Raw genomic sequence first — 72,089 nt, forward strand, 5'->3', positions numbered from 1 at the left:
CACTTTTTTTTCTATATCTTACACATTTAAACTTTGAGCTTGTGAAATAGGTAAACATATGCACATACACTTAACATTTATGCAAAAGCCTACTTAAGCACTGTAAAACTTTGACATTGGACATTACTGGGTAAGAGGCTTTTTACTGAAAAAAGAGGTAAGGTTCCACTCTCTTTATGCTCTACCTGTATTTGTAGATGTTCAATGTACAAATAGTATTTACCAAAATATATGTAAATTAGAACAAAAATTACAACTGTAAAATGTGTAGCAGCCTGGTGGGTACAGCTGTAAATTAGGTGTACCTCGTACGTCCATATACAGTTAAAACCAGAGGTTTACATACACTACATAAAAAGAAACATACGCATTTTTATCACACTGTCTGACATCAAATCAGAATAAACTATTTCTATTTGTTTAATGCCAGAATAATGAGAGTGCAATTTTATCACTTTCTTCAAAGTCAAAAATTTAAGCACATTTCATTAGTATTTGGTACCATTGCCCTTAAACTGTATGACTTGGGTCAAACGCTTGGCTTCTCATGATAGTTGGCAGGAATTTTGGCTCATTCCTCCTGACAGAACTGGTGTAACTGAGCCATGTTTGTAGGCCGCCTTGCTCGCACATGCCTTTTCAGCTTTGCCCATATATTTTGAATAGGACTGAGATCAGGGCTTTGTGATGGCCGCTCCAAAACACTGACTTTGTTCTCCTTAAGCCACTTTGTAACCAGTCTGGCAGTATGCTTCAGGTCATTGTCCATTTGGAAGACCCAAGCTTTAACTTCCTGGCTGATGTCTTAAAATGTTGCTTCAGTATTTCCACATAATGTTCTTTCCTCATGATGCCATCTATTTTGTAAAGTGCACCAGTCCCTCCTGCAGCAAAACAAACCCAACAACATGATGCTGCCACCCCCGTGTTTCACAGTTGGGATGGTGTTCTCAGGCTTGCAAGCTTCCCCCTTTTTCCTTCAAACATAACAATGGTCATTATGGCCAAACAGTTCAATTTTAGTTTTGTCAGACCACGGGACCTGTCTCCAACAATTACGGTCTTTGTTCCTGTGTGCATTTGCAAACATTAATCTGGCCTTTTTTATGTTTCTTTGGGAGTAATGTCTTCTTCCTGGCAGAGTGGCCTTTCAGCACATGTGGATACAGTACTCGTTTCACTGTGGATAATGACACAATCTTACCAGACTTGTGCAAGTCCACAATTCTCTTCTGGATATCTTGGCTGATCTCTTTCGACTCTCCCATGATATTACACAAAGAAGCAGCGTGTTTTAGGTGTGCCTTAAAATACATCCACAGGTGTGTCTCTAATTAACTCAGATGTTGCCAATAAACCCATCAGAAACTTCCAAAGACACTACATCATCATATGGGCTGTCCCAAATTGTTTAAAAGCATAGTAATCCTAGTGTATTTAAACTTTTGTTTTTAAAGAAAGTAATAAAAACTTTCTTCTTTTAACTGCCTTAAAAATCCCTCTCCCATTATTCTGGAATTTAGCAAATAGAAATAATTTTGGTAATCCTAATTGACCTAAAATGGGAAATATTTATTCCAAATTTATTCTTTTTATAGTGTGTATGTAAACTTCTGATTTCAACTGTACTGTAAAACAAGTCACCTATTGGGTTTAACTAGCTCTGTTGGTTGGTATCTGATTTCCGAACGTGATTTACATTATTCCCTCTTTAATTTAGATTTGACAAAAAAAAAATGACAAAAGACTCGAAAGCAAAAGTTTGAACCAAGTTTATTAACTTTGCCTCTACATTAGTTTTAATTAAGGCATTGGATATCTCCATATACACCCCTTTCTTGTACTTTTACAAACATAGGCAAAGACATCAACTGAGACATCAATTAATATATCAATTGCTTTTAAATTATTGCAGATGTTCATAATATTAAATTCATTAAATTAGCATCTCTTCACTTTTGCTTTCTTCAACATATTAGAATCACATTCATGTTAGCTCCAGTAGACTGAATAATAAAATGGTAGTGCCACGCTTTTTTATTTTGTTTCAGTCCAATATATGCATATGTTTATGAGTGGTGTGCTGCAAATGACAAGGCATGCTGTTTTTTACTAATTGGCCTTTGTCGTACCTAACCCTTAGTCATGCACAGCTGACAATGTCGTATCTGTGTGCTAAGGCTGAATTTGAAAAAGCCATGTGTTGGATATTGCATGTCATCAATTATACATTTGCAATGAGTGTTGCTGAATGAAAATAAGGATAAACTGCTAGCCAGGGAAGACAGAGGCTTGATAAATGTCCTAGAATGGCTGAATGGAAAATATTTGGCCACTTGTTTGAATGAAAGTTTAAAAGCCTATTGAGGAACTTAAGTCCATGTAAGGTGCAAAGCAGCATCATAGTTGTGTGCACAGCGTCAGCTCCATGATTATAATAGGTATTTAAAGTTTTTTTTTATATTAGATCACCTTGCTGTATTTCAGAAGGCAATGTTTATTTACAACGTTCAAGTTTATATGTGTAAGTGCATCAACAGGGACTTATTGCTAAAATAATGTCTTGCAAAGTATCAAGTGTTGATTTGTCATCACCATAATGCTGACGTTGTGGAGTACTAGTCTTCATTTAAGTCTTTTTCCGTTTGCCTTTCAATCTAAAATATACTGTATATATATTTTTATAATAGAATAATAAAATTCTAATTTATTACTTTGGTCTGGGTTCAAGACCTACCTACCCTAGTCCTAAAGGTGCCCTAGAATGGTGAACTGTCCTCCTTCAAAAGAAAATCTGGCATAACCAAAACAAAGCTCTGAAATGGGCCACTTCCAATACCTCAACTGTGGAAAAGCCAGTGAATCAAGTGGGCAACACAATCTGGTCAGACTCGGGAATAATTACAAAAAATAACTGCAGTGTTAAAAGCTATGCTATGCTAGGCTATGCTTTGCTATGCTGTGCGACTCCTGTGAGCCACTGCAGTGATGTGAACCAGCCAATAAATGCAGAGCTCATCATTTTGATTGACAAGCCCACCAAAAAAATGATTTTATTCTAAGGCAAAAGAAGAAGGTTGTAAATGGGCTTGTACAACCACATTTGATCATTTTTACCCTAATCAGTCACATACTTATATGATTATATATTTATATATATAAAATAACTTATATTGATGTATATTTATACATCAAAAAATGCATTTCCATGGCACCTTTAGTTCTTCGGTCATAACTCACAACATATTAGAGATCCATGTTTATACTGCCGCATTGCAGACCACATGTGTGGAAGCTGGTTGGTCCTGTCAGAAAGTGGGCCGGCTCAGCAGTGCATGACAGGTCCCGATAGTAGGCTGTAGTGGCTGCAAAGACATGTCCTCGTTCCTGGAGAGTCCCTGAGTGAAAGTCCTTGAAGGAGCGAGCACACGCCTGCCAGGGCTTTATCGCTCCTCCCTGGTCTTCTCATTAGCATCCTGCTCTTCCTTGTGTCGTCTATGCCTTTGAAAGAACCCCAGCTGGAGACAAAAGCAGCTGATTGTGAGTTTTAACTCCTAGCTCATGTGGGTAATTCTACTCACATCTACTCTACAGTATGAGGCCATATATCGTTACACTTCTTTACACTTCTTAACTAAAATACTGTAAAACTTATTTATACAGAATGGAATAAAGCAATGAACTGAAATTTCAAATGTAACAACACAGTGTGACATGTGGCATGCTTTTTTTTAACCTGGAAGCTTAAAACTCACATGTAAAACATATTAATGATTGTTGATTCAGTAAACATAGTGAATTATGAGGCCTACAACATGTTGCCAGAATGCAGCAGTAATAACACTGCAAACTACAAAATACTTGTCCCAAACTGGAAAGATAACTCATGGTTATGCATCATTTCACTACAATGTACTACTCATGGGTGCCTGAGAGTGGGGGAGCAATTTTCTGGGTGATGGGGGTGTTAACAGTTTAACTGAAATAGGCTACATGCGCAGATAACATGTTATGCTAATCTTTTTTTTAGCCAGTTTCCAACAGCAGTATTGGCATGGGTTACCACCATGTAAAAGACAAAGCTATTTCAAAGCCAATATTTATATGGTTATTGTAAGGCATCACTTTGGCTTCTTCAGCTGGAATCAATACAACAAGCAATCACTGAGTTATTTAGTTAGAATCTCAAGAAATTAAGCCATTATTCTGAACTATTCAGTCAGAATCCCAATTAAATAATCATTTTTTCATCATCTATTTAGTCAATATTTGAAGAAGTAAAGCAATTGTTCTGACCTATTCAGTCAGAATCTCAATAAGATGAGCCATTATTTTGACTTGTTAATTTAGAAGCAGAAGACATTTTTATTTTGACTCAGAATCTCAACTGAAAATGTAGCATTTGGCAGTATTTCGGCAGATTCATTCAGAATCTTAACAAAATGTGCCATTATTTTGACTTATCTGTTACTTATTTAGTCAGAATAAGAAGAATTAAGCCATCATTTTGAACACAAACACCACATGTGCCAGACGATTTAAATTTTCTGCCCGGGTTATCACGCTATACCTTGTGCAAGGCTCTTAACACTTCATTTGTGTAACACTGTAACTGATTAAATTGTACAGTGCATATTAAAAGTTTTCAGGACCTTTCATCTTTTGTTTTAGGCTTTGCTCATCAGCCTACACACAGTACTCCACAAATCACTAAAGCAAAAACTGTTTTTAGAGTGTTCCATTTAGATAAATATTCAGACCCATCACTTAGTACCTGGTTAAAGTTGGCATCAGTAACAGCCTCAAGTGTTCTTGCAAACAAGCTTGGCACACATTTTTTTTGGAAGGTTCTCCCAGCCATTTTTTAAGAGATCATCAGAGCTCTACTGGCTGGTCCACTCTATGATTGTCTTGTTTAATGGTCACTGTTGTTTTTAAATGTACACCTTCACCCCAGTCTGAGATGCAGAGCACTCTCTCAGTCCGTGTGACAGAAAAACAACCCATGCATGATGCTGCCTCCATGTGTTTGACTGTAGAGATAGCATTAGTAAGGTAATGCTCAGTGACTGGCTTCCTCCACACACACCATTGGGAATTGTGACTAAATATTTCCATCTTTATTTCATAATAATACATAAACTTTTACTGCTCTTGGTCTGAGAGATGTTCAGGTGCCTTTTGGGAAACTCCCAGCGGGCTCTGATGTGCCTCACAGGATGGCATGGCCAGTCTGTCCTGAAGGCCTGATTGGTGGAGTGCTGCACTGATGGTTGTCTTTCTGTTCATCCATCTTCACAAAGGAACTCATCCATAGTGACCAATAGGTTCTTGTTTATTGGTCTGGCTTAGTACCTTCATCCCCTATTGCTCAGTTTGGATGGGCAGCCATATGTAGGAAGATGTTGGCGGTTTCAAACTTCTTCTATTTAAGTATGACTGAGGCCACTGTGCAACTTGGCACTTTCAATGTTGCAGAAATCTCCTAATAAGTCTACAGACAATTCTCTCACCCTAATGGCTTGCTTAGCACTCTGACACACACCATTACATAGACAAATGTGCATCGTTCCGAATAATGTCCAGTTAATTCAAGTAGGCACAGGTGTCCTCCACTACAGTTGTAGAAGCATCTCAAGGACCATTGATAGAAGTAGGGTGCACCTGAATTGTGGGTGTCATAACAAAAAGGTTTTGAGTACTTACGTAAATGGGCTACTTCAGTCTTTCATTTTTTTAAATAAATTTACAAAACACTCTAATAACCTGTTTTTGCTTTGCCTCAGTGAAGTATTATGTGTATATAGGTAAGACTGAAATTGAAAAGAATAATAAATTAATCCATTTTAAGATTAGTCTGAAACATAATTAGAAAAATGTGAAAAATCAACCTGTCTGTATGCACAGTACATTGCATAATATTATATATACTGTAAAAGTGTACACACAAATGTTAACATACTACTGTTCTCAACAAAGCTACATGAATGAATCAGAATGACATGCCTTCCAGAGCGCCAATACTAGCAGAGCCAAAAGCTGCAGGCCTCCCAAAGTGCTTCCGATTACAATCCAGATGGGAATTCTGTAATCTTCATCCTTCCTAATCTCCAGTATTATCTACAGGCATCACAAAACAAAAATGTCAAGGTCAAACATTCCGTAGAGAAGAGATGCATTAGATGATTAAAGAAGATTCAGTGGCAAACTGTGTGATCCTTTTAGCCAGTTAAATGTGTAGACTTGCTAAAATGTTCTGCCACTGTACTCTGTACTCTTGTTGTCCCGGACTCCTCTTGTTTTCCAGCTGGATTGTTTAACCAAACTCAATCAAAATGCAGCAGTTTAGAACTACTTAACCTATAGAACATTTATAGGATTTATATGTAATGCTTACATGTCTCATCGGTCTTTCCTCGTGCAGGAACACAGGGCGTTTTGGGTTCAACTCAATGGCTGCTGTCATCACCAACTCCAGAGCCCTGAAGTTTATCTGGATAAAAAAAACAAAAAAACAAAAAAAAAAACAAGCAAACATATTTATGTCCATTATAAGCCATGATGTCTGTTGTCACAGTGTTCATTTCGTTGCTTTACAACCAACTTTTTTTTTCATGAATTTTATTTTTCTTCTGAAGTCCACATGAAGTCCACTTGTCTGGTAATGCAATTTATATTATTGTTTATGAAACATATACTGGTATTTTCTAACCTTTTTTAATGTTTTGGTAAATAACATCTATTTTGATTGGCATACCCCTTCATAAGAGAAAAGTCTAGCTTAAAATGTGTGGAACAAAATGTTAAGTTCAGATTGAAATCTTCAAGGATTCTGGAACCTCAGCTACTTCTTTCGCATGTCTGGGTGCTATGAAAGGCTGCAAGGATATATTAGCTTCTTGACAAGCAGGAAAATGTTTAATTGCTTTCCTCTTTATCTCTTCTCTGATAACTCACTGTCGCACGCTCCCTATTCCTCTGACTTCAATCTGAAGTGGGTGACTAAACAGTTGCAGGTACGTTATGTAAATGTGTTCTCTGTTGTAACCCATTAAGATGCCATCAAAACATGTGGACTGGGGAGTGAATGGTGCCTTTTGACAAACAAAATCAACTCATAATACAAAAATAAAATGGACTCCTTAAATTGTGAAACATCTACCATCAGGCTCTAGCAATTGATCCAGAATGCGGCAGCTTAACTTGTCCTTAATGTTTTAACCATGTTACTCATCAGACTCACCGCATCAGATTCAAAAGCTGAAGCTGGCCTACAAAGCCAAGAATGGACCAGTCCCTCCGTTCTTGATGCCAATGGTCAAAAGACGATCTGTACCAAGAGCCCTTTAAGCTTCAAGTACAGCTCGGCTTGACCCGCCATTCTTTTAGGATTCATGGAAGACAAGTGTCCAGGCTTTTTTCTGTCCTGGCACCAAAGTGGTGGAGTAAACTTTCGCTTGCTGTCTTTAAACACAGACTGACCTACCTTGTCCAACAGTACAGTTTTAGGCAGAGTGTAGAGTATTGTGCATTTAGGTATCCATACTGACTTTTGTATTTGGCAGCATCTAGTTTAAGGTATCTTTTGGATTCTAGCCTATACAAACTAGCTATGGATGTTTTCTGAGTAAACAGTGAAGCACTTTTGTGAGTCACTCTGGAGAAGGGCATCTGCTAAATGCCTTAGATTTAAATGTAAATATGACTAATATATAAATAATAATAATAATAATAATAATAATAATAATAATAATATATTTAAATACCTAAATTTACCATTGCTATTTATGAAAGATCAGGCACATACTGTCAGCAATGTGTGAAGATTTAGCCATCCCGTCACAGTCACACTAATATCCTGTTGGGGCAGCAGAGTGAGCCTGCACTGAGCAGACAAAGCTCGACCAGTTGAAGAGTTCTGTTTAACACAAAAGCAAACAGGAATAAGAAATTCATTGACCACAAAGGATTCTTTAATGCATCCTTTGTAAAGGCAAAATGTCTATCCAGAACCAAAGCAACTTGAAGGACCATTTAGATGCTTAAATGATTCTTCGCACTAAGAACCCCTTTTTCAGTACTACATAGAAAGCTTCTTTGCTTAGGGGGGGACCTGAAGAATCAGGGTAAAGATTTCAATTACAGGATGAATGTAGACCACAGCAATTTAATGCATATGATAGATGTTTGTGGAGGCATACAGCTGCCAAGCTAAATATAAAAGATTATTACAATATGTTATATCGAAATGTTGTTATGAAATAAATATATATAAATATACATGTTCTGGAATATTATGTCACAAAAAATATATGTCAGAATTGTAACATAGAACATTGTAATTATAAGAAAGTATAATGCAGTAGCTTTCTGATTTTGTTATATTAATGACATTTATTGTCTGCCATATCTGGGAGCTTCATAGAATGGGTTCCATGGCTGGGCAGCTGCATGCAAGCCTTACATCACAGAGTACAATGCCAAGCATCAGATAAAGTGGTATATCTTGATGTCTGATAGACAAATGCCAGGAGAATGTTACCTGCCTCACTGTAAAGTGAAGGAGGAGGGATAATCCTATGGGCTTGGTTTGGCCTAGGACATTTTGGACATTTGTATACTTCCAACTCTTCCAACATTTTGGGGAAGGCCTGTTTTTATATGTGTCTCATAAAGACATGATTGGGTGAATTAGGTATGGAAGGACTTTACTAGCACAGAGCCTTGACCTCAATCAACACCTTTGGAATGACCTAGGATGGAGAATGTGAGGCTGGCCCTCTCCAGTCCAACATCAGAGTCCATCATGGACCAAACTTCCCACATACAAACTTAAAAATCCTTCCCAGAAGAGCGGAAGCTCTAATGTGTAGATGCCCCAACACTTTTGAGCATATATTGTGTGTTTCCTCAAAACAAAGAGATGCTGAAAAGATATATATTTGGTTTGGCAGCAATATGCCCCCCCCCCCCACCCCCAGAAATATGCAGCTGCATGACAGAAACCAGAGAACTGGAACTCTTGAACGATTTGTAATGATTTGACTGAAAAGAGCCAAAAAGCAAAGAAAAGACATTTACCAGCTGTGGTGTGAGCGTGAGGTCTTCGTCAGAGGGCAGACCTGCCGCAGTGACACGTGGAGCAACACACTCTGAGCCATCTGACTGGGGAAAACAAACAAGAGTGTAAACTAAAAACACACTCAAATATGCAGGCTCGCACAACCGAAATCATCCTTGTTAGAAAAGCACATGCAGATTTATTCAAGTGCTCTTAGCATTTTAACAGAGCTTAGAGAGACATTTAAGCTCAAACTAATAATTGAAATACTTCATTAGCGTCCTTAAATAAGAAGAACCCCTATACCACACTGCTGCATAACAAATCTTGACAAAATATCATGAAGATGGCAATGATTTCGCCTTAAATACATCACTCTCCATTGTTGGCAACCTAGCTTGATATTACACTGAAAGTGTGAAAGAAAGCTTATCTTTCTCAGGTCAAGGAAAACTGAAAATCATAACACATTTTCTGGTAATAGGTGGGGGTGAGGGGAAACATGACATTTCTGGTTTTAGAGAAGTCATGTCATTCTGACAAAACATGTCATTTAAATTACATGATTGAAAGAAATTGAGCTTAATACGGACAGGGACTAACAAGGTGAAATGATCCATTCTGATTTCAGGTTGACTTTAAACAAGGTAAAATTAGTTCAAAAGTTCTGATAAACTCAATAACAACCCAATAAACTAAAAATCAAAAGTGTCACATCACATATTTTCATTATTTATTCATGCTGCCCATAATTCTCAAGAGCACAGTAACTGAAGACAAGGCACAAATGTTTATTAGTTATTCAGTTCCTTTATTGGATTCTTACCTGATCGACATTAATGTCTGAAATGTACAAAAGCTGATTGATGTTCCTGGTCACAGCGAAAACCTCCAGAGTGAACAGCAGGTCGGTCACAGGGAACAGACCAAGGTTCTGGAGCTGCAGTATAACATGTCAAAAGCAATCAAAAGACTAACAGTGCAGCCATCCAAACAATGAAGAAATCTTTCATTCAGTGAAGGCTTCATTAAATTTGGCCTGAGGCCATATCATGCACTGAATCCAAATGTTTAAAGTCGTCGGGAACCTCATAGCACTCAATTCACCACCACAATCAAGATTCTAACCTGATAGGACAGGTTGAAGGTTGGCCCAATAACTCCTGGATACCCTTGGGGGGATTCAGATTTGATTTCAAATCGAGGTGGATTAGAATTTCTGGTAGATAAAAGGGTGAAAGACAGAGAGATACAAAACAAACAAACAAATAAACAACAAAAACAGATTCGCCTCTACAGTATTATTAATAAAATATCATATAAATTAATTTATTCATATTATAATAACTATTAATGTTGTTTAATATGAGCATTTCATTTAGATAAGCCCACTACCTTGTAAAGAGAAGATCTGCCTCGTGTCTCAGAGGGTGATATATAACGTTGATGTTGTCTTCTGTAGTGCTTTCTTCACCATCACTGCAATAAGTGATTGAGTTCAATATTACTTTTAGTAAAGTACATATTATATTTGGTCAAGTCCGTCTCCTGGGTGTTATTGAAGCGGTTTTAAAAAGTCATACCTGGAGACCTTTAGTGAAACTTGTATATAATCGAGAAAGATTGACCTGCTGAACTCAAACTCCAACCGAAAGGTCACCTAGGGAAAACAGAAATGTTCACATACAGAAATGTGAAAGTATAACTGTGTTAAAAAGTGGAAACATTGATCCACAATTCACTTTCACTCATCAGAAGTTTTAGGATTCTGTTTGGGAAGCCAAACTGGATTGTTTTGGGCCTATTGATCAGCAGTTAGTCTAAAGTAGGAAGAATGAAGTATATGCTAAAAATGAACACCCTGCCTTTCTGCCTGTCTGTGATGCTCTGGGGCTGCTTTGCTTTGTATGAGGAAATATTAGGAGAAAACGACATGCCTTCAGTGAGAAAGCCTGACAATGATCCACCAAGATCCTGGAAGATTCTAGAGTGGTCGTCACAGTTGCCTGACTTGAACCCCATAGAAAAACACTGGTGGGATTTGAACAAGGCAGCACAGAAACCCAAGAGTATTATTGAACTGGAGGCCATTGGCCATGGGAAATAAGCTAAGATTCCCCAGGAACGCTGCCAGAAACTGGTGTCTGGCTATGCATCCTGTTTTAGCAGGGGCAAACAGCTGAAAGTTTGTACATTTTGCTAATACACCTAATTGTCAAAGTTTGCACCTACTTGCTGTGGGAGAGAGTAAACGAAATGGCTACTGGTTAACATCTCAGTATGGACGTCTTTCAATAAACACAACTTTCTTCTTACAAGTGCACAGCTCCATCTAGCTTATTTCAATAACTTCTCCAAAGACTCCAACAAGTCAACAGAAGTAAGAAAGGAAATATTTAACTATGCTAAACACTAATTAGCAGGTGTGGTGAGAAGGTGTGAGAAGTTTCATTTTACACCAACAAATTAAGCTAACAAATGAACTAACACAAGCTAAACGATTCCACTGTGGGGAATCTCACCTGTGAACTGCACCATAAACACAGGCCTGAAGCTGTGATAAACAGCAGGTGAATCAGTGTGCTGTGTTACACACCAACAAAGCCCACAGCTGGCTAACAGCTTAGTGTAAGTTGTTCATTACACTTCCACTTCGCTCTCTCAAACTTCTGAATGCCCTGAAACATTTCACACTTAAATCGCTGACGACTCTGGGATAAATGAATTGGCTGCGTTTAAGCGGATTACAACTGACGCCACCTAAAACGACTGAACGTTCTTGAGGGAGAAAAGGTAAGCTCAAGAGATGCTTGAAAACAAAGCAAATAAACAAAGGCAGAGAGCTCCTGCCAGAGACAAAATGAAAGGAGATTAAGGAAAACATCTCTGATTTACCAGATTTTGACAAGTGGTATGTTTAATATAACAGTACGCTGCGGATGAATGGGACACTATCTGAATAAATGGGGTATTTGAAAAATAGATTGTTTATAGTGAGAAAAAACACATACAGATGGAACTGAATGGAAAATTGGCATCTTGCAGAGAATTATTCACTTCTGATGAATTTATAAATTACATACTAAGGGTGAGTTTTTAAATAATGTACTCCCAGGACAGTAACCTGGTAATGTGCCATGAAATGAGTTCTTGTCCACATTGATTTCTTTTGCAGTTGTAATCAGCAGTAAATCTACTAGCCCTGGCCCTTGGGGTTTGTCAGGCATAAATCTTGTTTGGCTGGAGAGGTCTGCTGGGGAGGTTAAGGGGGTGTGTCAGCATGTGACAGGTGGGTGTAGTCTCACCTGGGTGTGTGATCTCATAAATGGAGCACTGACATTGCAGCTTCTCTGTACGCTCTGTCTGTCTGATGCCTGACACCTGATTGCTATGTCAGAAGGAGTCTGGAACACATGAAAAACATTAATGTCATCTTGGTATTGAGCACTCATACCATACTTCATTTGGTCCTTTGCACACAACTTTTCTAAACGTATTTCAAGCCAGTGGGTAATGCAGCTGTAAGGTTGGACTTATTTAGCAAACTTGTCATGATATGTATACATTCAGTTATGAAATGTTTTTTTTTCTCTAAATGGGACCATAAATAACACACAATGAATGATATGAATATAAAAAGACATCACTGCAACCTTTAAAATAAGTTGTGAGTGTGTTCACACCAATAAAATCTGTACAAACATCAAGTAAACACCGAAATCAGAATGTTGCACTGTAATGTGAGCTAGTGAAGCAAGAGCTGAAAATACAGTGGTGGTGTTTAAAAATGTCCACATTAACAGTATGTGTTGAATATCATGTTTTTACAACAGTTAGTTGTTAGCAACTCTGCTGTAATGTCAAAAAAAATAATAATTTATTTTATTTTTTACAAAAACTGTATCAATCACACACTAAGCACCATTGCTATAAATCATATAAGGAACCAAAAAGTAACATAAGTGCCCTGAGTAAAAGAAAACCCAAAACTAAAAGACAAGACAAGACAAGTAATTGGAGTCAAAGTGCTTATAGGAAAGTCTGTTCACTCTGCGGCCATCTTTACAATGCCGCTGGGCAGTTATTTCCAGTCATATGTAACCAGGCTCCCAACTCTATGAATAGTCAGAGACCAAAATACTGGGAACTGAAGGTCAGATTACCGTTTCAGAAACATAATTTCATAAATCACTGATAAAATCTTGGAAAAGCCTTAATAAATAGTTTGTAGTGTATGGTTAAATAATGGTTTTGGCTTGTTCAGGGCTAATGTGCTTGCGCAGATCTCCACATTGGGTAGGGGTTCCTCTGCTTGCGTTCGTGTTCATATTTTAACCAATGGCAGATCTATTTATATATTTCTTGCTTTATTTATTATTCAAACTGTATGAATGTGTCATTGTGAAATGACAGCATGGCTGTGATGAAATATGACACAACAAAGCTGTAAATTCACAATAACACACTTATGTTCTATTGCTTTAGTACATGAAGAATATCATGTATTATATTTAGAAAAACTGGAAAATGTATCATCAATGCAAAATCCTATGGGTCATTCTGACAAACTGGACAGCGGTCCAAAATAGTAGACTATCTGGTCGTCTTGTTTTTTTCTTTTCTTTGTGGTCTTTTTTCTTTGTGTGTTTTTGTGTGTGTGAGTTATTCTGAGGCAAACCTTCACCATCAGGCTGGAGAAGTGCAGGTTCTCAGAGTGAGAAATATGGAGCCGTGTGTTGTAAGCATTTTCTCCTCTGTTCTCCAGTCGAACCTCCACCAACACTCGTTTTCTACTTGCCTCCACCACACGTTCAACATTCATACATGCCCCCTGCTGGACACACAGTGGCCATACAGCACGCTCCTGCCAGGCACAGAACTTTCTGGGGCCAAGAATAGAGCGACAAACAAAGCAACAAGACACGTCAGAGCAAAAATGTATTGCATCAGTGGTGTTGTTCGTGCGAGAACACAGGAAAGAGGTGTTACATCAATATAGGTTGAATGTGTTTACTGTATAAGTGTAAGAGACGGGGACAACAGAACACACCTACAGTCCAGCAGGTCTGTGTTACTCTGTAGTATCAGGTTAGGAACACATTTATCATCTTCATCACATCCATTCCAGAAGGGCAACTAATGGAAAATGGAGGTGCAAGGTCAAATAAAACAGAAAGGTCAACTCAGAGAGAGACAGAAGATATATGGAGGAAAAGCCATTAACATTGTTTTTCCAGCATATGTTTCCAGCAGTGATGAGGGTTTGTGTGGGTAATTTATCAGTAGGTAGAGACATAGTCACCTCTGAACGCAGTGAAGTGGGCCAGCCGTCATCCAGCACTGGGCCATGATTCGGGTCTTGCAGCCCCACCTCCACATTAAAGACTATCGGTCGAGTGTAGTCTGCAGTTTCCTATACACAGAAAAGACACATTTTGATAACTTGTAATGAAACGTCTCCACAAATACTAGTGAGACTACCCATTTTTTCCCATTTCATTATTTGTTTATATGTATGCTAAATAATTAAATTATAAAAATTATAAATAATTATAATAAAAAATGAAAAATAATTTAACACAGTTTTTAAGACAAACTAACTGTACTAGAGCACTGTACTTCAATATTATTCTTTAGATTTATATTTAAAGTTAATTCAAATGAAAAGTAATTAGTTTAACCCCCACTGATAATTAGGTGTATTAGCAAAATGTACAAACTATCAGCTATTTGCACCTGCTAAAACAGGATGCATGGCCAGACACCAGTTTCTGGCAGCATTCCAGAGGAATCTTAGCTTATTTCCCATGGCCAATGGCCTCCAGTTTAATAATACTTGTGGGTTTGCATGCTGCCTCCTTCAACAGAAACAGAATCCTAAAACTTTGGATGAGTAAAGCACCTTATAAAGGTCTGAAGCTTGAACCTTCAATCTACGTAAATTTTCTTCAGCAGTTTAATGGTTCGTCACACTCACATATCTCAAACATGGTTCTTCATGTAACAAAAATGTGGTTATTCTATGGCATCACTTAAAGAACCATTTGAAGTACCCTCATTTTAATAGTGTTTAAGAGTTGATAATTATTTATTCTCACTGAGGTATATTTTTGGCTTCATAATTCCACTTTTGAGTAAGATTTTGACACACTGCCATGGAGTGAATTTATTACAAGATATTTACAGCATCTGTGACTTACAAACACATGGAAGTAGACATTCTCACAGTACTGGGTTTCTGGTAGCACTGAGATGTCTGAAAAAGATTGTCCTTCAGCAGCATCCAGCACTGCTCTGGGGCTGTAGCGCCTCTCATCAAAACCCCAGTTAAGCCTAAGAGCTGAAGACAGATATATATAGAGAGAGATGCTGTTAAGCAATGACCCTTAATAAGCAACACTTATAATAATTACACTCTCACTTGTTACACATTTGCACTGTCTCTTTCCAACACACACACACACACAAAACATTTCTTGACATACACTATGTAGTCCTAGTACAGTTCTTTATTCATATCATTATTATCAAGTAACGCTAATAACATTCAATACTCTTAAAGAGAGTCAGGTTTCACCATAACAGACAATGTCCTGTTGTCATTCAGGTTAGTGAAACACTGCCCATTAATAAACTGAAAAAAGTATGATATTATGACATCTTTTGACTCAATTCATAAAGGAAGGACTATGATTAATATTTTTTCCACAAATCCATTATAAGCAAAACGTCGGCCAAGTGTTAACAGTGATAAGAAAGCATGGAGAAAGTGATGGAAGAAGGAGGAATAAGACAGATAGAGAAAGGCTGAGTTTAGCTGATAAGATCCAGATGAGGAGTAAGCAGGATGGTTAGGGGCCTGACACAGTTTTACAGTGGTTTCCATGGCTGTGTTTTCTGTGTCACATTAAAGTGTTCTCCCTCTGGCCGAAGGCTTTACATGTTAGAAAAAAACTTTCCATTATAAAGAGCTGACCCTTCAGACACACATCTGATGGAGATTAAACAGGTTGGGCACAGTGGAAAACACTACACACACTTTCTAAGACACTGCTTGTACAGAAATACATACATACTTTTAACAAACACACATTTAAAGTAGCAAGAAAACAAAGTGTGAGATATTTAATTTTTTTAATTTCTGTATTAATTACTAATAAGCTGTGGTCTGATTGTAATCTAAGTCACAATTACAGAAAAACACAATTTAAACTAATAACATACAAACAGTGTGCTGGACTTTTATTGTGTGCATGCAAGTAAACATTCATACTGCAGGCTAAAAAAAGTAAGTGAACCTCTATTAATGTGGGTGTGGAATGTGGGTTCCACATGTGCTTTGCCCATTAAATACAAACACAAAGCCTGGTTACTGACAAATATGTTTTCTCAGAAGAGATTGGTTAGTGTGAACCATGTAATGTTACAACTTACAGAAAAGCTTAGAGGACATATTATAGAAATGCATTAAGTTACGAGAACATTGCCACAGAGATGATGGTTAGACAAATTGTCTCCAAACAGAAGACATTCAGTACTGATGCTACTCTCCCTAAGAGTGGACATCCTGTTAAGGTCACTCCAAGAACACAACATGCAATCCACAATGAGGTGTGAAATAAACCAAGGACAGCAGCAAATAACCTTCAAAACATTCTCCAAACAATCGAAAAAGTACATTATTGAACTTGAATAGTCAAAACAAACAAAAACAAATGCAGTCAGTCTTAAATTTGCCCCAGACCACCTAGATGTTCCACGATACTTCTTGATGAGACAAAAGTAGAACACAAATTAAAAAATGCTATGTTTGGAGAAGAATAAAAAAACACACCACCAACAAAACCTTATCCCAGCTATGAAGCATGGTGGAGTATCATGGTTTGGGGCTGCTTTGCCGCCTCTGGGCCAGAACACCTTGTAATCATTGAATTATGAATTCAAAGGTGTATCAAAACATTTTAGAATGTAAGAGCAGAAGTCCAGGACCCTACAATGAAGACAATGACCCAAATGCACACAAATCAAAATTGAAAGTTAGATTAAGATTTTTTTTTGATGATTGATATTTTTTCCATATACAATCATATAAAAAACCTTTGATGTAGGTGATCGCTGCTAAAGTGGGATCTTTAGGTTATAAAATTTGAGTATTCACTTAGTTTACTTACTTACTTACTTTTTCTTGCACTGTGGATGTTTCCTCAGTGTGCACAGTACAATACATGTACAGTACATCTGTTTGTATATATTAGTTTTGTTAGATTGTGATTGTCTATAATTGTAACTTTTTTATTAGTAATAGTGCAGAAATCCAGGTAGTTCCAAAAGTTCTGAACTCTTCGGAAATCTTCATATATATCTTCACATATACTATCAGTAATGATCAAAACTAAATCAAATAGTCCAGGTGTTTCTATAAATAACAATATGTATATATTAACGATAATTGTTACTTACCCACACCTTGTGTCCCTGCCACTGCCGTCCGAGCTGCGACGGTGACGCATACTTTGGCTGCCATGCAAGTCACCTCTTTGCCCCCTCGCATACAGTCTTTGTTAAACACGTTTATCTTTGATGGCTCAAAGTCAACGTTGATGTGTAAACGGACCACGCTGCGAGACCTGCCCAATAAAACCAAAAACAAATAATGAAAAACCTGAAAAAACAGTTAACCCTAATAGTGGGCCAAGTTGTTTTACCACAAACTGGGCACTCACCAGAGCAAGACAGCAGCACCAAGTGCACCTACAGACAAGTCTATCAGACTATCTCCATTTATGTCCATCACACCATGGACACTACGCCCAAAATACTGTAGGCCTGGGGATATGTCCACAGCTGATATTCTCTGAGAAATCAAGAGATAGAGAGCGAGAGAGAGAGAGAGAGAGAGAGAGAGAGAGAGAGAGAAAGAGAGAGAGAGAGAATATATCATGTACATTCACAGACTCAATATCATTTATTTATGAATTACTTATTTGTAATATACAACACTAATTTCAAGGTCATCAGAACTCATCACAACCTTGAGTCCTACCTGCTTATACTTTGGGTGAATACCATTGTTCTGGCTGTAGAAGAGGTAGATTGCCCCCCTGTGGTCATTCTCTAGAGGTGCACCCACCACCAGCTCCCTGTAACCATCACCATTTAGGTCAGGCAGGGATGACATGGCGGAACCAAAGCGTGAGTTCAGTGCCTCAACTGATGCCTCAAGAAACCCCTCCAGCTCAAAGAGGCCCTATAGAAGGAAAAACAAAGATCAAGTGAAAAGGCAATAAGAGGGGGGCATATGCATATACAAATACAGCAGCACTCTTCAGTGCAAGCAAGTCTGTCAGTGAGGTCTGCCTCCTCATTTGGCCTCTTTTGAGGCAAATTCACACTTTTCACAGACTGCAAATTTCCAGTTGTTACAGATGTTTATTATTATTATTGTTAACTTACTGCAAGAAAACAGAAGTCAACACTGCATGGATTTTATCGCTCATTTTGTCTGTGCTTTACTGAAGATCTGCATCAGTGAGATCTGCACTTTCACATACTGCAGGTAAAGGTGTCAGCAAAATGCATGTTTTCATGAAGGTTTGAATGTGGGAAATGCTGGGTCTATTGAAATGTCAGCTGAATGATTAAGACGTGCAGTTTATTAATTTCACACATTTTTACACCTGCTAAAAAAATTTGACAACATGGCAGCCATATGCTAAAATGTCAGAGTTTGGAATGCTTAGAAAGTCTCAGATCTGGTTTGTTTGTTAGAGTAACGGTAATGCTACGGGGATGCCCACCTGTTGACTCAGCCTGTAGATGTAAACCCTCCCCCTCTCCCAGCCTCTGCTGAAGAACATGGGAGCTGCCACCAGCAGCAAATCAGTCACTCCGTCTTCATCCTGGTCTAGTGGAGCTAACTCACTGCCGTAATAGGAGCCAATCTACAACAACACACATGATATCAGAAAACACTGATACATTATTAGCTCTCAGGTTGATCTGACCAAATACACCCCATATGTCTCTATGACACAACAGAAGACAGGTGCACATTCTCACTTGCTGTGGCCGTTTCCCTGAATAAAAGCTCTATGTCTAGTGATTGTATGCATGTCCACACTTCTGTCCTTTACACATGGGGATGCAAAAACAAATGAAATGCACATGGGCTGCAGAGACAACTGCAGTCTGGACCGGCTGCTAGAGTCTAGACTGTCGCACAGTGTTCTCCCCCCATACACATGTTCTCCATTAATAATCTGACTGGCCCCACCAATCTGCAGCCTTACTGGTAAACTGTTAATGCCCTGACTCTGCACTGACATAAGATAAAGTCGCCTGCAGTGGAAATTGAGATAACATCTGTGGTAAATAAAGAACAAACGTGAGAACATGCATCAGAGCCTTAAAGCCCCAATTTGTTCTTTGCACTAAACAACTGGAAAACTGTTCAGATTCAGCCTGTATGCCACTTTATGAGCAAAATAGGCCTGACATGACTTGTGTGGAACAATATTATCTTTATTATTAGCAATATTATCAATATTATCTTTATTATAAGTCTTGAGAGAAGATATTTTTACTTTAAATGGGTTATGAAAAGTAAGATAATATGGCAATCTGAATAATATATATATAAAAAAAATTGTAACCTGTTGGCAACTGTCGTCAGCAGATATTGACATTTGGTTGAACATAGGTTGTGACAGTGAGTGACAAAAATTCAGTCAGGACAATGCCAACATCTATTATACGTAGAATACTGCTGAATGCTGATGTTAACATGGTGTCATGGGATATACTAACCAAATTTCAACGTCTATCTAACCTTGAAGTCAACCTAATGTTGTTTTTTGACAGATATCTGACTTTGATTTCCAAGTAAACCTTTGTCCAACATCTGTGGAACACAGTGCCTACTGGAAAAAACTGCTTGTTATTTTAATTGCTGCATTAGCCAGTATTTGTCTACAAAGACAGCACTCCCCACTAATACTGTTACTGCACCTCTTGGTTGACTGGATATAGTGTGCTGGGCCTGTGAGCTGGTACAGCACATAAATATGGACTACTTGGGTGTTCTGAGGGCTAACTGAGGAAAACACTCTTATATGCTAACATATGTCTGATGTCATGGTGGAAAAGCTGACAGAGACTTAAGTCGGAAGAGGAAGAACGCAGCAAAGAAAAACACTCATATCTTATTTACCTGTTCCCCCATTAGGGAGTGCAGTATGGTGAGGTTGCCCGAATTGGTAAGGGTGAAGATGATAACTTTCCCTGTGTGGTTAAAACGAGGAGCCCCAGCCACGTACAGCTGGCCATAATACGCTGACACTACCGATGATACAATATAACCTAGATTTGCAAAAACACACACACACAGTCACACTTGAAGTTCTCTAATGCCATATAACATATTTCCTTGTTTTTTTTTATTCATTTCGTCGTAAAACTAAAACAAATTGAAAGGCAGCTCAGAGCGCAGAGCAGATTTATGATCATTTGAGGTGTGCCCATGGTCTTGTTGACATGGTGGGCTAACTACAGAGAACGCCACGGCATGTAGACAAAATACACAAAGATGGGTCAGGGCAGACCACATTCTTGGGGTTAGCTAATGGCACCCTGCCAATATTCCAAATAAGCTTCCTCTCCCTGTGGTTCTTCACTATCGGCACTGTTAAAAAGCCCTACCACCAAATTTACAGTTGTTATTATTAACTACAATATAGGTTTTTGTTAGGATTTGGTCATATTTTGTTTCCTGACTGAAATTATTCCAATGTTATGTAATGTAGTTCTTTAGTTTTTCACCCACTTTCATATTAATACCTCAGACAATCTGCAGTGGTAACACCTTATCTCCTTATCACAATAAAGGAATAGCTTGGCAAAAATTCAAATTAATGTGATTTATCACTTACTCCAGATGCAGTCGATCAGACAAAATTAATAAGTTTAATATTAATATAACAATTTAAAATCTGACACTGTGCTTTTTAAGTTTACAATGGTAGATGCTAGGTTAACATTGCTAACAAACACTATACTTAGAATGTTCCATTTAAGATAACATTGGAATTTGCATAAGTTACAAATTGTTTTTTTTTTTTTTTTTTTTTGGCCAAACTACTCCTTTAATGTGTTAAACTGCTTTAGGCAGTCAGGTATGCTATGTTGTTACATCACAAACCGGACAAATTAAACAAAACAAGCTATTTATGCAGCTTCATTTCCAAATATGAACTAAAAAGTAAATAACAGGCCTGAGATACACTTTAACAATGTTCATGTTCTTATTATTAAAGAAAGCAGGGAAGCAGTGCTTCCATGGCATGGCCTCTTTAAAGCAGCAGCAGTCTCAATCTTTAAAGTTCAGCAGTCTCAATCTGTCTACACTAAAACATGAAAGTGAAGGCATTTCTGTCTCTCACCCAGGTAAGCTCCATGGTTCTTCAGCTCGTCAGGAAACTCTTTGAGGTATGAAGACTTGGGCGGGATTACTTTGCCATTCCGTGTTTCTTTGAGGACAGCGCCATTCCAGTCATAAGCTCCCACAGCACCTACTAAAACACCATCCTACGCACAGAAAAACCCAGGATATTGCAGACACATCACTGCATCTTCATGACTGAATGTGGTTTGAAATTAAGTAGTTTTACTGCATGTGTATACCTGTTTAAGCAATATGTTTTCTTGTAACAACATCCATATTCATAGTCTTTTATCTTTTCCATGAGACTTTCCACGTTAATAAAATACAGCTTGATTTTAGGTTCCTTATTTGTAAGAAAATGACTTGAAAAACAGAGACAAACCAAACGAATGATGCCCCTGGTTTTCCATGTATGTATAAAATAATAATTACACCTCTAGTACAAGAATAATGAGAATCCCTAAAACCTAAAACATTCACCATTAAAAAAGTAGCCTAATGGTTGCCATAGCCATATAGTAGCCATATTTAATGTCCTGTGAGTGTGTCTTCCACTGCAACAGACTCTGTACTGTCTGTTCTCTGTTACTTAAGCTATTTCAGTAAATTATCCCCACTAATAAAAAAGCAAAACAAATACTCACGAAAGCAGACATAGTTTAGAAGTGCTGCTCTAATGACTTTTACAGCCACATACCCAAAGTATTGCTCAATAAAGACTGGTAAGCAGATTTTTTAAATCCAATAAATGTGTACACATTTCAAAAGACATAAACAAGTGCATGCACAGATACTTCCAGTCATACACACATACACACAAACACACATTTGTATCATATACAAACAAGGCTTTCAGGCTTTGGTTCAGAAATCTAAAGAAGCCAAAGGGGCATTAGTAGGCCATGTGAAACTGCCAAATAGGGAATACTCCCTCACAAAGTTTCATGGGATGCAGACAGTGTGCCAACCCACTCTCCTCTTACCTTTGTGAATGAGTGTGTATTCATGCCAGAAACTCTGCACCACATTACCCCCAGTAGCCCATCACTAACTGTATTTTCAGCCTAATTTGCCTCTCTTAGATAACATCTACAGAGACTTGGAGAAGAGCATCTCAGTGCATTCCACAGGAGTAAGAAAATGGCTGGATTTTGACTCCAAATGTACCGGTGAATAAAAAGCCTGCTGCACTGACACTACGAGAGCCAGTGCTACAGCCGTTGTTAAGTAAAGACAGCAGTGCAAAAGCTCCCAGAACTCACATCGGCCAACTATTCTCTCATACAGTGTCGACGTGGACAGTTTGACTGAGGGCCACAGCACATTTGCACAATAGACTCCCCTCAATGAGATCCTTTCAGTGATACAAATTGCTCCTCTTACCTTACCTAGAATTCCATTATGATTCATAGAAGCCCCTTTATTTGCGTTCAGATTACAATTGAAAAAAACTTTCATCTGAACTGTTCAAATGGAGCAGGGTTAACAGCCCTGGAATATATATTTCTCAAAGTGGATTCCAAAAGAAACACAAATTATTTAGGTACAATTTGGGTACCATTATCTTGACAGTGACTGAAAATGTAAAAAGTATGGTGTTTTGTCAAGCTCTATCTGATTTCCACAAGTGCCGGACTAAAGGACTATTCACACTGAGTCTGATTGACCCAGACGAAAGAAAAGCATGCCAGGTTTTGAAAGCAAACACAGGTATATTAATGATTTCTTTCTGGGTCCAAACCTGATGGACTGTAACGCTGTCCAATAGAGCCTGTTCTATTTTCTGTGTTGTACGAATGTGTTCAAATCAGGCTGACCAATCAGAGCTCCACTGTCATGGTTGCAGACCAAACAAATGAGCATCAATGAATGTCTCACCTTGTTAATAGCGGTACACAAAAGCTTATATGATGAGCAACAAGCTGACTCTAAAAATACAGAGGTATCTTTAAGGAAAATATATTGTGGAGCAGAGCTGAAAGGCTGAGGGATGACGTGTGTATTCAGACTTTATGTAGCCATTTTCTAAGTTTGAAGAACTGCAAACTAAAGCTTCCCTCAGTAATGAGCACTTGTGGAGGAGGAAAATTTAAGAGGCAAAAGCGGACAGGGAGCAGAGAATAAGCGTGGAGTGGTTTCTAGCCCCGTTTACAGAGCACAGAAGGCAAAAGACTTGGTGTGAAGGTTCCATCACATTCAAATTTGAAGAAAAAAAACAAAACACACACAACAAAAAAAAATCCCATTTTTTACATCATTTCCAATTCTTAAAAAATAGGTAAACACACTCACTTTACATAAGCATTTTACATAAGCAGCATTATGTAAGTACTGGCATACACCAACTACAGTGGTGAAGTGGAATTTGAGCCACCATTAAAGGATGTGCTTTACACATGCATTTCTGGACAAGCTGATAGCTACAGAACGGTCACTGAAAGTATGTGGACTAATGCAGTAATATTAATGTTACAGTAATATTACAGAATGTTAGCAGTGTGCTAAGCCCAGAATAGCAACAATAGTGGTGCTATTCTCCTTATTACACATCTGTGGCACATCCCAATGACTTGACAATGACAATGCACCTTTATGTCCTAAGAGTACAGGGATTTGCACATGTCAATGCAAATATGCAGGGGCCTTGCTGAGATCAATATACAACAGACAATTCAGCAAGGGGACTGTTACAAATATTATCTTTAGACCATAGAGATAGCCTCTGAACTTCAGTTTTGAATAGTGCTTCTGTTTCAGCAGACAAAATCTACCCTGTCATATCTAAAATAATCATTGAAGCTAATCTCACAGGTAACACATTGTATAATCTTACAAGAAAAACAAACATATTGCAGAGAGAAAAAACAAGAACAGCTCTGCAAATGTGATCTGTCAAAGTCTCAAGGACTGGTGTTCATGGCACTTGGAGAAGGTAAACAGCACAGAGCTGTAATATTCCATGTCTGTGTCACTGACAATTCTGCGCCAAGCTAATAAAATAGAATCTGAACTTTTATTTTCATCTGATTGTGTTTTATTTGCACCACGTTTGATGGACACTGCCCTCTTTCCTAATAAAAGAAATTAAGTTCTTTTTTAACAATCCTGTCACGAGCAAATAAAGCTCAACCCTTTTCTTTACAAACACAGTCACATGTACATCCACACACAGAAAGGATCAGGGCACATGCGTGAGTGTGTTTTTGTGCGAATGTCCCTGCTCAGAGCCTGACTTCAACAAAACCATATGTGCTCTTTGGACTGCTTTCCCTCTAAAAGTCAGGAAGGAGGGGGAAAAAAATCTTTCCACGACGTGATCTTCCCTCTTAAATTGCCACTGTTCACAGCAGCACCAGGAACCCAACAATGTGAAGTATGAACCTGTGCTATTTTTCCCAGGAAAAGTCATGCTTTGCTTTCCACAAAAGGATCCCTTTCCCCATGTCGCTCACCTGCACTTAATTACTCTCATTAAGTTTCATACTGGTGCAAAAAAGTGATGAAATAACTCATATATTAAGAAAACAGACAGAATGTTCAGGGATTTGTGTTGCTCTCAGCACACAGAGCAACTTGAGATATAATAGATAGCCTCAATTAAAATATATTTCAACTGTTTTTTGAAGTCTAAAAGCTCAGTGAAAGAATCAGTATCATTCTTATATTCAAAAAATAATCTTGTGACAATATTAAGACAATATTAATATTCTGACTTTTGATTAATCAAAACCGCAGATAAATGCATCTCAACGTGCCCTGTGCTGGTTGACCAGCTTAGTTTTGCTGGTCAGGCTGGTCGACCAGTTTGGTAAATGTCTCATGTAAATGTTAATCTCATGTATTTTATATGTGAATCTTGTTAGGTAAGATTTCACACCCTGCTGAAAAAACAGCATGGCCAGGTCAAGATGGACAAGGTGGTTAAGCTGGTTGACCAGCTTTGCTCTTGATGAGCAAAGGGTACATTTTTGTTGAAGTTTGAAGATTTAGCTGGTCTGCAAGCATCATCAACCAGTCCAAGAAGTATGACTTGCAAAACTAAGCTAGTCAACCAGCATGACCAGAATTAATATGCCTGTCAACCAGTATGATTAGGCTGGTTCACTAAGCTGGTCAAAAATCATGACCATGCTGGATGGACCAGAATGACCTGCAAGACCACGCTTGTCGACAAGCATGACGAAGAATGACTTGACGTAAATTAAACATACACTATGCTGGTCAGGAGTTGGCTGATCAGCTTGGTTACCAGCATAGGGTATGTTTTAACCCGGAGGAGCAGCTTTTTAATCACCTTGACCATCAAAGACCAGCTTAGAGCATCTGAAACCAGCTTCCTGCCAAAGCTGGTCCTGAGCAGGGCAGTGATTCAGAGCGCAGTGATTCAGAGCAAAGCTTACCTCCACAATGTGTGAGGAGAAACCTGCCTGAGACATCTGTAGTCCAAAGGCAGTCCCATTCTGATTTGTACCTATAAAGGCAAGATAAATGATGATGTTGCTATCAGATGTTGCTATTAAACAAATTTATATCAAGAGGATGTGATTTGACCTTCAGATGAAATACATCTGCAGCAGAAGATGACTAGGAAAACATAGTAATGCATTTGTGGTTAGGATGCATAAACAAATACTAAATGGACATAGCATGGATAACAAAACAAGATGCAACAAGACACATAATCATAAATACATCCATTTAGCATTTTATTTGAAGGATATGACTGTACCCTCTAAACTGAAGATTCTCTCTCCCAGGGCATCCACAATGTCTTTTAGAGCAGACTCATCTGTCACATTGAAAAAATGTTCCTCAGGGTCAGTGGCGATCAATTTGATCTCCCTTAGGAAGGCTTCAGGATTGATTCCACGTCGGTTGTAGTAGCCAAGCACCTGAGGACCCCATCACAGAACATGATCCACATCTACAGCTTCAGAAAATACCATCATAGCCCACATAAATCAAATATCTAATGCTGCCCTTAAATCACGCCTACAAAGTCCACTTCACTCCAAAGAAAAATGTACTCAGAAACTACAGTCAGGCGATTAAGTATTTGAACAGTGATACATTTTTTGTCATTTAGCTTTTGTATACAGTCACAGTGGTGTCACACTTTCAACTTTAATACAAGAACTTTAACAAAAACTCTGCAATAACCATTTAGGAATTAAAGTGTTTCTATACACTGTCCCTCCATATCCACAAGGTCAAAAGTAACTGGACAATTGACTTATAAGCAGCTGCGTTGTGGCTGATTTATTTGTTTTTTCAAAAATTCTAGAGTTGATTCTAAAAGTTTAATTAGCATATGCTAGCCGTTGATGAGACCTCTTAAAATGTACTCCAAAGGGATGACAATGCAACAGAAGGAGGTGATCATTACGCTAAAAGAAAAAAAAGAAAATCAGATAGATAGGATTTTTTTAAAAAAAAGAAGGAATGCACTGGAGAGAAACACCAAGAGACCTGGAACACCACAGAGGACAACCGAAGTGCATGATCACAGAATTCTTTCTTTGATGAAGAAAAACCCCTTTCCGACATCTAGTCAAGTCCAGAGGCGTATCATTTTCAAAGTCTACAATCAAGAGACGTCTTAATCAATGTTCACCACAAGATGCAAACCATTTGTAACACTGAAGAGCAAAAAGACCAGATTAGACTATGTTAGAAAGCTAAAAAAAACTTGGAACAGAAGAATGTTTGATCAAGATTAACTTGTAACAAAAGGATGGGAAGAAAAGAGTATAGACAACAAAAGTGAAGACTAATGATCTGATGCATACCACATCATCTGTAGAGGTGGATGCAGTGTAATGACATGGGCATGAATGGTTGCCAATGAAACTGGGTCACTGGAGTTTATTGATAATGTGACTGCTATTAGCAGTAGCATGATGAATTCTAAGGTGTAGGAAATTATTTGTTCTGCTTAGATTCAGTCAAATGCTGCAAAACTGATAGAATGGTGTTTCACAGTACAGGTCGATAATACTGCAAAATCAACCAAAGATCAACCAATAGAAATGGAATGTTCTTAAAAAGTCAGTCACTTCAACCCACCTGAAATCACTAAAAATTAAACTGAAGACAGAAAGACCAACAAACAAGCAGAAGCTGAAGGCAGCTGCAGTAAAGGCCTGACAAAGCATTATCCCAAGGGAGGACACTTACCATTTTGTGATTTTCATGGGCTCCACACTTCAAGCAGTCATTGACTGCAAAGGATTTACATCCAACTATTAAAAATACTCCTTATTAGCTGTTTATTATTATGCTAGTTTGTCCAATTTCTTTTGAGCCTGTGATAATGGAGGGACTATGTAAAAGTGACTGTAATATTTAAATGGTTAAGTCAATATCTTTGTTTAACCCTTGGCTTAAAGTTGAAAGGCTATATTTTATCTTGATTGTTTCATTTCAAATCTATCATAGTGCATAAACATACAGGACCAACAACTGCAACCTATTACAACGCGGAGTGTGTTCCACTAGCAAGACATCTTAAGGCCTAACCATTTAACCTTACTCAGAACCCCTGCTTTGTGCTTCTTTGTTAACATTATTGTTAATTGCAAATTACGAAACAAAAATGCTTGAAGCTCTTTTGGCTTATATAAACAACTACCTATTTATGCAACAAACATGCTAAAATAACTTATAATGTAAAACTAACTCACGGCAATTCCATACAGAGTGATGTTGTCCCTCTCACTTTCTTCCACGGCTTTCTGTAGGTCAGGACTGTCATGTGATTCCCCATCAGTGATCACTATCATCACTTTCCTAGCATCAGGACGCCCTCCGCGCTTAAATGCCTGAGACCTATTTTTGCCAACATAAAATAATACAGTGTTGATGCCAAAGACAATGTAACTGAAATATCCTGGGCCTAACAAGAGCATACTTTTTCATATTACATTTTACAACTAATTACATGTACTATGTGTAGTGTTAACAATAAAGAGGAGTTATTTCCCCCAGAATGCTTTTCTGCTTTTATGATGTACCGTGCAACATTGATTCCAAGTGCTGTGCGTGTCTCCTCTCCTCCACGTTGGATAATATTCTGAGCTGCTGTCACCACTTCGTTTACAGTGTGGAAGTCGTCCAGATAGAACTCATGAACCACTCTCTCTCCATACTGCACCACTCCAACCTACAGAAAGAGGGGAATCGTAGGTCAGGAATGCATAAAGTACATCAGTTGCACATTTGATTTCTGTGACATGAAGCCCTGATCTGTCTGTTCATGTAAAGCAATTCACAGTAATGGCTGCACATGATAGAAAACCCCAGAGTAGCAAGTTCAAGAGGTGGGTAATGGTCCTCAGTTGAAATACTGTGCCTTCTCTGCTTTTTCTGTCCATTTTTTTGTGTAGCTACAAGACCTACTCTTTAAAATGCACTGGAGTTTCTTAGCTGATAAATCTGTTTAAACTTTCCAGTCAATATTGTCCAATATGAGCTTACCAGATGTTGCTAAATGCTACTGCTCTTGGAACCAATCGTTTGGCATATGTTATATGCTTGTGCTAATGCTTAATTTGGTTAAGCTAATGCTTTAAGGTCCTTTGAGTGAAGATAGCTGTGTCCTCTCAGTAAAATCTCTTGTCTGCCCTACACTGCCAACACATGTGGTTTCAAACTGCAAAAAAGTATCTTTCTTAAAGCTCCAAAAACCTCAGAAAAAGGTGTGGCTCAAAATAAAACCTCAAAAAACCCCAAAGACATCAACACCACAATATCTCAACATGATTTAGAGGTAAAATTACAAAATCTATATGAAACACTCCTTATAATTTGATTTACTCACATAGAGTTAGATACAGAACTGCATCTAATTCCAAAGCTGTTCATCCATCATACTTGCCTGAATCTGTCCTGGTCCAATGGAAAACTTCTGGAGGATGTTGATTAGGAAGTGTTGCACTTCAAACCACGGATATATAGAATTGGATCCATCCAGCACTATTACTATATCCATATATGTCTCACATCCTGTCAGACAAAATACACACACTTAAAATAAAACTTTCAATAAAAGAATATCTGGAAACAGATTATATGGTTCTGTGTTAAAACTGTCCCATTAAATGCAGGAAACAGTGTAGCAATGTTCTTATTTAAAACTAAACAAACAATCACTGGCAATGCAGTGTACTGGACATTAAACAAGGAAAAAACTGAACTTTACTCTGAAAGGCTGGGGCGATACTGCGTGTAAAGTTAAAATTGCTGTCCACTCTGGAACAGATTCCCGTGCTGTATAAGGAACTGCCACATTCATACGACCACAATGGACCACATGCCTGGAATATACAAACAGCTCATAACACACACAGGAAACTGTTGTATCTTATTATACTGAAGACTTAGCTGGACATAGATCCACATGTCTAGGGCTATTGCATGAACCACATTTACCACAAAACTGTTATCCTTTGGGTTGGAGGCCAAGGACATCCCCAGATTCATTTTGTCCTTGCGTTCTATTACATTCTTCAAGGATATCTCCCCTTGAAACAAAGATCCAAAGAACAAGAACAGACATATTTTAGAAGAAAAAACTCTTTGTGCAAAAATGAATATTTGATCAAAAATCCTAAGAGGTACCCAAGTTCAGTCGTGAACAGTTTGTATCAGTTCTACTTCCCAGTGGACACCTGTACACATCACCAGTCTGATTTTCCCCACTCTTCTCAAACGGAGCTCCAACCAGGAGCCTACAACAAAACAAAGAGACATGACTGAGCCACTGTTCATCCAAATCAATGTCCATTTATCATGTTCCGTTTTATAACTGGACATGGTTTAATAGATAATTAGGCTAGAGCCCAAGTGAACATCCTAGCTCAGATACCCTCAAATACTGAATTGTACTGGCATTATCTTAGCTTAGAGGAATCTTTGGGCTCTAGCCTGTTCACACTAGCTAGGGATATTTTCTGAGTGCACTGTAAAATAAAGTAACTCATTACAGAGCATTTTTTAGTTAACACAACTTAGCTTGGTCAAACCAAATCACATAATCACATAGTTTAGTTCTACAATTCAGTTTGATCAGCAATAGTTGAGCAACCCAACCCTATTTTGTAAGAGTTTTTGCCTATCATAAGATATCCCCAGAATGGGAGGAATCTGACAGTGGAGAACTGAGCCCTTGCTGGGATTTGAGCTTATGATCTTCTTACACTTGATGAGCATGCAGTTAGAATGTTGTGCCACTCTAGAGCTGTGAACAACAATTTTAATTGTCTGCCTGTTAAGGGTCAAGAGAGAGGAGATCAAGGTCCAATCTCAACACCACAGCTCTCTGTGATCAGGAGTCTGAAAATAGGAAGGCCTCTCCTTTGCTGCTCGTGGAATTCTTGAGTTCCGCTGTTCATGAGTTGTCTCAACTTAATATGTTGTTGACCAAACTGAGATGCAGAACTAACAGTTTCTAAAGAAACACTTTGTCATTTCAAGCTGGTCTGCTTTTAAACTTTGAACAATGTAAAATAAAATGTAAAAAAAAAATCAATAAAATGTCATTTTTACATTCAAATATTGTGTATACATGTAAACTAGAATACTGCCTGCCACTCAGTGGAAATTTGGAGAGGCTGGTTGAACCGATGCTCAATATAAGGCAATAAACCTGCAAAGTCATTTCAGGAGCCATTACAGCTAATCAATGTCCAAAATAAACAAAGCATCATGGACTGAAGAAGAAATCACCAGGATTAGGGTGCCACTGTTAAGAGCCACTGTTTAATTCATTGCTCTTGCTCATGTTCATACCAGCAATGACAAACCACATTCTCTTGCTTTGGCCCTTTGGCATGTGTGATGGATCTATGTGGTTGTTTACATTCCTCTGGCAAGCTCCCCTGCCACTGCTCAGTCACATCCATGTGTTTTTTATAGAGGATGAACTTGCCAATTCCTTCTTGCATGCTGTTAGCACCTTCTCATTTCAGTTCCCGAAGAACAGAATTTTTGTTACGCTTTTGGTATGTTAATGTGACCAAGCCAACGACCAAGCAATTTAAAACTTGAAATTCATCCCAAACATTTCACATATTTAACATTTCCTTTAGCAATTTTGGCAGTGGTTTCCATGCACTCTATATTCATTCCTCTCTGTCATAAATGGCTGAGTAAATATACAGTTCAGGGACGGTGCATGTACCTTTGTGTATCCTCCCAATCAGCAGTACCAAGTACCTTCTAATGGTTTAATCCTCAAGTCTATGCTGGTGTTTACACCTTGATGTGCATCTTCTCATTTTCTGTATAACCATTTCTCATTTCTCTTACAATTCAGATTCCACCATGTTTCTGTATTTGTAGGTATATGTCATTATGAATTCAATTTCATGAAAAGTCTGTGAATATAATTCATTATGTAACCATATAATTATATATAAATACATTTAAATAACTAAAAAATAACCTTGATGTACACTTGTTTTAGGATTTATGCTAAACCAGGGCTAAAATATTTTTTTCCTCCTTAGATGCAATGTAACAATTAAACAAGCACATTCTAGTCAAATCAGACAGTTTCACAGAGAAGCAATCTTACACTCTTCTCGATCTGTGACATCTCCACAAGGTATTTCCCCTTTTCTTCCTAAGAATGTCCTTGGCTCAAATAGTGGAAATTTGCTCCATCCAGAAAGTTATTTCCACTAAGTGAAGGCCTGTTACTCATTTGTATTAAAAATATTTTTATAATTTCTAACCTAAATAAAAACAAGTGTGTAATTGAGATCGCATCATGATTTAAGTAACTCAAGTATTAGACTTCAAGTTGTCAGTTCTGAGATGCCTGGAGGTCAGTAACAGGTGCTAGCAAGAGGATTTACAAAAGAATACTGCAGAGAAACTGGGCAGACATTATGTAGACACTGTGCCGTAGCTAAACAATGCCATTATTCTATCCTAGATGAATTATCACAGTGCTGCGAGATGCCGTGGCGTGGTCTGTATCTGTGTCTATCTGTCCAGAAAAAAATATGCAATCTAGTTTATCATGGGTGACCATACATTAGTCCAATTTGCCATCCATGTTTAGGCACCACTCTATCTTCATTGACACATTGGCTCTACCAGTAATCTGGTTTTTAACATGGAATTTTTATTTATTTAGCTATTTTTTCACAGTATATGCTGATGCATATTATCCCAGATTCCCTACAGGGGACACCTGACATTGTCTCTGTGAACCTGGCAAAACAGATGAACAGCTATTTGATTTATGTATCTGATTACTTCATTTTGGATCACCTGGTTGAGACATTGTTCCCAGAAGTCATTCCACTGTGATGAGTATTTCATGAGTACAAGAGCAGCTACACTATTTCACTGAAAACAGAGAATGATGAATTGGTCGGTAGAAAAGGTAAATCGCAGAATAAAGGAATAAAAGGAATTGCAGAAAAAAAGATTATGTGCCAAGCAATCACATTTACGAGAAAAAGGCTAGTCATTAAGAATGGTTCATTTTTGGCATTACACAGCAGAGACTCATTTCCTGATGGAAACTGTATCATTACTTTTCCGTCCTGATTCAGAAGACATGAAATATGACAGATTACAATTCCACATATGGCTACAGCAGTGTGAACTAGTGAACTGTTGAGATTTCTCAGGGCTAAAAGAAAAATAAAATTCCTGACTCTGCTGGGCTACTAGAGAGTCATTACACATTCCTGGAGCATCACATACCAGAAGGTTTGCTTTCCGCCACTGTGTTAAGTTGTACTATGATGAGATGCACAGTGGGGAGCTTGGGAATAACAAACCACAACACATACTTTCCAGAAGCCACTACTGCTGTGCGGGGCTATCAGACAGGTTGCTAGACAAGGACAAATACTTTCCACTTGTTTACCTGCGAACTTCAAAGGCCAAAACATTTCACAATGCGGAAGGACTGTGAGTTACCGTCATGAATGACAAACCTCAAGCTTGAAAACAGGAAGTAGTATCGATCTTGGGTTGTGTAGAGTTACATTAATTGAATTACACATTAAGTGTTATTATATATATATATATATATATATATATATGTGTGTGTGTGTGTGTGTGTGTGTGTGTGTGTGTGTGTGTGCTGACTCACAGTTTAAAAAAGCACACATTGACAACAGTTTAATGAAGCAGCAAAACACTCTCATAATGACTTTAGGCAGTTTATAGAACATAAACTACAGAAACTCAATGGCAGTCGACTTACCCTGATCTATCTTTATTTGTATAAGACAATATAAGACAAGCCTCCAGTATACTATCTGTTCAATGTGTTAAGAAATTGTCAGAAATGTGTTAGGGTTAGGATTATCAGGATAAAGTTTAAGTTTTAAGGTTAAGATTGGGGTAAGGGTTAGCGTTAGAGAAACTTGCCCTAAATAATTTGAAAAGATGTTTAGCTGACTTTAAGTTAAAGGCAAAAGAAAAAAGTGTCTACAAATAATTTAAAGTGTCAAATCCAAATAAAGTGTTGACCTGGCTCTTTCTGGTATGAAACTTAGTATGAATGTTTTACTTTGGATCTTCATGGGAAATGTTTTGGGCAATCTTCCATTTTGCCATCTTTTATTAATGAGAATAAGATTAAAATAAGAAAATAAGAATTTTGCTATAGACTACAGTGGCACTGAGACATTTTTAGGTTCCAGTGTAATACCATATATTAGGAGGCTCTCTTAAATTTAAAGCTCTGGATTGTTGGTCAAGGCCTTATGCAAGTTCCATACAATATGAAACAGTTATGTTTAAATTGTAGTTTAAAATATCTTAATTATATATGGATCTCCATTCAGATCTGGTATGTGTGACTCATTTTATTAGAAAGACTTTAAATGAGGTCCAAATAGTGGTGTGCAACGATGATTTGTGAAATGATAAATAGACTATAAGATTTGAAAAATGATTGACTGCTCAGAAGAGTCCTACAAGGCAGAACACAGACTCTGCGCTTGCCAGCAGACAGCTTCTGGGATTAAATACAAATCACAAAAACAGCTCTGAGAAATAGTGATTCTTCTGTCAGAGCACACTTCTTATTTTTACTTGAGGACAGTCTAATGATAAAGAACAAGCAAATAAATAAAGCTATACATTGAACATTAGATAAGAGGCTAGACTAGATTTCAGGGTTGGGAGGGTTACTTTAAAATGTATTCCATTACAGATTACTTAAGTATGTATTAAAGTATGTATTAAAGTATGTTATTAGTATACTTCTTTTAAACTAAAGCCAAGTGAGTATACTTCCAGTTGACTTTTTATGAACTTATAAGAGATATGCTAAACACTATATTAAGTGTACTTAATATAATATATAATATATATGTTTACTACACAAAATTGGCTTTAGGAACACTTTTTTTGTAAATTATTGTATTGGATGACAAAATGTACGAGCATAACTTCACAACATTCAAGATTACTTAGTTATACTAAGTATACTAACTAAAAGACTAAGTACACGTCTAGACTATATAAGTCTAGTCTATACTTAGACTTTTAATTAAGTATAATTTTAGTTAGTATATCTCTCAGTCAGAGAATATGTTTAATACACCAATCAGATGTATTTCTATATTGTCTGCATATACAAAAAGTATACAATTACCTGGCCAAGAATAAATACTAGATTTTTTATGACATTTAACATTGCTGTTCGTTTGATTTCATCTGTTTCTGTCTTTTACCTATATTTATGCCAGCACACATTGTTAGATTTATTTATTTATTTATTTATTTATTTATTTATTTATTTTTGCTCCTTGATTTGTGAACTAAATAGTTTGGGAGCTGAAACTCAACTGGTAAAGTTAATGGGTATCAGTATAAAAGTTGGATGTGATGCATTTACTTTATTGACTGCTATGCATCTTTTACATGTTATTTGAAGAAGAATGTCATACCATTTCTGACCAAGTGCCTCATGTTGCTGTACTGTGTAGCCAAACTGAGCCTCCTTTGGACCTTGGATGATCTGGGCATTCTTCGTGTCAATACTGAAGCAGTCCCAGTTCCCTTAAAATAGACGAAAACGAAAACAACCATATTCAAGAGATATCAGAAACTTTAGTAAAGGACAAATAAGTAAGTTGATACATTCTTTAGAAGAAGGAAAGCACTTGCAAGTTCAGCAGCACCAAAAACAAACCTTGAAGACCAGAAAAGACCACCATTGGTAACACTTAACAATAGAAAAGTCAGATTAGACTGAAACATCTAAAAATGTATGTCCAGTTATGTAACAAGATACTTTGGATAGAGGATGACATAGAATAAAAAAAAGGTTTATGATCCAAAGCAAAACCACACCATCTTTTAAAAAATGATAAAGGCACTGTTAAGACATGAGCATGTCTGGCTGCAAATGTAACTGGGTCACTTATTGGTGATGTGACTGCTGATAGTAGCAGGATAAATGTGCATAGATCTACAGTTTCTACTAAGATTTAGTAAACTAAAAAGACTAATAGAATCACGCTTCACAATACCAATAAATAATGATGCAAGATATACCTTGAAAACAAATTAAGAGTCAAGATATTAAGATTACGATATTTGCCATATTAAGGCAAAGAAATGGAATGTCCTTAAATGGTTGATTTAGTCACCTAAGGTCTATAAACAAACACTAACTGAAAGCAGTTCCAGTAAAGGCCTGGCAAAGAATGTTAACAGAGGAAACATGGCATTTGCTGATGGGTTCTGGACTTCATTAATAAGTTAATTTTTATTTGCTCTTAAGTATAATCAAGTTTGTCCAATTACTTATGAGCCTGTGAAACTGAAGGTACTCTTTAAAAATTGTAATAATTCCTAAATATTTAATCCAATATGTTTGTTAAACCCTTTGAATAAAAGCTAAAGGTCTACATGACAATAATATCTTAATTGCTTAATTTCAAATACATGCTGTGTGGAGGCAAAATTCCAAAATATTGTGTCAATGTCCAAATATTTATGGACTTGGTTTTATATAGAACAAAAACACTAAACATTTATCAAAGGTAGGTTCTTTAAACATTTTATTGCTTATTCTCATTATATATTGTCTTATTCTGGACACTAGGTGGAATATCTAGAGTCAGGTTTTGATCATCTTTGTCAAGTCATTATCGGTCTATAGATATATGGACAGCTGACCCTAGATCAGCTTTATACTGAGACACTTGATTCATATGAAGTCTGGTTTCAATTTAAATGTTTATCTGCAAAAGTCAGTCAAATGAGAGCAGGAAGACTTTTCTACTACTGCCAAGTGAGGAAAAAAATGCCATATAGCAGTAGTGATGTCATATTGCTCTTTAGCTTTAATTTCCCCAGCAGGAAACTGTGAAGATTATAAATGACTAGAACAGATGAAATGTCTATTCACTGATAAAAAAAGGTCAAAATGACTCCTCATCTGGAATCAGTCTTTTTTCTCTCTCTTCCTGTCTGTCTATCTTTTTTTTTCTTGTTCTCATTCACCCCCCCCCCCTTCCTTCCTCCTTCTTGTCGACACATCTGCTGCAATAGTCTATTCAAGGCTCCTTATCTATCTTTGTCTGATTGCTGTTTGCCCATGTGCTGATAGGTAGCTTTGGATGATATGAGGGTGAGAATTCCACAATCACTGTGTAAAATGACATTGTTTCCTAGCTTTCTAGATTTATGCTGTGTGGATTATTGCACTTGACACAGTGTGTTCCCTCAAATGTTCTCCAATAAAACAGAAATGCAGCCTGAAAAGCAATCATGGTTAATAAGAAACAGATATGTATCTCTTCATATTTGCTTTCTAGCTAAATAAACACCTCAAAGAAGAAATTTTGGTTTGCTGCCTATTTAAAAATCATTTGAAGTAGGTGTGTCACAATTTTCTAAAAAGCAAAATTAAGTAGTCCCTGATAAAAATAATAAATAGATATATTTATAAATAATACTTTATGTTTATACCATTATATATCAGTAGCAACAGAAGTGTGTCCAGCACAGGTTGCTTACTTCCTAGCTCCAAGAGACTCCAAGAGACTTGCAGGAATCTAGCCCTCCTGGACTGTTTGTGTATATAATATTAATTGAGTATCATAATAAGATTTTAAAAGATGAATGGGAACGTGTTAATAGTTCTATTCTATGATGTGGTGTAATTCTAATAGCAGTTTATTAGAGCATTCAACATAATCAAAAGTACAATGTGATACTTAGGGTACAGCTCAATTTGCTACACAAAATCTAAACACACAGGTGCTGTTTGTTCATTGTTATGTTATGCTCATTGTAAGGAAACATGCCATTGTTCAATGTTCATACAAAACATCAATATATTGGGACACCTGCTCATTCACTGTTGCTTCTGAAATCAAGTTTATCCTGCTTCTAAAGGAAGCAGAAAGCTTTCTGCTAGATTTTGAGGATTTGATTGCATTCAGAGACAAGAGTGTTAGTTAGGTCAGGGTGTTGAATGGAGCGCCATCACTCCAGAGAACACAGTTCCACTGCTCTATAGCTCAATGCTGGGGTGTTTTATTCATCCATGGCCCAAGCCTGGCATTAGGAATGGTGCCAGTGTGGTTATACGCTATGTTAATCTGCTCCAGAAAAATCTATTGGTAATACCTATCTACAGGGACTACAGAAGCTGTGTGTGTATTTGTACATCTGTGTAAGCAAAGGGTGCAACTAAAAGTAGCTGAAAGCATTCACTGGAAACAATTGGAAACTGGTTAGTACCGTCCCACCGGTAGGATTGGAACATTTGGCATAGGACGTTTAAATTCAATCATAACTCCTTTAGTTCCACTAGTTCATGTAACCTGCTTCCCCAACAAACAGCATCTCTACAACACTCTCGAAACATAGCAACACCTGTATTTAACAACACAAATCTGCCAGTCATATCGCCCATACAATTGCTTGTTTAATATCCATTTGCTTGTCATTTTAAATATATAAATATATATTCAACCTTAAAACAGCTTTACAGTTACGAGCAGAATCCCTATCTACTTGGTAGATTATATCATACCAAGATAATATTAATTACATACCCCAGGAATCTTGGTCTACTTGTTTGCAGCCCCCTGATACCTACACCACTCTACAGACGATGACAGCTATGTTGCTGAGTCAAATTCTTGTACTCTCCATTCCTGTGCCAAAACAGCTCTCTCTGTGCTAAGAGAGCCTGAATTCCTGTGTGGACTATACTCTGCTTCCACCATGAGGTACAGTTAGTTTTAAACAACCTACAAATATGTGAGTTTGAGTAAAGAAAATGCCAGACTGATGCACAGAGTGGATTTCTACACTTCCTTTAATGGGGTTCTGCAGCCCTGCACAAGGTCAGTATTGTTGTCTAGCGGTTGATTGAGGGACTGCAGCATGCTGTGATCTCATGTAACCCTGCAGCGACTCTTAAAATATGGATGATATTACTGGCTGAATTATCAACCCATTGCATATTTGGTCTGAATATTGACTGAATATTGACTGATACATAGCCGATCGTCAGCCCTTCCATTTTTAATCTGTAGTCCTGAAAGTACGAGCACCCCTTACTGGATCTTGCAAGAACCTGAATAAACAGTTTGGTTTGGTTAATGTTTACTGCTACATAAAATAAACTGCAAGCTGTCCACTCAAGAAGAGTAGCAAATGAATGCTCAGTATGTTTGATGTTAAGTACCACATATGCATTTACACGCAGCAACTTCGTGAGTAACACTGTTTTTCATACTCTTTGCATACATTTGGTCTATCTGGCCATTCCAAACTATATCTAAAAGGCAATCATGTAAAGATCATGTATATTGTGGTTATTTATTTTTCTTTGAAGGACAGATGAGAAGAGAAGAGCATGACGATATCATGCAATATTCATTGAATGGAATAGTGTCTTTGCACTGAGATCTAGTATTCTATCAAGAATGAGTAATCTGGATCCAAAATACCAAAACTGTCTGTGTGAGCAGGTTAACAGACTGCACAGCATTCATTGGTAAGCCAGGTCTTTGACACAAGGGTTTATTTTCAGTATCAGTAGGGCATCCAGCACGATAGTGCCTATTTAAACAAGCAGAAGCCCTGTTATTCCCTTAATAAGTGGCCAACTGGAGTCCTGTCCAAGAGCTTTGCTATGGCAACATAAACAGAAAAAAACTTTTAACAACACATGGAACTAATGGCTGACATGCCCTCATTTTTTTTATTGCTGACAGGCTTCACAGAATCTGAAGCACAAATCCCAAAACTGTTAAAGAAAGCCTGTACTTTTCTCATGTTATGATGATATCACCTAATTCAACTCATTAGCTGACAGGTGTATTACAAAAAAACACACTCCACTACTGCACCTCCTGCCCACCCCCCACCAACTGGTCTCACCAAGATCTCGGTTTAAAGCATCAGCATTTCTGGCAGAGTTGATGCACTTGGAGTATCGGCTAATAGCAAATTCTGTTCCACAATGTTATGAAACGTATTAACAAAACACCCAGTCAGAACTTTCACCCACTCTTTCTAGGTCTGTAAGGTTTTGATTAATCGGGAAAAGATAAGGAGCCACTGTTAATCTGTCAACAACTAAATATTAAAATCTGTTTCTCTCAAATAATAAACAAAAAAAACACCCCTTCATCTAAATCATATTTGCAAAAGAAGACTTTTACCAAGCACACAGGTCTGCATTGCTCCTGAAACATTGCTTTACTCTGTGTAAAAGAAGCAGAATTAATAAAAACAAATCTTAAATAACACTCAAACTACTAATGGAAGTCAACTGATTCAACTAGAACTCGACATTTCTGTTCAGACTATTTCACTTTTAATGGTAAAAGATACATTTTTTTATTGTGTCATGGAATCTGACATTACTGAGCACAGAAACAGTTCAGTCATTTGTCGTGTCAGAGGGTTGATAACTTAGCACCTTCGTTGCTAGATTTAGTGACTTTTCAGACCCCTTTAAAGACTTTTGCTTCTGAAAAGGCATATCTAATGAATTTTTGGACAAAGCTTAAGTACTTTCCATTGAACAAAGTCACCAATAAAGCACCTCTCTCTGCCTCTGCTCTATGGCTGCTCTATGCTCTATGGCTGCTCTATGGCTGCTCTATGACACTGAGGGATGAAACCAGCATTGTGGATGACTCCACCCACCCTTCACACAGACTGTTCTCCCTCCTGCCATCAGGAAGAAGGTACCGCAGCATCCGGTCCAACACGACCAGACTCTGCAACAGCTTCTTCCCCCAAGCCATCAGACTTCTCAACTCAACTCAACTTCTGAACTGATGTCTTTTCTGTTACATGCACACACTCTCTCTCTCCAACCATTTACCCCAGATAAAAAGTGGAAGCATTTTTGCACAAAGCATTTGCACTAATAACTTTACTACCTCACTGGACTCTATTTATTACACATTGCACAATTTGCACACTACCGGCAATTATTTATTATTCTCTGTCTGTACTGTGTTGTGTTGTCTGTCCGGACGTGTTTGTTTGTGTTGCACTTGTCTTGTATGCACTGTCTATGTTGCACCATGGTCCTGGAGGAACGTTGTTTCGTTTCACTGTGTACTCTGTATGTAGTTGAAATGACAATAAAACCCACTTGACTTGACTTGACTTGGATGCTCAATACAAAGGACAACAAGTTCAGACTAGCGCACTTGAGAGAACGCTGTACAGTAATTCGCAAATGAAACAGCAGCATGTTGTGGACTGTCCTGCTTGTGGGACCTCACACTGGAGAAAATTCCAAAAGTGCAAACAACTACATTTAGTGCCTAAAAATGAACTAACTTATTATAACATGAGTTTTCTCCTCTGCTATACAGGGATATTTGTCTGTCCACACAATTTACCTGCCGATGCATCCTAAATAACACGGGTGGATAACACACAGTTCTAAAAATCTCCGCCATGGAAAACAACTTCCAAAAGCTCAGTTTTCAGCAACCTAAAACATAGTTTTCTTGTGGTCAGGAGATCAAAAAGTAAGAAAAGCAATTTTCACTAAATATCTGTATCTGTGTTAGCAAGTCTGTTAGCATTACCAGCCCTGATAACTGGTAAGCAGTTTTTAGCTGCACAGTTTAGACAAAAGGATGCAGCTCATCCCTTCAGCCAACATCATTTATTGTATTTACTAAACTTAAGCAGCATCTCTAGATGCTCAAGCAGGACAGTCGTGCTGTCACACTGTACCCCCATTTACACACCTTACAGCACCTTTAAGTGATGTGTTTCCATATTTTTGACATTTTGGGTCAAGCACATCCACATAAATGTGTTGGGTTGTGTTACATAATGTTATGCACAAGTTAAGCTACATAACCCAGCATTAAGATAATAGGTCTGTGGCTTAGCATGATGTGTTGACCTTCCAGTGTGGCTATTATCTTTGAGGCATCAGTTTAATGGTGTGGACTGATCAACTGGTTGCACTTTTACTGATCCTAGTGCCATTGTAGGGTTCTTCTGTATTTCAGAACCTTTTCAACAAACTCTGCATCTTTGAAAAGTGTTTAGGACAAAATGGGCTGTGGCAGGTTAAATAGCCTAAACCCATACTAAGAGCATTGTTTTAAAGATGGTACAAATGTTTTTTTGAGCAAAACCATAAAAAAATGTTGTGATTGTAAAAGAAATGCACATTCACACAAAATTGTTTCTTTATGGAAACAAAAATGGTTCTTTTATGGCATCGCTTCAAGAACCCTTTGTAGCACCCTTATACCTTCTTACCTTGATCATGTCTCAGCACTGGAACTGTGGAGCACTGGAAGTGTTTGAGGTACTAAGCTTGTGTTGATGCCCTTAATGTTTGAAATAAAATGATAAAACTCAAAAGTCAAAGATGTGTGACCAATCAGACAACACAACACAACAGAACTAAATTAAGCACAGACATGGAATTTTAATGAATTTATATGAATGTTAATGACTAAAATGTAATAAGTAGAACAAAAAGGTAGTTCCTCTTCAAAAGATGCTCAACCTTTAAACACTTTAAATATTGTGAGTGCATGTCTCCAGCATTCCACTGTGAATCATGTCTGTGCCAAAGTCCTTGGGACACAATGCTGTCCTAAATACTGATATGTACACGTGAAAAGTGTCTAGTTTGAAAACTGCTACAGAACTACTACAGAGAATTGGTCAGAAAAGATCATTGCTTGGTCAGATGGAAAAAAGGAAATATGAACTCTAAACACAAGAACAGTGTCATTTTTATGACTACACAGGGCTTTGATAGTTATCAGTCTACTGCATCTGCACTGCATGTCTGTTTTGCATATCTGTACTGCATCACTCTCAGTAAGTTTCAGAACTTAAGCAACCTGCCGCTATATAATTCACAATAGTGTTCATCATGTTTGCAGCCACTCTTTACAACACCAGAAGCCGGTCTGCCGGTGCCTTCACGCTATGCAGTCAGGTTCCATTAAATCCTCAATGGGATTGATGGACCCCTAAAATGCTCAACCACATCCCAGTTCATAGAAATGACATGTGTTTTCTGTCTCTTACCTGGTAACAAGAAGCTGGTCCAAAGCAGTAGAATGGGATAATACTCCATAGGAGTGTATGTGCATAGGTCAGTGTGTGTATGTGTGTGCGTGTGAGCTTGTGTGTCTGTCAATATCACTTGCTGTAAAGTGTTTGGTCTGCTTGAAACAGCTGCAATGCCACAGCAGCACTAAATCGAGGGAAGGAGTGGCTCACATCTGCAAGGAGGTGCACCGAAACTGCACGCTGCCGAATGACAACAAGGCTCTCAGACACACACACACACTTGCATACCTACAAACTCCAAGAAGTCTGTAAGATCCCATGTACCTATAGAAACGCATACCATTAGAAAGAGAGAGAGAGAGAGAGAGAGAGAGAGAGAGAGAAAGAGAGAGTCTTCATACATCTCAGAGAGGAGGTGGGTGATGAAGACAAGGAATGTGCTCTTTAAGAAGACTTTTATGAAGCAGTACGAGTAGGACCTTTCTTCTTTTACTGCTTTTAATGTTGCTACACCTTCACTACACTCTCTCTACCCCCCCCCCCCCTCTCTCTCTCTCTTAACGAAATGAGGGGAAACCTTCCAGATGTTGAACCATGGAACGTTTAACCAGTCCAGTGCCTTGGGCTTCACCACTTTCAGTAAACATTCTGGCTACATTCCGGAAAACCACATCCACACTTCCACAAAGGAATTTATCAAGCAATTTGGGAAGAATGTGTGAAAATATGCAACATTATTTGTTTGTTAAATTATTTAAAACACATATAAATATATAAATATACATGCAAATACCCTGGCAGTTGCAGCACTAAAACACACTTATTATTTATTACAACTAAAAGCACTTGGAATTGAAATCATATTGATCAGTCTCTACCATCTATTTTTGTGAGATGAGGCTGATACCCAATATTCTGTTGTTTTTGGTTTAACCTTATGCTTTGCATTAAAGGGGGAAAAAAGTGGTAAGTTACATAACTGAGATCTGTTCAAGTGAGCTCTTTATTTTTATTCTCCAAATATGGGCAGAGTGGTTCATCACAAACAAAGCCATTAAGTTGAGCAGGTCTGCTGAAAATTAGACTCTTTGGAAAACAAAGTAATATCCTGGAGGTGGCATGGCTGTCAGTAGCAGTAACTACACGAAAGCATTGACTTTACCAGGATAGTTGTGAACTGTGTGACTCAGGGATTGAAAGTGTTTCCAGACACAGGTGAGCTGTGATAACAGACTTTACAGGATCAAAGAAAGACCACTAAATGACCATGAAGAGTCAGAGGAACATTGGAAGTGCTATCGGAATAGTTTGGCAACAGGGTTTATTACCATATTTGGGAATTTTCTTATTATTATAATTACTATGTTACTATGTAAATAAAACACTACAAACATTACGCATTTTCTCCTTTAAAACAAAAGTATTAACCCCTTAAATAGCCTAGGGCCAAGAGTGTTATTACACATTTCTGTTACCAAAGAATAGCCCCACCAGCTTGTACAGAGGTCCCTGTAGTTGCTGAGTAATGCACCTTAGTGTGTAATAAGCCTTTCTGCATTAATAAACAAAGTAAGGCCCTTAAAACAATAATTAAAATAACATAATTAGTTATGACAGGATCAAGCTCATCTTACTGCAAGCGGTAGGTTAAATGCCTAACAATCAGACGCTGTTAACTTCTTAATATAGATAAGTGAGCTCATGATAATCACAGCCAAGTGCAAGACAATTACACCACACAGCTAAAGGGGCTTACGTCATATTTGCCACAATATGCCACACATTTTCTCCAGTGTATGACAAATGACATCAAAGCCATTTCACAGAGACAGACATAAACCATCCTTCATTTCCTTTCAGAAAAACAAAGTCTCAGGTCAAAGTCAAGGCAGTATTAAGTTGAACCAAATGGAGTGAAAATTGAGCTGGTTTGTGCTGCTAATGCAGACGCTGCTCTAAGGAGCCAAACAGCTGGTGAGCTGACCTGGGCTGCAGTAGCATGCTGTTTTCCAGATTGAGACGCTCCCGGTTCTGGGAGATTTAGGGCTTCCAGTGTTCGCCAGCACAGGTCTGCACTGTCTTAGTTAAGAGAGAGTTATCCTCGAGCACTGTCAGAACTGGACTGGACTTAGTCTAGAATACGTGCAAATATAATCAAGACCAGGTGTGGAAGCAAAGCTGGGGGCTTCCACTGGGGGCTGTCACGTACTCTTGACATGAATGGACACGGTAGGTGGTATGGTGTGGTATGCAATGTACATGCTACCTACATACTGTAAAACCCAGCATGCTTGCTCTAGTCACTGCGGTGATGTAGAACTGCATGCAGTAACTCAAATGAATATCTGAGGCAAACACACAGGTGTGGTTCCTAAGATATCCAGCAATGCTAAACACCCCTGTGCTGTTGGCTTGTCTATTGAGATCCATCAAACACACGCCACATATTGGGTTACATATTTGCTTGTGTTCATTAACACATTTGTGGCATTGAGTTGAAATCAGTTTCCATTGCATTTTTTCCGTTTTACCAGTAAAGGAGCACCAGAACACCCCTAATAACCTAACAGTCCTTGGAGCCTGAGAAATTTCTCCAGTTTAAACCCTCTTTGCCCTGGTATCCATGTGTTTGACTCTCAACAGTGTAGTTTATTGCTTCCATGGACTATGGTCATAAGCCAAGTTGCCAACTCCAGAGCTACATTCTCCATTTATTTGAGTTACAAGTGAATCTGTCTTAATCCAATGTCAACACACTGAGAATTAAGGACGATAGGAATGAGAGCAAGGGATGTGAACTCAGGCAACAGACAGACAGAGCACACTGAGACTGAATACACACACATGCGCTGGCACACATAAACACACAGAGTGAGCCAAAGCATGCAACGATCAGAGTACATCCTGAACAAACACATAAAGAACTCTCTGCTAAGGAAAGGAGGAGAGTACTGAGAGACTACGTGGCTACACTGGTGTCCTTATATCTGCAACTTCTTAATATAAATCTAATTGAAAGCATTTTATACCTTAATGACAATAGACAGTTTTCTTTTTGTTTTCTGTCCTGTTAAATTCTCTTCAACTCAACATATACAGGTCCAGAGAAGCAGACTGCACTGATATCTGATCATGTTTGTTTGTACTGTGTTTTGAATTATGCACAGGAGACACACAAAAGACTTACTAAACTGATTCCATTCGGTTTCTGTTCTGATTTAAGTGTCTTTTGTTTCTGACAGAAAGCTTGGAAAGGAGCTGTGATTTTTACCTTCACCTCCACATGGGGGCAGCATAGAAGCAGCAGGAAAACACTAATTGGTAATCAGCCACTAAATAAGCTTATTTGTAGAATCACAATCTAATTAAAAGGCTTTGAACAATCAAATAGTTTTGCAATATTTAGAACCAAATTATCCATGATTATGTATTAATAAGTCAGGAAAAGTTTAATTCTCAGATTAATTGCACTCATCTTGCTTTCTTTTAATGTGTCATGTTTGTTTTTCAACAGAAAAGCATTGCTTTTCAAATTTAATTGCTTTGCTTCAGTTTTAATTAAAAAACATGCCCACAAAAGCCATTCATTAAAAAAAGAGTGGTTTGATGAGAAAAGATTAATTATAAAAAAAACATACCAATATGGGTTTCTTTATAGCGGTGGTGGCTGAAACCTACAATGTAAATATAGACATTTTATTTAGGCCTATTATTCAAAAGCACCAGTATACTCATGGTTTCTGAGCAGGGTTAGGTTACTTAAAAAAAATCTGTCAAAAATGTAATAGTAATATAAATAGTATTTTTGCTATATTAAAGTGATGTATTCTAGTTACTTTTAGTTCTTTTTGAATAGCTTGTCTTTTAAAGCCCTATATTCAAATAAAGACAAAATAAATCTTCACATATAAATTCACAAAGTTACAAAGTTATATATACTATTATTGCTACAACAAAACCTTATCTCCAATATGGGAGCTTCACAGGAAAATAAATAAAATAATCCTAAAATAAGATAAGATAATCCTTTATTAGTCCCACATACTATTAGTGCTAAAATATTACACAGAGACACACACGCACATTCGTTTAGCAACAGCAGTCAGCTAACACTCATACAGCTTTCTCACCTTCAAATGTTTCTTCCAATAGGATGTGGATTCTTTTGAAGCTGAGAGAATATTTATTGCTGGAAGGCTTAATTTACACTGGACACATGGAAATTTTCATCCTGTTCTTAGTACATTGCACACCATGCTGGGATGGTTTAGGATTCTCCACCGGGGCACACTGTTACACTCCACTGGCTCAGTGTGAGTCATTTAAAAAAAGAAAAAGGCCACGACGAACATCAACAGCAGCAGCGTTGTCTCACAAACACACACTCGCTTAAGAGTAGTGATCCTGTTTAAGATGTAATGTAATCCTGCTAGTAATTATTCTATTTTAAAATGTACCTGTAATCGATTTACTTTTTCACTGTAATAATAATGTCACTAATTGATTTTAATAACTTTTTAAATTTTAAATGTAATAAATTTTTTGGATTACAGTTTTGCCTTCTTACAAGCATAAGAAAAATAAACTGGTGAACATACTTGTCGTAAATGAAAGAAGTATGTGGACTGATTGGTTGAGAAATATTACAGGACTTTACACAAATATGACTCAGGTTACTCAGCATTACGCAGTTCTTACAGTGGTCTTGTGCAGCTCCGTATTACCATCAGTGATTTTGAAGCTGTCATTTTAATGTACAATTGCTATATAATTTTGCTTTAAAATAGTTTTGCAGTAAGATTTCAGTCTTATATATGTGAATAATATGTAATATCTAAATCTCAGATTTTTAAAAAGAAGCAATGAATGTGCAGGTGTCCCAGTAGTTTTGTCCCTATAATATATATCCTGCTTTTGTTGGAGTAATTGTCTCTACTGTTCAGGGAAGGCATTTTTTGTGCATTCATTAAAAGGGGTGTCCACAAACATTTGGTGTATATTTAAAATAAGAGAGATGCATGCAGGACATTCTATTGGAAAATAGTCCTATAAGACAGCTATTTATCAAGACATTGACTGTCATTTTGGATAGTAAATTAGATATTTGTGCTGTGCACACCCCCTGGTTCTCATCACCACCACAATAAAGAAATTAGACTCTGTAACTTCCTCCACAAAGAGCCATTTCACACCAATGTGAAATGAAAGAATTTCTTTGTAGGTCAGTCACTGAATTATGTAGATGTTTTAAAAATCGATTGAATCGATTTTCCTGTAATATCTTCATGTCTCACTGGGTAGAGTGAGAAGATAATCAGATAGCCAGTATTAATGAATATTAATATAGCCTGACAGAAACAATAATTTCAGTGTCATTATACCAACTATGTGTGTGTTTTTTTATGCAAAAATGAGAATTAGAGGGGAGGAGCTCATGCTGATCCTAGTGTGTGTGTGTGCGCGTGTGTGTGTGTGCGCTACATCACAACAGGCCACAAAACCTCAGAAGCAGTGACAGCCACTGACTGCCTGCACAGATGCGTAGGATTAGGCATCTTTGACTTAAAAAATTAAGTGATTTTACTATTGGTAGAGAGCCTCTGAGCACCATCTCTATGCCACCAGTTAAGGTAAGTTGAATATACTCTATCCAAATAATAATAACAATAATGATGGTGATGATGATAAAGATAAAAATAAACAAAAATGGTTGATGTTATTGTTGTAAGAACGTATTTCACTTCAGATTGGTTTCAAAAAGAGTTACTTAGATGTTAACAGTTCTCATTTAAGTCATTATGTCCTTCACATTTAAAGCCTTTACACTGTGTCATATGGCGGACTGGTTTACTGTATAGAACTATTTATATCTCCTAGTTTCCTTTTTGTCTGGGTCGAGCAGAAGGAGTGAATGGATTCCCATTATGTTTGAATCCCTGGTGGCTTACAGACTTTGTGTGTGTGTATGTTCGGGGAGTTGACTGGGACAAAGAGAAGGAAACGCATGAAGTCAAACCAGGAAATAACCAGAAACAATAGCCAGTAGTTGTGCAACGCACCTTATAGTGCTGCAGAGAGTTTAACAGAAAATGTAGAACATGTATGTGTTTTATAACCCATACAAGTACTTTATACATCCATCTCTCTATATGTCTATCTATCTATCTATCTATCTATCTATCTGTCTAAACCTTTACCTAGAGCTTTTCAGAGAGACAGGCATTGTCAAACAGTTTAAAAAAAAGTTACAACACTGTGATAACCCTGTACATTCTGAAACAAAAAAAAAGCCGCTTAGACTGGAGAAACATCATCTGCATGTTCATCCTCCAAATCCTATCAGTATGTTCGTCACCAGCAGAAAAATAGGTCATGTAGCCTACTCTGCATCGCTTGATGCAAGACATGGTGAACACGTGGGTGCAGGAATCTGTCAAAATCCCTTTGTGCTGTGCTCAAAAATAAACCTTTGTTTTTCTCCCTTTAATATCATCTAGGATGGAGCATGAACAAGCTGTACCTAAAGTGGATCAGTATCTAAATTACACGCATAGTGGATTTACCCACTTTCACAGAACTTGCTCCTACAAAATGGGTTTAAACAACATTTGGACTGTTGTATTTTCTGATGGTGAATTTAATTTGTAAATCTGATTTTACTGATTGGTTCATTGTATTGTGTTCTAGATGTCATGGCGGCCGACATACAGAAGCTCAAAGTTTCGCAATGTGTATGGTAAAGCTGCTAGTCGAGAGGAGTGTTATGAAGGGGTTCTCATTACCAGGAACGTCCATGATAACCATTTCTGTGCGGCCAACCCCAAGTTCCTTGCTATCATCACAGAAAGTTCAGGAGGAGGATCTTTTCTGGTTATACCAATTTACAAGGTAAAATATTTATTTATTGACCTGGCTGCCAGCTTATTCAGAGTTATTCTCCTGATGTCAAAGATTACAATACTGTTTGAAATGTCTTATTTCAAGGATTACTAAGCCAATAGCTATAACTCACTTTTTATACAACATTTTAGCTGTTATTCATTAAGTCAATTTCTGGTAACTTGCCAGTAGCTAGTAGCTAACTTACTTACCTTACTTTAATCTACTATATATTCTATTTACTTGTATAATATAACAATCTACTAAACAGTAGCTAGAAGAAATTAAAATAACTACTTTTTTTACTGGTATAACTGTGCTCTATAAACTGCAAAATTCAATCTTGTCACTGTTTTACATAGAAGTACAGGGCACCAAGTTGCTCAGTATAGATGCACCCAAATGTATACAGACAGTGCAAAGGTGTTGAATTGGTTCCATGGCCTGGTTGCTGAGTGAAGAATGGAGATGCATGAGACTGGTACCAAGTCACCATGTGACTTTCATCCAGTCAGTTCAGCTCCTTCTCTCTCATTGGTTGCGTACTGGTGTTGTACACAGACTGGTCTGTGTCAGCTTTTTAAAAGACATGAGCACTAAACAACAGTGATGAAGGTATGATTATATTCTAACCTGATTGACAGACTTGCTGTACCCACAAAACAAATGTATACTTAAAGTAAAGAAATATATTTAAAATCCACATCAGATACTTCTAAAATACTTATGATAATGTCCCAGATTGTCCCTTTTACATTTGCCATTAACATTTACAGTAGTGATAGTATTGGTATTGGAGTACAAGTAAATTTGTTGGTTTCCTGGTACAGACCCGACTTTTAGCACAATCCTGATCAAGATGAGTTTGATTGGGAAACCCATTCCAAAAGCTTAATGTAAGCCTGCTTTATCGATACCACAACTAACTTTGATGTGTGTTTCGAGTCCCTGTTGGAACACCCAATTGTGTCCACATTTAAACGGTCTAGCCAAGGGTTTTAGATTATGCTGAAGTATACTAAAGTAGTCTTCAGTAGTTCTGTTTGAATGGATTATCCTGAAATTGGCACTTGTTTAGAAATGGCTCTGACTTGTTCAGATCTACAATAATCCTTTTTAGATCTGCACTGAGCTTCTTGGACTTTTTTCTGTTGTACAGTGTGTTTGTCAGTCCAATGATTGCTGTTAAAAAAACACCATAACCCTCCTCCTGGCCCTAGTCCTAACCTTAACCTCAACTTAACCCTAATACTCATCTTGACCCTAGTCCTTTTTGGCAAGGTAAAGACATTTTAGAACTTTCAGAGCCACTGAATCAAATGGGTGTATATTAAGTGTTGTATGCTATTTTTTTTTCTATTTAAGTTGTACACAGTAAATATCCCAGTGTTAAATAAACTCTATTAGTGTTAAATCAACATGGTAAGTGTTCATTTTTAACACTTATAGTGTTGATTTAACACTAATTTACTGTATACGCTAATTCTGCCCCCAAAAAGAGTTAAAAGAAACAATTAAAAGCCTAATATTGAAACAATAGACTCTTTTGCTTAGCAGACTCTTTTTGCTTGGACAAGCAGACCCAATAACACTTACAGCTATTGAAGGCCCTCTCTTTTTGGTCAGCAAGTCAGTTATCACTTAAATAGCATCAAACAGCATCATCTTGTGGAAAAAGACAGGTAGTGCAACATCCTTCATGCATTAATTGTGGCATTGAACGTTAATTAAAGGAATCACTATACATTTTACTGTCTCAGACAGGCCGAGTAGACCCTCATCACCCGAAGGTATGTGGTCACCAGGGCAGCGTTTTGGACATCAAATGGAGCCCTTTCAGAGACAATATACTTGCTTCCTGTTCAGAAGATTGCACTGTGAGTTCATGTTTGGGTATGCAGAAAAGACATGGTGATGATTATTAAAGAAGACACTGCAGTGGTGAAGGCTTTTGTCTATTTTGTGATGAATAGCATTTTGTAATGCTGGTGATGATGATGACATGATTTGTACAGCTTAAAAAACTTATGGCAGTATGGGTGATGACCATGATCATGATGGTGACGTCAGGTGAGGATCTGGGAGATTCCTGATGGTGGCTTGAGACGCAACATGACAGAGGCTCTGATGGTTTTGACTGGCCACAGCAGGAGGGTGGGGCTTATAGAGTGGCACCCTACATGCAGTGGAATTCTCTTCAGTGCGGGATATGATGGCAAGGTAACCAAGGCAACCAAAACCTCTTTAAATAACCTGTCAGGGTGATTTATATTGAAATATACCAATATTTCCTTCATCTCTTCCTTCAGACCAGGTACACTGTTCTGGTATCTGGTAATACAGATGTCTTTATTATACATTATTTTTATTGCATTTACATTAAATAATGGGGCATTTCAATGGGGCATTGATGGGAAAAATATACAAATGCAGAAAAGGTACTGACATCAGTTCTCAGTATCACACTTAATGGTTTCCACAGTGAAAGTGTGGTATCAGTATTATTAACATCTCTACTGTTTAGAGTGTGTTAAATAATTAAATCAAAATATGTAAACTAACTCTTATTACAGTTCATTTTTGAAGCCACTGTGTCTATTCCAGCGAATCAACAGCAAATGTTTTAATGTCTCTGTAGTTACATGTCCACCATTTTCCTCCTGTAGCTATTTCACTTGATTTCCACTGTAATACTTTGTTTTTTGCTTTGAAAGATCATTCTGTGGAACTTGGAGGAAGGCAAGGCTGTGAGGATGTTTGACAGCCATTCAGACGTAGTCCTCTGTATGTCATTCAACACAGATGGAAGCCTTCTGGCAACCAGCTGTAAGGACAAAAAGCTTAGAATTATGGATGCACGTTCTGGGAGGGTGCTACAGGTGGGACATTTTAACATGATGAGGGATACACAACCACTGTACACAGAAAGGCCAATCCCTCTTTATATTAAGTTTTTTTTTTTCCTTCAATTAAATGTTAATAAATGTACTGTAAATGTAATTACACATTTGTCTATGCAATAACAATGTAACTACTGGCCATGTCTTCACTGATTACAGTTGTAAAGCTTGTCTAAATACACATGCATATCAATTTCTGTATTGCCTAATGTAAACATATTAATATATAATATAATGTGATAGCTGCAACAGCATGTTTCTCTCATGTGGTTATACATGTGTAGTAAGAGGAGGGTAATTGTAAACTCTTAGTGAAACTGTATTTGGAGTGGTCTATTTTAGAGCAATTTAAACACTCATCAGACTCTCATTAACATCTGAAAAGCATCTCAGTGATGTAGCAGCATCTGAACATTCAGTAGAATATTAATAGTCTTTTACTGAAGATTTCTACTGAATTCAGCTGTTTTATGCTATATTTGGAGTGTCTGAGTTCAGATCTGTAGGCGTTCACCTAAGAAATCACTGACATGTCTAATACCATCAGACCATCTCAACATTCTCAACAAGCTGTTATGTACCTGCTGCTGACACCAGTCTATAACTGGGGCCTAACTGGAGCAGACTGAGATTAATGGCCATGGTTAGGTTTTTGGGTTGAAAATAAGGTTAAGGTTATGGCCAGGGTGACGATTAGAATGAAGTTTTGGGTTGGGGTTAGGTTTTGGGAAAGGCTGGGTTAAGTGGAATGGAAGTAACATATTAAGTCAACTTGATGTAACAGATCAACAGTAAATCTTCTTAATGTTAGTAATGCATTAACAGAACATCTTCAGGATATTTACCTCTGTGTATTCAGATGAGGCACTGCTGCTGCTGCTTCACTGATATGTTGTTGATGTGTTACAAAATGTTAATAGTGTATTAATCATCTACAAAGACCACTCAAAGAGTTGCCTGTTTTTGGTTTTACATTTTTGTCCTCAAATTTCATATAATGCAACTAAACATGGATTTGTTGGCTATACACAGTACTCCATATACAAGTCACAAAACAAAAAACTGACTCATTGTTTTGTTGACCTTTTTTGACTCAATGACCTTTTTTTATTCCCAGTGGCCAAACATTTTAAGAGCCAGTACGTCCTTCTGCTTGCACAGCCTATACAGGACTCCAAGTGTTGTTTATCCTTAAATATTTCTAATGAGACTTCATCTACTACACTACAAACTCTCCCTGTGCGTACAGGAAGCGGACTGTAAGAGGCACAGAGTTGGCAGGGTGGTGTTTCTAGGCAACATGAAACGTGTGCTAACAACCGGAGTGTCACAGTGGAACACCAGACAGGTAGCGCTGTGGGATCAGGTGAGTTTTTCTGCATCTATTGACAGAGTGTGATCACAGAACATGTTCTACAATATCTGATACAGAGTTAGTGCAGATGTGACAAGGCATTTGTGCATTATAATCGCTCAGTCTGAGTACACTGCACTGGGTTTTACAAGTTTATAATTAATTATAATTAAATAAAATAGTATTTGCACTCATTTTTTTGCCCAAAATAAAATTCTCTGGTTATTGTCCGAATGTGAAATTCTACATCTGTGTGTATTGTTTTTATTCTCTTTATTCCACTATGGTGTAAATTATTCATTCAGCAGTATTTGTTTGTGTATTCATTAATTCTGAATCATAACATAATAACTGAATCATGGTGACATTTAAGATTTCATAATGCTCCATAGGAGGACTTGTCTGTGCCAATCATTGAGGAAGAGATAGACGGACTGTCTGGACTTCTTTTCCCTTTTTATGATGCAGACACACACGTGCTGTATCTGGCAGGCAAGGCAAGCAATGCTTTGTACTTACACTACAAAATAATCACAATATCCAGATGTGCTGCGTAATTATGTAGCACTGAGGTACAAAGAAGGGTCTGTTTGTATTAATCAGTGGTAGTCTTATCTCCCTTGTGCAGAAGGTTTCAGTGTTAATTGTCTGGAAATGCAGATAGGAGTGATGATTACTGAACTGTTGGTTCACAGGGAGACGGTAATATCAGATACTATGAGGTCAGTCTAGAGAAGCCCTACCTGCAGTATCTAATGGAGTTCAGCTCACCTGCTCCTCAAAAAGGACTTGGTAAGTCAAGTAGCATACGCAAGTGTTTATATAGCCTTCACATTTCACATTTCTTTTCAATTGCACTAAATTGCAGCATTTAAAGAATGGCAAAGTTCTGGGACAAGTGCATTTGAGCTGCTTAATAACAGAATTTTAGATGAAATTACTACATTCTAAGTAAACAGTGTTCTAAAAGGTACTAAAAACTAAAAGTTTTTTTGTCCAATGGAATGCTTTTTGGTCTTATCTAGAACCCTAAAAAAGATTTTAAAATATTTGAATTATGGAGAAGAACAGTAAACCAGGCAAAGGACCATGTAAGCAAGAAAAAACGTATTTGAGATGTCATGGTTCTACAGTGGCATGCAAAAGTTGGGGCATTCCCGATCAAAGTTTCTGTGACTGTTCTGTTCTGTTACAGCTAAATGAGTAAAAGATGACCTGGTTTCCTAAAGGCCTAATTTTAAAGATAAAACATTTCTTCAATATTTTAAGCAATATTCATTAGTTATTCTGTTAGTTCAGATGGCCCCTAACTTGCTCACAAACAAATGAGCAAACAGTGCAACTTGTATCTGAGTTGGAGCGTCATCAAATCATCAAATCATCATCAAACAAGCCCCAATTCTCACTCACAACCCCCCCCCCTCCCCCAGACACCCCAAATACTAAGTCCTGTATTCTCCATACATTTCATGATAAGGACTGTATATAAATTACTACACTGTAAAAGGTGTTTCTTCCATTAAACTAAAAATAATTATTCGTGTGGTAACAAGCAATTCTTAGCAACTGTTTATTTGAGTTGAATAAAGGTAAATTTCTAGTTACATGAAGTAATTGTTTTAGGTTGAACAGTTAAATCATAGAGAAATGTAAATGCCCTTACTTTGTTTATAGTATACAGCAAAAAAATGTTTCTCACAAACACTTTTGACTTTTGACCTTCACAGGTGTGATGCCAAAGCGGGGTTTGGATGTAGGAGAATGTGAGGTGTTTCGTTTCTACAAGCTGGTGACTCTGAAAGGTCTTGTGGAGCCCATCTCAATGATAGTACCACGCAGAGTGAGTGAGTTCACACCAGCTGTAATTGGTACAGTAATATTATGCAGCCTTTTGCTTTTCAGGTATTCCACTTCTCATGACATGGATATAAGATATCATGTGCTGCAGCAGAGCTGAATCAAGACAGTGGAATAACTGTGAATAATGTCACAAGATACTGATTTGCTGTTGCAGGCAGAGACATTCCAGGAGGATATCTACCCAATGACCGCAGGGGCAGAGCCAGCTCTCACTGCTGAAGAGTGGCTCAGTGGAATCAACAAAGGTAAACAGCCATTCATTACACACAAATTTCAAATGCAATTGATTCCCTTATACATAAGCAACTATATGTACATAGGACCAGTCCTGGTATCTCTCAAGGAGAAGTATAAGAGACCAAACCCAGCTGGTCCTAAAGCGGCGAAGAGAGAGAGGAGAGCAGTGGCAATGAAAGGACTTGACCTACTAGAGAATGTCTCTCCTAAGACAGACAATGAGGTGTGTACATGTTTGTGTGTGTGTTTGTGTGTTGGTAAAAATAAATTCACAAGAACTCTCTATGTAGAAGTACCACCTTTTGCTCCTAAAAGATCAGTTTCATGGATTTGTTAGGAATTTATGGTACAGGTTAGAAAACCTGGTCCTGTAGTATGCCTGTTCTTCATCTGTTCTTTATCATATTTCTTCATATTCTTCTTCTATTTTAACACACTTAAGGAATGGTGCAGTTTCACAAAAGCTTAACTGGTAGCGAGAGTGTTCAGTATGTTGCTCGCTCTACCAGTTATGAATTGTCAGGTGTAATTTAGGTAGAGAAAAATTATTCCAAGGCAGGGGTGGGGGGGGGGGAGTTTTTAGTTTAGGCTTATTTAGAGTGTAGTTTATGCCATATATCGATGATAGTAAAATGTGATATTGTTTAACATATATGTAAATGTATGTGTGTGTGTGCCTGTGTTCCTGTAGTTTCTAAAGATGTTCTACCGGCAGCAGGATGAAATTAAGCGACTACAGAAGGACCTCAACGATAAAGACGAGAGAATTAAACAGCTGGAACTAGAACTTCACAACTTGAAGAATGTGACTCATTAACCCGTTTTTACACACAACACACACTATCTGAAGCAAAGCATTCAAATTAACTGCAGAAACTATTTAATGAGTACTATTAATCAGTAATGTGATGTTTAATGTTAGAGGAACATTAGACTGAAGGATATCTACCTGGCTTTCAATGAGATCAGGTCTGTTGTCTATGTGAGGTCTAACAATATGATTCTGAATTCTAAATCCTGATCAATATGATTCGGAATCCCAAATTCAAAGGTTTTGAAGGTTTTGTTTATACGACTGTGTTTTTTTTACATAGCAATACAACATGTAACTGAGAACGAATGTGTCTGCTTCTGTTTATGGAAAAACATCTTGAGATGATCTTAAGATGAAACAGCACACTAAAAACCATGTTGAAGTACTGACACTCTGCCATGGCCCAAGCATGATCCTGATCAACCAACAGATGGCAGTGAGGTCACACTGTTAGGTTTTAACCTCAATGGCAGTACAAAAATAATTCTTCTGAGGATTGTGTATGATAATCACTGACACACACCAAAGACCTGAATAAAAAAAAAATCTTAAATTCATCTAAACTAAAACACATTTCCCAACACAATCCTGTCAGTTCTCAATACCATTCAAATCTGGTAACTGTATTGTTGATAATGAAAAGTCACATTTCTCACCTACTTCATCACTTAATAAGAAGTGTGGCACACTGCATTGTCATGTTAAAATATCAAGGAATTTTAAGGGATAAGCCATTTAAAAAAAGATATATACTTTCACAAGCAAATCTAATTGCAAAGAAACTCTGTATGCACTGTAGATATGTGCATCTGAGCAGTTATTTTTGATGAATGGTTTAAAATTCACTAGATTTAGACTTTTGTTTTCTTTCAAAAGAGGAAAGTGTACTTGAGTCTGTACATTTGTGAAATTTCAAAACATCCAAAAAAAAAGAGAAATAAGTATTAATTTACTTATTAATATCTGTGTTGTATTTATAGTGATTGATTTATTTGAAGATTATTAGGTCTTATTTAAGTGACTAAATGTTTGTGATTAAATGTTTTAAACACAAGACCTGTTTTTGTTCTGCTTGGACTGTGGTGCATTCTGTAAGTGGTTGAAATCAGATCATGAAGAAGAAATTTGGTGATATTACACAACCTTTCATTCCAGACTTGATGTAGTTATTGTGTCAAATGAAAAATCAATTATTGTCAACTTCTGTAGAGTTTTGCTGTTTAACTTATTTGCCTGAATATTTATGCCCACTTAATGGTCACTAGCCCTAAAATCACAGAAACAGTGGATGTTAATACAAGAAAGCTACACCAGTGTGCCAAAACATTCCAATAGATAAAGCGAGTAACATTAATTATCTCATGACAATATTGCATGTCAGCGTCTGGGACATATTGCCTGTTAGACGATAATCGCACAGCAGGTTCTCATAGTCATCATTGTGTTGCATGTGGAAAAAGTTTGAGCCGGCATGAAATCCTGACCTACTTTTTCAAGGGCCAAGTCATCATATGGTCAGATGACTGAGTCTCAGCATCTCAGAAACAGCAGGTCTTTTGGGGTACTTCTGGTCAGCAGTGGTGAGTACCTGGTACAGTGGAGATACAAACCACAAACTGACAGCATGGATGTTGGGTATCTGAGGCCCATCAAAGTTGGAGGAAAAGCAGAAACTGTGCTGGAATCTGGCTCTCTAGGGCTGGAGTTCCCAACCCTTATTTTTTCATTGTGGCACTTAGAGAATCAATACTATATTCATAATGTTTTAGAAGGTACAGGCTATTTGTTTGCAAATTAGTTAATTAGTTGAAAAAAAGAGAGAGAAAATACATTTTACATTTAAAACAAACATTTTAAATAAATAATTTCACCACTGGAGAATTTACATTTCCATAACCCCAGTCAGTGTTCTGCAGTGTGAGTTTAAGCTTCAAAAGCAGGATACTTCTCTCTCCCTATCTTCAGCCATGTGTTTCTGGGTAAGAGACAGAGGGGAAGGAAACAATATGAAAGCTTCCTATTTAAATCACATGCATGAAAGGCAGCTCTCACCTTACAGTCAAGAGTGTTAGCAGTGATAACTACCATGCAGTTCTTCAGTATCACCTTCAAACAGATGTTCAATACCAAACTGCAAGACAAATTACTGTGGAAAAAAATGTTGCTACTCATTTTTTGGCTTTTCTGGATGTACCTTTTAAAATTGCTTGCTGAAAATTGTTTCCGCCTTGGTTTATAGTTAATCTGGTCACCAGATGGGTCTCTGATCGTGCAATTCAATATAAGAAGATGAATAACACTAATATTACCAACAGTGCCAGATGCCAAAAAAGGCTTAGGGGAAAGAAACAGAGTGACAAAGGTTGTTAAGGTTCTGTATTTAGGTTCTGTATTACAACAAATCATTAGAAAACACTTTGGCAAGCATATACAAATAATAAAAATTACAAAATATATGAATAAATCTAACAAAATAGATGCCTTCAGCAGTTTTAAGGCTCAAGCACTCAATGGCTTCAGAATACTGAGATAAGTTATCCAAGTATAAGGCTCCAGAGACCAACATTTATGGATTTTATATAGTTATGATAGTTGTGGTCTCAACAATCGATGATAAATTATAAATTAAATTCTAAAATTCAAACAGCACATCAGAAAATTCAAAAATTATATTTACTCTCAGTATTGGTCTATTTTAAGGGTTTCTTACTAGGACCATTTAGCTCCACACTGCAGTGACACTTCTCTGCACAGTACTTATGACACAAGCCAGACAAGTAATTTTAGAAGAATAATTTGATCCATATAAGTGCCGTTTCTATCTAAAATTTAATTTGAAACATTTATCATGTCTTTTTTCTTTTTGTCTTTTTGCTTTAAATTTTTATAAGACAGTGACAACAATTATCTCCCCCATTGGCCAATTGGAATGGTTATAGAACAATTCAGTTATTGTTAGAAATACAGAAACATTAAACTTAACTAGTAAAAGAATTCCTGAATTAGCTGTTTTTGAACACTACTTTGAGAAATCCTATTTCCCTTTAAATAATGTTAATACATTCCCAGAACAGCTTAATCAGCAGCAGCTGATTTTAAGTGAAACAATTATATTAGTGCTAAGTATGTTTGTACAGCTTCATTTGTTTACCTTAATTCAGTTGAAGTAGTAGTTAAATGTAATATTTAAGATTAGTAAGTTTAGAATCTGATGGGTAACAAGAAAAAGCAGCAGTTAGAACTACTATAGTTTTTGCTGTTTATATTTTTGACTTCCTCTCTTGAGACTCTTCATGTGTGGTCAAATTACTTCATCATTTAAGAAACACATTTTATTTCTGTACCAGGAAGTCATTTGCTTTGTCTAATGTAAATAATAGTTGACATGTTATATAAGCTTTATCAGTTCTTCCTTGTGAAAGTCAATTAAGTTAAACAAATATGCACTGGTTAGAAAATTGATGTTCATTTATCAGCAATATATTCTAGGCTAGCTATTGGTCATATGCAGAGGTGGGAAATAAATGTAGTGGGAATACATAAAAGAAAAGTTCCTTTTTTACATTTTACAGATCATTAGAGAAACTAAAGAGAAACTCGTCAAACATGTTTGTTACAAACACTATGTATGCTATGTATGCTAAAACACAAGTAGACTGATAAAGCACTGTGCTGATCAGTTCTTTCAGTGTTACTGAGCTCTGCCAAAGCCTGAGTAGACTAATAAATCACTGTGCTGATCAGTTATTCATCTCAGTGTTACTGAACTCCACTAAAGCATGAGTAGACTGATAAATCACTGTACTGATCGGTTATTTATCTCAGTGTTACTTAACTCAATTAAAGCCGGAGTAGACTGATAAATCACTGTGCTGATCAGTTATTTATCTCAGTGTTACTGAGCTCTGCAAAAACATTAGTAGACTGATAAATCACTGTGCTGATCAGTTATCTTTCTCAGTGTTACTGAGCTCTGCTAAAACATTAGTAGACTGATAAATCACTGTGCTGATCAGTTATCTTTCTCAGTGTAACTGAACTCTACTAAAGCCTGAGTAGACTGATAAATCACTGATCAGTTCTTTCAGTGTTACTAAGCTCTACTAAAGCATGATAGACATAGTAGACACTGTGCTGATCAGTTATTTCAGTGTTAAATAAAATGAACAATTATGTAATAGCTATTAGTGTAGTATTAACAATATCAGCCACTATATTATCTAACAACATTAGTTTTAGCTCTATTGTACATTGCATTCTAATTACATTGAGACCACCTTCATCTCCATGTCATCAGAACTGGTACCATGTTCCTCTTGCCATGATCCTCAGGTAATGAGTTTTGCAGTTGGCCTAAAAGTGAGTATTAAACCACATGTCACTAAAGCGCTGGCAAATAAAACAATAATCTTCTTCATTAAAGGGAACATTGCAAGGCATACCTAACCAGAAGAATTTACATGGACAGGATGGGCAAGCCGAAATATCCTTTTCCATGAATTGTCCTTAATTGTACTCATATTGAGTCAAAGAATGCATGGAAGGATGTACCATCTATTGTGAATATACGCTCCAAGGTTCAGCCAAGGACGTTTCTCAGAGAATTCAGCTGTTACCTAGCATTTTTTGTACATGTCCAATTCCTAGTATGCCTAATGATGCCAAAACCATATTGGTTGAGAAAAGCCATTAAACGTTTTAGTTTAATCTGTGAAATATATTGACAAACCTCTCACTTTATCTGTTTAAGACAACTCTCGCTAAACTATCAGTAAATATTGTATTTGCTGTGCAGGTCGAACTGGAGGCACGCACCTGAGAAAACGCCAAGGAATGTCATGAAGGAAACAATCAGTGGAATTCTATCCAGTCAACCCAGGACTCCACATAAATGTCTCTAAACGCAGTGCAGACTTGACACTTGCAACTCAGAAAGAAAAAATGAGCTAGACAAAACCAAAAAAAAAAGGTTTTGCCAAGTGTGTTAGAAAAGTTAAACAAAGACTGGATGCCAAGTCCAGTAAAGGAAAACAGCAGTCTTTACTGTAATGCAGCAGTTCTCCCGTAGCTTGCAGCAACACTAGGTTTGATGCAGCTTCAAATAACAAGGCTTTGTTTTGTTAAAACTCAAGACACTACATGTATGTTTGATGTTTGAGTCACTCCCCACTGGGCGGCGCTAGAGTTTATTCAATTCAATTCTATTCTACACTGATCATCCATAACATTACATCAACACTAGTCAATAGTTCTTAAAGTTGGTGTGTTGGAAGCAGACAAAATGTCTGAGTGACAAGAGTCAAATTGTGATGGCTAGATGAGTCAGACTAGGTCACAGCATCTCCAAGATGACAGGTCTTGTTGGGTGTTTCCAGTATTCAGTGGTCAGTACTTACCAACAGTGGTCCACAACAAGGAAAAACAACAGGAAAACCAAAGACAGGGTCATACATGCTGAGGCTCATTGAGGCAATCCATGGAGGCCTCACCTAACAACTTACAGTACTTTAAGAATCTGCTGTTAACATCTTGGTGCCAGATACCACAGGATGCCTTCAGGGGTCTTTTGGAGTCCATGCCTTTGATGGGTCAGAGCTGTTTTTTCAGCATGAGTGGGGCCGTCACAATATGTAAGCACATGGTTTTAATGTAATGGCTGGTCACTTTATTAGACTCTGTTTTAATAAAACATTAGCAGCCATTAACTACAATAATACATTAATTTATTTTATTTTAATTTACTCGCAGCTGGAGTGTTCTGATTGCACTGAAACCAGCTTATTCTCCATACTGGTAAGATAATGTTGAGTTTCTCTATAGCCACTATTCTATTCCATTCGATTCTGTTCTATTCTATTCAGATAGCTAGTATTCTAGCTAGGAATCATAATAGATAGTGTAGCTTGCATTTTAGTTTCAGATCACATTTATTTCAAAATAATTATTATAATTCTAAATCTTTATTTTTTAAATGTTATTGAATTTTGAATTTGAGTGTCCAATACTTAGAAATACTAATGATTCAAAAATCTGAGAATGACTAAAAGTTTTAGTTTAATCTGCTGAGCATCTTGACACAAAAACAGTTCACATACAGTATATAGTAAAATACTCAAAGGGTTTCCACAGGCACTTTATTCAGGGTCCACATTTTGTCCTTTCTACTGCACACTCTGGAATAACTTTACTTGAACAAAGATTTCAAAACTTTTTGGAAGGCCTGTGGATCAGAGAAGCAGGAGCAAGAGTTCAAAGAGTTCCATTAGGCGTGTCACTCCAGAAGAACATCACCAGCAGTACAGGCACACTTGGCTGGCTGACAGCAAGGCCCTGCAATCTCATTTGAAAAATCACTGTTAGCAAGAGGGGTATTTGAGCAACCAGCAGTGACCTCTCTGAAACGAATAGTTGGTCAGTTAGCAAGGGCACTATGGACATCATGGTAGCAAAATGGACTAAGCTGATACACTGGTGCAAGAAAAAGGTTACTTCGAGAAATCAAATAGCATTCATATTGCAGTATAATATTTTGCCATTACAGAGTACTATTCACTAATAAAACCAGACGATGTCACTGTGAATCCTGAAGAATACTATTCATTATCCATGTGGAAAGCATAAAAGTATAAAATTTCCAATATGATCTGAGAGATTTTTGTAGCATGTAGTATTAATCTTGTTTCAGGTCCAATGGAAAGCAAAATCCCTGTTTTCTTTTTGAAGACAGAAAAGCACTTTAGGCATACTACAGAAGCATAAATATTTAAGGCACAAGATTTACAGTTCAGATAAACTCTTGTAGAAACCAGATTGGGTGTTAAATGGTCTCCTATAAAGGGATTCGGGCTTTGAAATCTCAGAATTTTCAATGTAACAGTGTAATGAAAACAAAATGCAATGCATGTTCACCCTACATTCAAGTCAGACAAGAGACTGCATATTAATAATGGTCTGATTTTTTATGTATTTCCCTGTAAATTGTAGGAAACAGCTGTACTGTGAGGAATTCAATTATGGTTGTCACGGCCCCTATTCAGAAAACACTCTGGGGTCAATTAAAGGGAAAGCTCTGACCCCCATTTAGCTCACATGCAGAAAACATATGCACGCGACAGTCAGGCCAGTATGAAGGGATGCTTGGTCGTGTGGAGTTCTCAGAATCAGGGTCAACACACTGAGGCCACAGACTGCTGCATCTGGAGAGGATTTAAAAATTTCTCACCATCTGTACTTGGGCTGCAGCCAACAGAACGTATCCAAAATACCCTGTCACTTAAAATGAAAACAATAAGGTGAAGCACTTAAAGACAACCTCTCTGATTTTGGGGACCATTCTTTTGACATTGCCTTTATTGGGCACATTAGCATATTTCATTTTGCTGTCAGATCAAAAGGTTTTATGCAGTCTCATACAGTACATCAGTACTCAATCTTTTAAGCACAGTTATGTATATCATAGAATATTATTTAAAAATGAAACAAAATACAACCATGAAGGAAGCTCTTCACCTTAATGCACAAGACTACCTAATTATGTATGTACATTATCTACCTCAATTCACATCGCAATATTATTATTAGAGATCAATTTTCTCTTACACAAAACCTGTAGTGGTAACCAGCAAGGCAATTTAATGGTTTATTACAAATTTAGCAATGTATTTGAAAATTAATATGACTTTTGTGGACCTGCTTATTGAACAGCTAGATTTTGCATAAAGCTCTAGGCATAATAAGACCCGTGAGATGCTCATTATCCTCCAAAGAGAGGGGTTCAGAGAGAGGGTTTCACTGCTGAAAAGATTTATCGACTTCATTTTGTAGCTCGCATTGATTAGGAGAGAATGACGGTGATGCGTGTGGCTCAGGCTGCGCTAAAATCATTACAGCCAAGATCAGAACCATTCCCAATGCCGTTAATGAACTCTCTCACTCAGAAATGTAATTTCTGCTTATTAATATTAATGTGCAATGCAAACACCATTCCAACAAACATTTCTTGAAACAAAGCATGTCAGTTTACTACAAAAAACAGCCACATTATTACGAAAACACACTGTGCCTTGGACCAGAGAACTGCAGCCTGATGTCCTTGGTTAATATCCAGGTATCCATCTCTTATGCAACAGGCCAGTGATAGAATTGGATAAGTAGTTAAGTGTGTCTACTTTGGATGCCGGTAATGGCTGGACATTCACAGCTAATGACAGAGAAGCAGTCCGGGATGTTAGAAACGAGCAGACGTATAGATCTTTCACCTTCAGTTAACTCACACTGGAACAACACCAAGAGCCGATCCTCTGCAGATGGATGGCTGATTAGGGACTCATGTAGGAAATACATGATTTAACAAAGTAACCACTTTCACGTCTGGTGACTGCTGAGGTAAACAGCTTCATTTAAAATAATAAGAGATTGTATCACTGTAAGACATATTATATTACTAGTGCCTAAGGTGATTAAGCAACATTAATAACTGGAGATTTGGCAGTAATGTAAGCAAGTCTGTTACAGCAACAAATGGAATTGTTGACATGGCATCTAAATCTGAAATGATATTGCCTATATGACATAAGAACAGCCTTCCTTTCACCTTTTATAGGCCTACAAACATGGGGCAGAAAAGGATTTGTCAAATGTTGACTATAAGAACACGTCAAAAAACGTTAAAACGTCATCCATGATAACATGAATCAGCACAAAGATTCACGCAAAACAAAAGCCCTGTATAGTCACTGTCTTGAAGAATATCTGCACTGTATTGGGAAGGGCACTTGTTCGCTGTCTTCAGGGTTGCACGGCCTAAAAACTCTTCAACGGGTGCCATTAATTCGACAGTAAAAAGGTGTTATTTGAGGAAGCAAACTGAAGAGCAAATATGGTGGAAGAGAAGAAAAAAAAGAGTAGATGTGAAATGTCAAGGTCTCATAATGGTCACTGGGAATTGCACGTGCTCACTGGAGTTTTTCCCCTTCATCTACACTTCAAAGCACCATCTCTGAGTAGGGGCTATCTAGTCTTCTGAGAAATACATCTACTGTAGACCTATAAATATAGATCAGATAATCTTTATAGTTAGGGTGAACAGGAGTGCTGATTTAGGATGCGTTTCTTTGACTATGGTCACCAAATTTATGGAGGAATCTACACCAGCACTACATCAGCACTCCTTGCGAATACATTCTTTGATAAAGAGATAGGCAGTGTGTTGCACAGCTGACATTATTTGTCGCAACTATTATAACTTCTTACAGCTTGTTGAATCTACAATGATTCAGGAAGACAAATGTTGGTTTGGATGTACAGTTTTAGAGATAACAAATTATATAGGTAGGCTTTATATATCCAAATTTGTTACATATATAAGGAATTTGTCTTTGTAAGTGCACATGTGTATGACATTTTTGACTGTTGACAAGTATTTGAATTAGAGGACATAAATATACTATAAGATATAAGTACAAGTACATACTTACATAATGTAGTTGAAATAGAATATGTGAACATGTACACATGCAGAAAATATAACTGCTGCTATTATCTACAGTATGTTACAGGATGATATGAACATTGTGCAGTTGTTTAAATGTGCATTAATGGCCCAGACGGGAATTCTGGCCCATGGTAAGGTTGGTAGTAAAATTCTAGTTAAAGTGCAAGGTGTCCACTGTAATTAATAAGTGCCACAACTTTGAGGAAAAACCTGTTAACACAGTTCTGCTGGCTTTGAATACCCTGAGTCTTTTACCAGAAGGAAGTGGTGGTGGAGGTGAGAGGGGTCAGATATAATCTTCCAGACACATTTTATGACTCTGCTGTTGTAAATGTAGTGAGTCCACCTGATGATCCTCTCTGCTGTCCCGATGATGTGCTGGAGTTTGGCTCGTTCTTGTGAAATGAACAATCCAAACCAGATGGCTATAGATGATGCAAGGATGGACTCTATGATTGCTGTGTAGAACTGGATAATTAGGGCCTGAGGCAGGTTGGATTTCTTTAGCTGCCTCAGGAAATACATCCTCAGCTGTGCTCTCATGGCTATAGAGGCTGTGCCCCCCTCCCCCTGCCCACTTCAGGTCCCTGGACATGTTGGTGCCCAGGAACTTGAATGACTCCACAATGAAAACTGTAGAGGTGTTGATAATGTTTCTGGATAGTTGTGAGTCCATCTGAGGTCCACCACCATCTCTACAGTCTTTTGTGCATTCAGCAGTTGGTTATGAGGTCCACTAAGGTAGTGTTGACTGCAAAATTCAGAATTAGAAATGGGTTCTAGGAAATGCAGTCATTGGTATGAAGACTGAAGAATAACTGAAGGAGAGCACACAGCCTTTTTGATATACTCTGATATACTTTTGCCACCCTGTGGTAACATTAGTGTAAAGCTAAAGTATCTGCCTCACTGTATATCAGTATGCATAATTGTTTAACTTTACGTATGATGTATGATGAGATATTACCTAGAGATGGGAGTCCAGTGGTAACATTATTAATGTTAGTTTTGTTTTGGCATGAAGGTGGAAATACTAGCAAGCCTGAGCTGCACAAACTTGACAGAGAATCTACATGGTTGCGTCTGAACAAGATTAGATTTAACAGGTCTCTGAAGAGAGGTTATGTCAGGTTCACTAAGCTGCTACATAAACTTAGGTCCAGAGTTTTCCACAGGCATTCAATGGAAGCATCTTGATTTTCACTAGGCCCTTTAAAGACAATGGAAAGATTGGGAATGTGAAAGCTATATAAAAAAAAAAAAAAAAAAAAAATATATATATATATATATATATATATATATATATATATAGAGAGAGAGAGAGAGAGAGAGAGAGAGAGAGAGGGAGAGAGAGTAGACAATCACCAACTATACAAACTACATGGCCTGCAGTTCAGTGTGGAAGGTGATGTATATTGATAGGATAAGAATTGAATGGAAAGCAAGCGATCAGCACAGCACATCACTTTTGATAACCTATGTTGTTATTGCTATCATACAAATTAATAACAAAGATATCTATAAATAACATCATGAAATACTGGGAGGTCTAGATAATGGGTGGGAACTGGCAATGGAAACTTAAAGATCAAATCTGTCATACAATACAAAGCATGTACTGTAAGCACACACACAGAGTTTCTGTTGCTGAAGATAGGACGTTCTACCATGATATAAAAATAATAATATTTCTGGCTAGCTCAATCAGTGTCTTAAAATCAAGTAAGTATAAACAACCACAACGGATTTACAATGTTATTTAGACAATGGTTTTGCCCATTGCAAAACAAATTAACCAATTACAAGGACAGTCCCACATGAGCAGCTTTAGGCAGCTTGTTATTGGGAAAATATTTGAGCTGTGTATGAGTAGTAGCATTTAAGGCCCTGGCCTGATGTTTGCAACTTTGTCTAACTTATCTATGGAACTTTCAGTGGCACCCAGACCAGTCTATAATATTTTTTTACTTTCTGAGATTAATTTGCTTAGTTTTTGTGACTTTAAGGAGTTATTCACATTGCAGTTGCAAATCCAAAGCACCAAATTCCATTTGGTGGCTGTGAAAACATGCAATCTGTTTCAAAGTTCTCATTTTTGCAAATTTATGATTCAAGAACCACTTAAAGTAGCACAACAAAAAACAACTTGAGTAAATTACTAGTTCAATAAACTGCTTAGTTTCGGAGCAGTATGGACACTACTAATTGTTAATGCCTACAGTGTAAAAGTAGATGCTTTTCTTTATTAATATATGTGAAACATAGTAAACATATTACCATTTGAAAATATTCAGGTCAAATATATTTTTTTAATTTAATTTTTAAATTATTGTTATTATTGTTATTATTGTGCATGAATTATGAATTGTTGAGATGTAAATTGATTGGGGTGGGTAAACATGTAAATAATGGGAGTACAAGCACTTTTTGTTGACTTCAAGCACTGCTATATATGCTAATAACATTCAGTCTACAACTCAAATATAGCTGTGTTATATCCAAACCCAGTGAACATGTATGTGCAATTAGTGGTAAAGTTTCTTTGGAGACTATCTTACCTAACTTTTTTGAAACACCATGATTTCAATGGGCATACACACTAACTTTGACAACACACTGACAGCACACTTAATTTGGCACTTCACCACATTCTTCAGCACCTGGAGTGTCTTAACACGTGCATACTGTTCATAGACATCAGTTCAGTTATCCCTGTAAATCTGTTTAGCAGACATGAAGGTGAGCACAGCACTGTGCTACCGGATACTTGACCTTGCAGTAAAACAGACTGTCATAATTAATAACACAAGCTGACATGTTTTGTCACTCAGCACCTCGGGGATGTCTTCTCTTTCTCATTTTGAGAAATGATGAATCATCCAAGTAGATGTAAGATACTGTGAAAATGCCCAATAGAATCACTTACCAATAAATTGTAATCATAGACTGCTTTAAACATGGTAGGTACATACATCGGTAGCTCAGCTATATGAAACCTGAACTTAAAAAACATCATCAAGCAGGCCCAACAGTGTGTCTATTTTCTCAGTCAAGTAAATAAGCAGAGAGTAAAGAAGCAACTGTTGATACAGTGTAATAACATTGGACATCTCATTACTTTCCTGACACCTGATTACCTTCACTCATACTTCTTTGATTCCTTGCTTCCATGTTCTCCATCTTGTAACCTGGAAACACATTAAAATCTATAGATTTCTTCATTCTTTACACATATTCAGAGGAACTGAGAAGCGAGGGAAAAAACATAAACTTTGAGAGTAGGGTTACACAAGAGGTTTTTTTTTCATGGCACGATGTAACATAGGCCTATGAGTCAGTTTTTCAACTTTTGTTTGTACAATGGTCCACATCAAATAAGAGGAATGCAATATTATAGCATGCTTTTATGTTTGTCTAGCAGCATGTCTGCACTGTACTGTCTGCATAATCTGCCTGTGTAGAAACGTGATTCTTCACAAATGCTCAGACCATTTTTGTAGCATGAGCTGCTGTTAATAATTGCAGATAAGCGATAAAACAACATCAAAGTGCTATGTTTACTTTCGGCACATGAACACCGGAAGTTTTAAGAAGGTTAAGGCGGTTTATTCAATATATACAATCAAGTTGCACATCCTTTCTTCATTCTGAGTCTGCTGGTAACATTACATGCAGAACTTTCTCGCAGATGAGTGTGTGGGAGCGTTCAAATCAGCTAATTCCCTAAAATAAAGTTTAAGTTGGCACCTATCCACACAACTATCAATACCCAAATACCCATGGGTATAATCTGGGTCTTTTTTTTTTCATGACAATGCAAATTTGTGTTTCTTGTCTCTTTGTCTTTTTGCATATGCTGCTTTTACAGACAACACAAACCTAACACACAATACAATAACAAATGGGCTGATGGTTGTTGTAAGCGGGCATAAACAGCATCAGTATTATTTACTATGATGCAATGACTAATTTCTGTGTGGTACATGACTTTTTCAAAGGAAAAATTACTCACCTTTCCTTTCTGCTACATCTGTACTTTAAGACAAGAGGGAGAAAAAGGTAGGCATGACAGAATAAGGTCTGTATTTTTTGTAAAAGTAAGCACAACAAGTAAAATACAAAAGCCAAAAAAAAAAACAGCAAAGAAAGTCACTGTTTGTTTTTTGGAAGTTTCTAGGAGACACCACATGGTTGAGGTTCAACAGAAACACATGAGTCATAAGCCCTCCATGACAAAACCTTCAACTAATCCTTCAACTTGTCAGGAAATGCTATCAGTTCACAGTGTTCTAGAGGGTCTGTAGATGAAAGAAGTTTGGTGCCATTTAAAGAGGAGTTAAGAGACATTTTGTAAATTGAAAGCTGGGTCAACCCCAAATACTCACTTTGTGTGTGAGTTTCTTAGTTATTGTTCCTTTTACAAAATGTTGACAGCACTTAAAGTTGACTTGCTGATGTGCTGTGTAAAAGTCTTAAACAGCTGTGAAAGTTAGTTTAACATTATTTTCTGACTGAAGTTAATCAAGTATAGATTCATTTTTATCCTTACATTCCAATTTTATTTCAAGAGGGCATGAAGGTCGACTTCTGGTTGCCTTGCATAATTCACACAAATAATATGAATAGTGACATTTCTACATATGACAATGAATAATGCTGAATTATAAATTCAAATTTGTTAGTAATTCATACAGAATACAAATGCCTCTGTACTGTTTAGACCAACAGTGAAATAGAAACTACAAAGAGTCCACATTCTAAATGATCAAGCAGGGCACCATTTCTTCACATGCTCAGTTACAGCACAGAAATTATGCTTTGGAAAACCAATTATTGGCAAAAGATCTTTTTTTCTGCAAACTGAGTCCAAGGACATGAGGGAGAGCTGGTGGATGTGATGTCAGTGCGAAACCATATATTATGGCCGTGGGCTATTTACTGTGGGTTGGCACCAGAGGGCTTCCATTCCCTTAGAAGGTAGAAGGAGGGAGACTCAAGTGTTTGCACTGCAGCACCTGATGGAAATATTAGCCTGGAGGCCACACGCAAAACAAATATAAGTGGGGACAGACAGGAATAACATAAAAGTGTAATCTGAAAGTGAAAGAGCAATGAATGATTATCTAAGTATCCCAATTAATTAGTTTATCTAGGGACAACATTAAAATTAATGCTGTAGCATATGATATACTATGCAGTACACAGACTTTTTGTATTATGTACCACTTTGAGTAGAGCAATATCATTTATCATTTATAGGGTTTTAGCAAAAAGGAGTGAGCAATATAGCTCATTCAGTCACACACCTGAAAGTTCTTAAACTGAGGGGTAGAAAGGAGACTATTTATGACTTCATCTATGACTATCTATGAGTTAGAACAAGTATATCAAAAATGTTTCTAGTGCATGTTTTGCACAGTACAGTAGAACATTGTAAGAAAATCTTATCTGTTTAAACCATTTCTAAAATTTTGTGTCTAAAAACCTAAAACAAGACACTGTTATTTTTACTAATAATTTAAAAAGT

The 72,089-nt window shown here is 37.3% G+C and overlaps 2 protein-coding genes across 2 annotated transcripts; one reads left to right on the top strand and one right to left on the bottom strand.

The window, feature by feature from the left end:
- Nucleotides 1-3,215: 3,215 nt before the first annotated feature.
- Nucleotides 3,216-43,122, bottom strand: itga11b (integrin, alpha 11b). The gene is made up of 30 exons (XM_072673768.1): nucleotides 43,041-43,122; nucleotides 35,426-35,537; nucleotides 30,120-30,229; nucleotides 29,931-30,022; nucleotides 29,701-29,815; nucleotides 29,377-29,504; nucleotides 28,514-28,662; nucleotides 28,184-28,328; nucleotides 26,230-26,392; nucleotides 25,901-25,971; nucleotides 21,499-21,643; nucleotides 20,271-20,419; nucleotides 18,859-19,002; nucleotides 18,105-18,308; nucleotides 17,785-17,915; nucleotides 17,522-17,688; nucleotides 15,262-15,401; nucleotides 14,364-14,474; nucleotides 14,112-14,197; nucleotides 13,740-13,944; nucleotides 12,367-12,465; nucleotides 10,645-10,721; nucleotides 10,457-10,540; nucleotides 10,190-10,280; nucleotides 9,888-10,001; nucleotides 9,082-9,165; nucleotides 7,808-7,918; nucleotides 6,398-6,493; nucleotides 6,007-6,120; nucleotides 3,216-3,518 (listed from the first exon to the last, which is right to left on the bottom strand). The coding sequence occupies exons 1-30, from the start codon at nucleotides 43,087-43,089 to the stop codon at nucleotides 3,444-3,446; spliced, it is 3,561 nt and encodes a 1,186-aa protein (XP_072529869.1). The 5' UTR covers nucleotides 43,090-43,122; the 3' UTR covers nucleotides 3,216-3,443.
- A 5,404-nt stretch (nucleotides 43,123-48,526) lies between these two features.
- On the top strand, nucleotides 48,527-57,371 carry coro2bb (coronin, actin binding protein, 2Bb). Its single transcript, XM_072672241.1, has 12 exons — nucleotides 48,527-48,655; nucleotides 49,713-49,913; nucleotides 51,665-51,781; nucleotides 51,975-52,124; nucleotides 52,619-52,783; nucleotides 54,054-54,170; nucleotides 54,551-54,655; nucleotides 54,854-54,950; nucleotides 55,886-55,998; nucleotides 56,173-56,263; nucleotides 56,339-56,478; nucleotides 56,947-57,371. Exons 1-12 carry the CDS (start codon nucleotides 48,641-48,643, stop codon nucleotides 57,070-57,072), a joined length of 1,437 nt encoding a protein of 478 aa, XP_072528342.1. The 5' UTR covers nucleotides 48,527-48,640; the 3' UTR covers nucleotides 57,073-57,371.
- The last annotated feature ends 14,718 nt before the right edge of the window (nucleotides 57,372-72,089 follow it).

This window comes from Salminus brasiliensis, chromosome 2 (genome assembly GCF_030463535.1).
Source record: "Salminus brasiliensis chromosome 2, fSalBra1.hap2, whole genome shotgun sequence".
In the NCBI taxonomy this organism is placed as follows: Eukaryota; Metazoa; Chordata; class Actinopteri; order Characiformes; family Bryconidae; genus Salminus; species Salminus brasiliensis.

Bases quoted from the DNA above. Each gene is read 5' to 3' on its own strand.
- itga11b (XM_072673768.1), bottom strand. From the start codon at position 43,089: ATGGAGTATTATCCCATTCTACTGCTTTGGACCAGCTTCTTGTTACCA. The intron at 29,505-29,700 runs GTAAAGTTCAGT...TTTGTCTGACAG, and splicing joins TATCGCCCCAGCCTTTCAGA to GATGTGAGACATATATGGAT. The intron at 10,541-10,644 runs GTATGACTTTTT...CACTTATTGCAG, and splicing joins GTTTCACTAAAGGTCTCCAG to TGATGGTGAAGAAAGCACTA.
- coro2bb (XM_072672241.1), top strand. The intron at 52,784-54,053 runs GTGGGACATTTT...CTGTGCGTACAG, and splicing joins GTTCTGGGAGGGTGCTACAG to GAAGCGGACTGTAAGAGGCA. The intron at 56,264-56,338 runs GTAAACAGCCAT...ATATGTACATAG, and splicing joins GCTCAGTGGAATCAACAAAG to GACCAGTCCTGGTATCTCTC.